This window comes from Helianthus annuus, chromosome 10 (assembly GCF_002127325.2).
Source record: "Helianthus annuus cultivar XRQ/B chromosome 10, HanXRQr2.0-SUNRISE, whole genome shotgun sequence".
Classification (NCBI taxonomy): domain Eukaryota; kingdom Viridiplantae; phylum Streptophyta; class Magnoliopsida; order Asterales; family Asteraceae; genus Helianthus; species Helianthus annuus.
In genome coordinates this window covers 142,764,703-142,836,791 of record NC_035442.2, presented here as the reverse complement: position 1 = coordinate 142,836,791, position 72,089 = coordinate 142,764,703, and positions in this window count along the sequence as shown.

The window sequence follows — 72,089 nt, the reverse complement described above, 5'->3', positions numbered from 1 at the left end:
TTTTATACAATACCACACATGAGAGTATATCAAACTATATTTTTGGGAGTATATCAAAATATACTTTAAAGGTGCGATTTAAGAATTCATTCAGACCTGGTGCATCAAACTACACCTTTGAGACTATAAGGATACCACAAAGGAAATCCCTATTTGGATGGAGAAACAAATTGGTTTCAGACATTCCATGACAACAGGAATGGGGTGTCTAGTCCTATAGCGCTATATCATACTACCAATCGGTCTGGTGAAGAAAATAAGTACTATTCCAACAATTACTTTTGTAATCTTTGAGAAATCAGTGTTTAAACCATAGATAGTCATTTAGTTTGTCAAAAGATAAATACTAACATGTATAATCAATTATACTTTGAAATCATGAAAATAACAGATAGGTACACATGCTTCACCCCAAAACAGTTTGGAAAACAGTAAAAGAGGGGTTCAATGTACTCACCTGAGATTGCTTTGGATTCCTTATATAATAACCGGATAATGCTAAAAATCACGGAATATCAACGGCACCTAATAGGTAGCTTATGTTAATATACCGGACCAAATCGGAAGGATCGGACTGTACGCGGGTTCGTAAACCAAACGAGTATGGAGACTCGTGTAATATGGCTTAGCAAAGCCTACATACTAAAATGAAACCTAATCTAAGTGCTTACGGTCCATCACGACCCGTTTAGGTAGCTTATGCTACCCTAACGCGTCGTTCGCGTAGAACGTGTTCGGAACGCCTAACATTGCGACCACACGGTATAACCTCGGAAGGTTATAGCTATGGTCACCAAATGTGTTTGGTCGGGTCCTAATGACCGACCAAATGGGTCGGGTTCGAAAGTATAAGCGATGGTTTAAATCGCTTACCTTACGACCTTATATAAGCACTAAACTAAAAGTGACGAGCTAAGCATGTTAGAACATGCTTAACTAAGTTTAGAAACAGGTTTGGCATCAAAACAAACGGCTTTGATGCCCACGAGTAGTTTGGTTACAAAATACGCAAGAATGCGCATTTTGGCCGAAACTACGACTCGTCACTGAGCCTAGATAACGTGGTAATCAGTAGGTATGGTCACTATGGACCATAACCATCGTGATCACGCTCACGTTATGAAGTTCCATGAACTTCACATTGACCAATAGCTGGTCAATGCAGAAAGTCAACAAAACGTTGACTTTCGGACTCGAAAAGCGAATAAAAGAGCGAAAGAAGACTTACGGAGGGTCCCCGAGTGCTAATCAAGACCAAGTAGCTCAGGTATGAAACAATGGTTTCAACTTAGAGCTCTAAGATCTGATTTTTGTGAATTTTACACTAAAGGGGGGGGGTATTTATAGGAAAAGTGGAACCGTTATGATCGTTTTATCGAATATCGTGCCTTGATCTCGTGCGTACATGTGTCCAAGTGGATAAGTTCAGTGAACTTGACCCTTGGCTCTTCGTTGGGTGAAAAGGCATCGCCCCTTGATCGAACGAAAGGCCAGATTCTGCATTAAATGCAAAATCTTCTGTCAGACATGTTCACGCGGCCCGCCTCATGTTTTGGGCAATCTTTACGCGGGCCGCCTGGCCCCTCTGATCTGCACCACTTGCAGAATTTACACTTTTGGTCCCTGTTGCGTGTTTAAGCTATTTCCAGCCCTTCTAAGACCTGTAAAGTCATCTTTAAGGCCCTAAAATGATGCCTAAACATTGTGGACATGAAACATGCCCAAAAATATGTCGGATGTCGGTTCGTTTGGCCGTACGATCGCGATGTTCGCTTAATTACGACGGAATGCGCATAAGCGTGAAAGACGATCCAAATGACGCGACGAATGGATTTTTCTCATGCCAAACACTAAGGCATAATATTAGGATGCTTACATAAATTTTTGGATGTCCGGATGTATTCAGAACGTGAGTTATGCGCGAAAGTGCAAACTTATGCACTTTTTGACACTTTTAGTCCCTGAATGATCCAAAAGTTTGTTTTAGCATACCAAACCCCTCAAAGCCTATTTCTAAGCTATGTAAAGGATATATATGGTATGTTTAACTTATGGACATGTTCCGGAATGTTCGTTACAGTTCAAATTGGCATACTTTCGCAGTTTGTCAAGTTTATTCCCTGTAAGCGAATTAACTTGTTTTTGCCATACCAAAGCCTTCAAAACTTATTTCTAAGTTATGTAAAGGTTATTTAAGGTATGTTAAGTGTATGATGGTCTCCCGGAGTATTTGTCACATTATACTGAGTACGTTTATGCACCAGTTTGCGTATAATTCTCCAGAAAGCGTTGTAGAGTATGAAATTGAACAAGAATTGATATGTGCAAAGCATACACATATTTATACAAATCCCAAGTATGAAATACAATATTTCCTTGGTTTGGCATTTGTTTGATGGTTGGAGTGACACAGGTGTCACACCTGCCACCGTCCGGCACGCCTAACCATCCCATTGAGATATCGGATGGGTCACCATACAGGGGATCACCATTCAATGGTGTTGATAGCTATGAGGAGAAGTTCAGGCAGCACGATTGGTATTACACCCCCAGCCACCACAACTCTCCGATGCTCCAGTCTCACCATGGTTCTCCGGTGCACTCGCAGCACCACTCTCAGCAGCAGCAGCTTCAGCAGCCGCCTTTGCAGCAGGACCCATCTGAGGCCTTTTGGCGCGACGTGATTACTCCGTCGCCACCGCCACCACCAGTTTTGCCTCCTCCGCCTCAGAGGCCAAGGAGGAACGCGCGTATGTCTACGCGAGGAGGGATTCGCATCGCCACCCCTCGACATTCTGGTAGCGGCCGCTACTCGCCGCTCCACGAGGAGTCCGAGACGGGGGAGTCTCAGCATCCCGTCTCAGAGGTTACTTCTGCGACTATTGCGCCACTACCGCCGCAGAACTTTGGAGAGCCCATTCCTGCGTATGCTAGCGCAGCGCAGTTCAACCCTTTTGAGCCGACTTTTCCTCCCGGTTATGATTATACGGGAGATCCCTACTGGTTACCTTCAGGCTACAACCCTCTTAACCAGGAGAGTACTTTTGGAGGTCCCTGGGCTACGGGACCATCAGCTTTTGGATTCCCACCACAGGGATACCAGCAGCCGCAGCCTCCACAGCCACAGCAGTATCAGCCACCGCCACCGGCGCCGATGATGTCGCCACCGCAAGTCCAAGAAATCCTGCAAGGGATACACGACGTGCGATGGGAATTACAAAATGATCGCCGACACAACCGCGGTATGTTCAAGAAGATGGTTGACTTGATTAAGGGTAAGAGTAAGAAGGATTATTGAATTCTTTGTTGTTAGCTCTTTTACTCATGTCCCTGCGTGGACATCTATTCCTGTATTCTACCCCTGCGTGGGTATATTTTCTCTTATTCTACCCCTGCGTGGGTATGTTGTTCTGTTAACCCCTGCGTGGGTTTGTTTCATTTTATTTGTTGTTGTTGTTATTTGTTTAGCCCCTGGGCGGGCATGTTATTCATGTTATTTGAATTAAAGTCCCGTTTAGGGCAAAGATGTACTAGTTACTTTATTTAAAATTTGAAATGGTTAATTTGAATTTCTCATTTTATTTATGTGCATGAATATAATATTAAAATAAATGGAAAATATCAATTTTTATTTGATTTGCCATTTTAATAAGAATCTTAGTAAGGTAGAACCTAGCTTGAATGCCTTATTTACAGGCCTAGCCAATATGGTAAAACCTGGTTGAAAAGATTCAAATCTCTGTTAACATCTGAAAACATGTTAACATTCCTGGCCAAGCGTGATCTGTAAAATCACACAAGCCACCCTTTTTAATAAATTATCTACAAATTATATCTGTACACAAGTCTGTTTATGACTTGATACCTACGGGTTATGACTATGTCATATAGTGGCAGTTGTGGTTTATGACTCTCTGTCTAGTAACGGATTATTTGTTTAATTATACAATTTCTAATCCTATAAAAATCTAAATTTATAATTTAGTAAGTTGTCCGAAGTGACTAGGCCTATTGTGCCAATATATATATTTCATTCCATAATGTAGTTGCTAATAAAAGCCCTGAATGAAATTAATTAAATTAACTATTATGGTTCTTAATACCATGGTTAATAAATCGTCTAGAACGATAATACTGTTAGGTCTCTAAATAAGACCTTGTCCTTTTATGTAGCTTAAAGCTACAATGGCCAAATCGGAGGAGACCAACAGTCATTCTGGAGAACACCCAGATAATACCAGGATTCACGTCACTGGTGAAGAATTGCAAGCACTAATAGATAACGCTGTTGCCAAAGCTATGGATAGGCAATTCAGGGAATCTAGCGGTACTCGGAGTAGGACCCGAACAGTATCGCACGTAAAGCCCAAGACTCATTCTGAGGCTCATAGTAAGCCACCTTCTAAAAAGAGTGAGCCGAAGAAAGATGAGGATGATAATCACTCCTCCAACCACAGCAGTATTCCTAAGCAAGAAGTCAAGCTGAAGCATGATACGCACAGCAAGTCCTGTACGTACAAATATTTCGTATCTTGCAAACCCAGAGATTTTACTGGGGAAAAAGGAGCAGTGGATTGCATGACGTGGATTGATGAGATGGATACTGTGGTCGATATCAGCGGGTGTGCTGATAGGGACGTCGTGAAATACGTGTCCCAGTCGTTCAAGGGAGATGCGTTAGCATGGTGGAAGTCACTCCTACAAGCTGCCGGTAAGGCCACACTGTACGGTTTGTCATGGGAACAGTTTGTGGCCCTGATCAAAGAGAATTTCTGCCCGCAGCATGAGGTCGAAAGGATTGAATCGGATTTCGTATCTCTGGTTATGAAGAATCTCGATTGTCAAGCGTATCTTACTACGTTCAACACTTTATCTCGGTTAGTGCCTTATCTGGTGACCCCGGAGCCGCGAAGGATTGCTCGATTTATTGGGGGTCTGGCACCGGAGATAAAGGCAAGCGTCAAGGCTTCAAGGCCTACGACATTTAGATCCGTAGCTGATCTATCTCTCTCCCTCACTCAAGATGTAGTCAGACTGAGAGCTATGAAGAGCTCAGAGGAGAACAAAAGGAAACGTGAGGATGACACCTCACGTAGATCTGAGAAACGACACAGAGGGAACAACGACCATAAGAAAGGGTCGGGATTCAAGAAAGGAGATCAGTCGGGTGAAAAACCCAGATGCAAGAACTGCAAGAGACACCATTTTGGGAAATGTCGTATGGAAGCGAAATCCCAGTCTTCCGAGAAACGATGTGGAATCTGCAAGTCCACAGACCATAAGGCATTGGATTGCAAGAAGACGAAGGATGCAACTTGTTTTGGTTGCAACGAGAAAGGGCATATTCGGCCCAACTGCCCAAAGAATGCAAAGAAAGCTGACGACGGGAAGAAGACTAATGCGAGAGTCTTCAGAATGGACGCCAAGGAGGCAGTTCTTGACGACAACGTCATTACAGGTACGTTTCTTGTAAATGATGTTTTTGCTAGAGTCTTGTTTGATTCAGGAGCTGATAAGTCGTTTGTAGATGATAAGTTTTGTAAATTGTTAAACCTTCCTGTTAAAACCTTAAGCGTGAAATATGAAGTGGAATTAGCCGATGGAACCATAGAAACCGCCTCGACTGTTCTAGATGGATGTGTTATATCCATTAGGAATCATTCTTTCCCGTTATCCTTGCTTCCCTTTAAGCTAGCTGGATTCGACATAGTGATAGGCATGGATTGGTTGTCGAGTAACCAAGCCCAGATTCTGTGCAATAGAAAGCAAGTAGTAGTGAAGACTCCGTCTGGTGAGTCACTTACTATTCAAGGAGACACCCAGCATGGATTGCCGGAGCAAGTGTCCATGCTCAAGGCATCCAGATGCATGCAGAAAGGATGTGTCATTTATATGGCACAAGTTACCATTGATGAGCCGAAGCCGAAGATTGAGGATATTCCTGTTATCTCAGAATACCCTGAAGTATTTCCTGAAGAACTCCCCGGTTTGCCACCGGATAGGCAAGTGGAGTTTCGAATAGACATCATCCCAGGTGCAGCGCCAGTAGCAAGAGCACCATATAGATTGGCACCAACGGAGATGAAGGAGTTGAGGACGCAGTTGGATGAGCTTTTAGCTAAAGGTTTTATTAGACCTAGCTCGTCTCCTTGGGGAGCGCCAATCTTGTTCGTTAAAAAGAAGGATGGATCGATGCGTCTGTGCATCGATTACCGTGAGCTTAACAAGGTCACTATCAAGAATAGATATCCGTTACCCAGGATCGACGATCTGTTCGATCAGTTGCAAGGAGCAAGCTATTTCTCCAAGATTGACCTGAGGTCAGGTTATCATCAGTTAAGGGTCAAGGATGGAGACGTACACAAGACCGCGTTTAGGACTCGTTATGGACATTACGAGTTCCTAGTGATGCCGTTTGGGCTCACCAATGCACCAGCCGCATTCATGGATCTCATGAATCGTGTCTGCAAACCCTATTTAGATAAGTTCGTTATCGTCTTTATTGACGACATCCTTATCTACTCGAAGAGCCAAGCTGACCATGAGAAACACCTTCGTTGTATTCTCAAACTTCTGCATCAGGAGAAGCTTTATGCCAAATTTTCGAAGTGTGAATTTTGGCTTCGAGAAGTCCAATTCCTTGGACATGTAGTAAGTGAGCGTGGTATCCAAGTAGATCCCGCTAAAGTAGAAGCAGTCATGAACTGGCAGGAGCCGAAGACTCCTACCGAGATTCGCAGTTTCCTCGGATTGGCAGGATACTATAGGCGATTTATTGAGAACTTTTCAAGAATTGCTGCGCCCCTAACTTCGTTGACTTTTAAGAAGATTAAATTTGATTGGGGGCCGAAGTAGCAGGAATCCTTCGATATTTTGAAGAAGAAGCTGAGCAATGCGCCAGTGTTAACATTGCCCGATGGTATGGAAGAATTTGTGGTGTATTGTGATGCGTCACATACTGGCATGGGCTGTGTACTCATGCAAAGAGGTAAAGTCATTGCCTACGCTTCTCGACAGTTAAAAGTGCATGAGAAGAACTACACCACCCACGATTTGGAATTGGGTGCAGTTGTATTTGCTTTGAAGCTATGGAGACATTACTTGTATGGAACCAAGTGTATAATTTATTCGGATCACAAGAGTCTTCAACATTTGTTCAATCAGAAGGAATTGAACATGCGCCAGAGGCGATGGATGGAAACTCTAAATGATTATGACTGTGAGATAAGATACCATCCAGGCAAGGCAAATGTGGTTGCCGACGCCTTAAGCAGAAAGGAAAGGGTGAAACCAATCAGAATCAATGCCAAGCGCATTGAGATAAGGAATAATTTGAACGAAAGGGTGTTAGCTGCACAGAAGGAAGTTGTGCTGGAAGCTAACTATCCTGCGGAAAAGTTAGGAGTAACTGAGGAGCAGTTATCCTATGACAAAGATGGAATGCTACGACTAAACGGACGAATATGGGTTCCAGTTTATGGAGGACTTCGGGATGTTATCCTCCAGGAAGCCCATAGCTCTAAATATTCCGTTCATCCTGGAGCTGATAAGATGTACCAGGATTTGAAAGCAAACTACTGGTGGATTGGTTTGAAAAAGTCAGTAGCTGAGCATGTGGCTAAGTGTTTGACTTGTGCGCAAGTCAAAGCCGAGCATCAGAAGCCGTCAGGTTTGCTTCAGCAACCTGAAATTCCCAAGTGGAAATGGGAAATGGTGACAATGGATTTCATCACCAAGTTACCGAAGACGAAAAAGGGAAATGATACCATATGGGTCATTGTAGATAGACTGACCAAGTCAGCTCATTTTCTACCCATCAAGGAGACGTATAGCTCCGATATGTTAGCTCAATTATACGTCGATAAGATTGTAGCGCTACATGGTATACCTATATCTATTATCTCCGATAGAGATACTAGATATACGTCGCATTTTTGGAAGAGTTTCCAACAATCGTTGGGCACTCGTTTGAATTTTACTACGGCTTATCATCCTCAGACCGATGGTCAGAGTGAGCGTACTATTCAAACTTTGGAAGACATGCTTCGTGCATGTGCGATCGACTTGGGTGGTAGTTGGGATAAGAACCTACCGCTGATTGAATTCTCCTACAACAATAGCTACCATTCCAGCATAAAGGCTGCGCCTTTTGAGGCCCTATATGGTAGAAAGTGTAGATCGCCCATTTGTTGGGCAGAAGTTGGAGACGTCCAACTGTCAGGACCAGATATCGTTTTTGAGACGACGGACAAGATCGTGCAGATACGCGATCGTTTGAAAGCTGCCAGGGATAGGCAGAAAAGTTATGCGGATCCTAAGCGCAAAGACTTTCACTTCGATGTAGGTGATAAAGTATTGCTTAAAGTATCGCCCTATGTAGGTGATAAAGTATTGCTTAAAGTATCGCCCTGGAAGGGTGTGATGCGATTTGGAAAAAAAGGCAAGCTGAGCCCGAGATATATAGGACCTTTCGAGATTATCGAACGTGTCGGGTCAGTCGCTTACAAGTTAAACTTGCCTGAAGAGCTAAGTGCTATTCATAATGTGTTCCACATCTGTAATTTGAAGAAGTGTTTCGCTGACGATTCACTGGTTATACCGCATACAGATATACACATAGACGAGAGTCTGAAGTTTGTGGAAAAACCTTTGTCGATTGAGGATCGACAGGTGAAAAAGCTTCGAAGGAAGCACGTGCCTATTGTTAAGGTCAAATGGGATGCCCGTAGAGGTCCCGAATACACGTGGGAAGTGGAATCCACGATGCAAGAGAAATATCCCCATTTGTTTCAATAAATCTCGAGGTCGAGATTTCTTTTAAGGGGGTGAGGATGTAACACCTCGAAAAATTTCGTCCAATAATGTCTTGACACGTGTCATAAGGTTCCGGTATGTGAAAACAAACTTTAGAGGGACTAAAAGTGACAAACAGTGAAAACTATGGAACGTAAGGGTCCAAAGTGTCAACAATGGATAAATAGACTCTATGATAACCCTACATAATGTTTATAACCTTAAACGGGTGGTTCATGGATCATACGACGCGGAAATTGCACAAAAGTGAGGAATTGCAAACTATAGGGGCCAAAAGTGTCAACATGTTTAATTTATACCTCTGAGTGAACTTTTGGCGGACCCGAAGCTTTGAGAAGCTAAAATATACTCACTAGAATATGTGGTTAAAATTTCGTGAAGTTTCGTCAACGTATGAGAAAGTTATGGCCAAAACCGTACTTGAGGGGTTAAAAGCGTCAACGTCGAATTTCATGGCTTTTCGGTTGAGCGCAAAGTTATCCGAGGACATTACCATGTAGGTAAATGTCCCAAGGTTCTTAAAAACCAAGTTTGGGGGTTTACGGGTCAAGATAAGTAGCCGAAACATCGCATACAAGATCAGGGACCAAAGCTGTCAAGTTTGAAAATTGTTTGGCTGAACAGCAGGTCAGGCGACCCGCCTGGACAGACCCAAGCGGGCCGCGTGGGACTACCAGTAACAGAATTCGCGAAAATGGGTTATTTGGGTCCGAATTTGAGTGTGTAACAGCTGTTTTTCACCTCCAATTGCTCCAATAAAAATGCATGCATGGCTAGGACAACAGTAACCTCTGATTTCAGCTTTAAATCAGTTCACAAGACCATTTCTTGGGCATTTGCATTTAGTAACAAGAGCTCTCAACTCTCAAGAACTCTCTCAAGACTTCTGGAGCAAATTTGAACGACAAGGCAGCATCCTAGTGTTAACTAAGCATCAATAGGACCTTTGTAAGCTTCTAATTCAGTCCTTAATTCGTTCTAGCATAGGTTAATTGCTAAAAGTCAAACTGATTGTTCTTATACTTTGACTTTCTGATTATACGAGTTTTACTCAGTCATTTCTCAAATCGAAACCACATATATGTTGGTATTTATGTGGGAAACAAACCCTCAAAAGGGTATTCACTGATTTCCACTTTATGCATGCTAATTGTCGAGTCAAACTTGTTTCTAAAAAAGTCAACAGAAGTTGTTTTTGCAAAAATAAGCTTGAATGGTAATGTAAAGGACATGCAATCTGTTTGATCATCATAAACAACTTATAATACATGTAAGAATATGTTTTATCATAATAAACTCGACAAATCTTTAGTATAGATACGAATCGGAACCGAAAGTCTTGTAAAACGACTTTTTCGTAGACTATCGATTCGGATTCGTACATGCATGTTTGAGATCTGTATTGAAGAGTATTTTTGACCATTTTTATTTTGGTAAAACTTTCTGGAATTTTTGTTGTTCGAGTCTATGCTTAGCCGATTCATTTGCATGTTTCCGATTATGCTTAAAGTTGACTATTTTGCCCTTTTTGATATAAAACGTGATTTTTGGAAAAGTAAAAGAGTAGAAATCTTTATTTCTAATATATAAACTTGCACCGAAAATTTCGGATCAGTTGGTGGTCCAGATTTTGAGTTATGGCCATTAGCGTAAAACTATGTTCTTAAGTTACATAAACGGCCTTTTCGCGTATAACCCATTTCAGGCCACGTTTTGATATAAAACTTTTTACCCACTGATGTTATATAATATTTTGGGATTTTTGATGATTTTTATTTAATTTTTGGCTGGTCGTATCTTAGATCGCCTAGTTATTTCGGTTTATGTCGGTTTTGACCGTTTAAGTCATAAAATGAGTTTTATACATTCTTTTGACCCGAAACCTTTTCCTACTGATTTTATATGTTAAATAAATTATTTTAAGTATTCTGGAAAATCCCAGATTTATTTTGAAAACCCGGAAACGGCGTTAAATCGCATTTTAAGCATTTTTAACGCATAGTAAGCGTTATACTCATTTTAAACATATAAGACCTATACCTACTGATGTAATTAGCATATTTTCATATAATAACAGTAAGTATAAGTATATGAACTCAGATTTCCAGTTTTGGCGTTTTTAGCCCTTGTGAATTTACTAAAATACCCCTACTGTGCATAGTTTGATTTTAAATGATGAGTTTGGTATATGGGTCATGCCCTACTGTTATAATATGTTAAATGAAGTATATTTACTGTATAAACCAGACCCGAAACTCAGATTTCTAATTTTACTCTTTTATAATCTTTAAATGACCAAAATGCCCTTCTAAGGCATAAATTGAGTTTAAAATTATTCCGGGCAATATAGAACATAACTTACTGATGTTATATCATATTTAAAGCATATTATCTCAGGGAACTTGCATTTGACTCTTTTGGCTACCCGTAACGCCCTTTTAGCGTTCGGTTCGGTTTACGTAACTAGTTTGCGTAAATTGACCGAAACGGGTCAAACGTTATCATTTTTATCTCGAAATCCAGAATGTATTTAGTATACCCATATTATACATGTATTCAAACTTGTCGGGTCTAAATCACATTCTATCCGGTCTTTCGCTTAATCGTGCGCTTGTACCGCATCGTCCTTAAAACTAACCGGTCTAAGCTTAGGCTTAAATAAAGACCCGTTAGGAATCTAATAGGTTATTATAAACCTTTGTTCCAGATTAGGAGGCCCAGTAAAAGCTACCTACACTTACTGTTTGTGATTCATACTTGCTCAGGTAAATACATTTTGACTTATTTTCCCTATACGGGCTTGGGGTACGGTATTTAAAATACCGCTTGATCGGGCGCACAAGTCCTGCACCTTATGGGTGTACAGTCTTGAATAGCTTGTGCGACCCGTTTAAACAGTCTTGTCTTACTTTAGGCTTTGGGGGGTTATTGACCGTGTCCCGGATATCCTTGGCATTATCTTACGAGATGGCCACGACCAGAGCACGGGGTGTAGGCGTACACCCGGCGTGTATAACTCTTTAATGTGGTGTGTCATTTAATCTTTAGCCCGGACAGCAGATCCCGGGCCACCAAAGATACGAGTGCATGTAATTCGTTCACAAGTTTATATTGCATAATTATCCCAAGTTAATAAAAATATTTATGCCTTGTGCATTTAAATCAATTTTCAATCATTTTCAAAATGAGTCAGTTGATTTGTATTTACCAGTGTAAACTGACGTATTTTTCCCAAAAGGTTAAGTGCAGGTACTATACGAAATAGGCTGGCTGTTTCCTAGAGCGTCCACTATAGTCTCGCAAGCTCGGACGACAAATAACTGTTGAACAATTTATTCTTATTTTTATTTGATCCGCCTGTGGATCCGTTTCAACTACTTATGATGTTTATTATGTCATTTTAATTAAAGTTGAAATGTATCTATTCTGCTTCCGCTGTGCATTATTATATTGTGTTGATTGTCTATGACGATGCCAACTACGTCACCGTACCCCACACCGGGCCCACCGGTGACACGTGGAAATCGGGGTGTGACATTAGGTGACCCATGCATCATCATGTATAAGATTGGCACTTCTTGGAAACGCACCTCCATCTTGTCACCCCTCCTTGGAACAACATTATACATGCAAAATGTCAACAACAACTTCGCTTCCATCCTCAAATTTCTTCTAAATAACTTCCCATGTGTTGTGCCCGGAAGGAAGAGGTAGTCAAGCATATTTTGCCATTGTGGATGCTTAGCGGGCTCATGGTAAAGATCTTTGAGGCTTGGATAAATGTATTCGTTGGCTGGCCCATCATCAAACCTTGCTATCTTGCCCAAAGAATCATACGACATTTCTACTTTCACCCCATTACACCATCCTACTAATCGCATCTTGCTTGGGAACTTGAATGGGGGACATTCAAGTGATGCCACCCACTCTTGAATCTGCGTGTCGTACATCTTCTTCACCTCACCATCATAGCATTTCATAGCCGCCCCCCAACCCAATGCATTAAACTTGTCCGTGATCCCGAATGGTCCGAAATCAACATGCCGAATCTCCTTTTCACAAATAAACGCTTCACCTCTCTGTTTTAGCTTGTTCATTTGCTCATGGAATAGATCCTTTCTCCATTCCGCAGGTTGTTCCAATAATGAACCGGACGTCCAATCCGGCTTGGGACCCCTTGGAGGTGCATCCTCCTCCGAATCCGGGTCACCAACCCGGGTCAATTTCCTCCTTTTTTGTTGTGCCGCATCCCCTTGAGAAGAACTTGCCACTCCTTTCCCTTTCTTAGACGCCATGCCTACACATATTCAAAAACCACATGAACAAATCAAGTTAATATTTCCATCAAATCTTCCCCACACTTGCTTCACGTTATGGGTATAGATGTGCAAAAACCAAAAATTCCATTCTTTCAAACAAAATTTTGGCATGATGTCCCCTAAAATCAGAACTTTTCTAAAAAATTTCATTAGACATCAAACACATTCATACCCATAACACTCAATGGTTCACAAAATTCTATCATCTATCTCATACAAGCAAGTGTGTAAGCAAAAACATAGTGAAAACTTACAAACCTCAATGTACTTCAAAGAATGAAAAGAAATTGCATACCTTGGTTTTGTAGAAGATGAGAATCACAAAAACTTGAAATTCACACGAAAACCCCCAAAAAACCCCAAATTTTCGGCACCTAGGGTTTGAATTTCGGACCAGAAAACGTGATTTCCTTCCAAAAATTTACCCACAATCGGAATGCTTGTGAAATTTTAGTCACAAACAACCCAAAAATCACTGAAATCGGGCTTGATTTGAGAGATTTATGAAGATATGAAGGTTGGAGAGTAATGGAGTTTTAGGGTTCTAGAGGTAGAAGAAAGGTGAAGAAGAAGGAGTAGAATGTGTGGTTGGGGATTAATGATGGGAATATGTGATTGGGATTATTGTTTTATTATTATTATTATTTAATTTTCGGAATTTTTTGTTTTTTTTTATATATATACACGACAGACGCTGACCAGGTGAGGGCCCCAAAAATTTTGCTCGGTGCCGTATGCTAGGGCTCCTTGCCGTAGCTTACGGCAATCACTCGGTAAAAATTCAGCACCGTAAGACAGGGGCTATGCGGCGTAAGCTTATTTTTTGATAGATGGCCGCCGTAAGCTACGCCCCCCCACCGTAGCTTACGGCGGGTACTGGGCATAGGGGGGTCGGCACAAGGTTGTGTAAAATTTTTTTTTTATATATATAATTTTTACTTTTTATGTGTTTTTTATAATTTTAAGAAAACATAAAAAATATTACCCTACCCCCCGTTAAAAACCCGTGTTGTCCTCAACACTATGTTCGAGAAATCCGTAAGAATTTCCCCACACTTGTTTCAAACACCGGTTTAAACGAGACTTATTCAAAACGCAAGAAACTAAACTAAATATTTACAAATACCAAACCTGGGCCTCTTTCACATTTCCTTGTCATCCACTGGGCGTAAAATGTAACCCACTTTGTCTAGCTCGAGATTGTTGATATCATTACCTACCAAGTACGGTTTGAGCCGATGCCCGTTCACCGTTTGTTGCTTGTTTGTTTGTTCGTCTTGAATATCAATATCACAGAACCTTCCCACTCTTCGGACAACGTAAGGACCCATCCACTTGCTTTTTAGTTTCCCCGCAAACATTTTCAACCTTGAATTGTACAACCACACCTTTTGACCCACTTCAAAGTTCTTTTTCTTTATCTTCGCGTCATGAACTTTTTTCAGTTTGTCTTTATATGCGGATGCACATTCATAGGCTTGATCCCTTATTTCCTCAATTTCATTCAATTGAAGCTTTCTCGCCCGGCCCGCTTCATCATAGTTTGCGTTCACCGTTTTAATTGCCCAATACGCCCGATGTGCCAATTCCATAGGCAAATGACATCCTTTCCCATAAACCATCCGATAAGGAGTGGTATCAAGTGGAGTTTTGTAGGCCGTTCGGTAGGCCCACAATGCATCGTCAAGCTTGCTTGACCAATCCTTTCGATCCGTTCTCACCGTCTTCATTAAAATCTCTTTAATTTGCCGGTTGGAAACTTCGACTTGACCACTCGTTTGCGGGTGGTACGGTGTAGCAACGCGGTGATTCACATTGTATCTCTTAAGCAACTTTCCAAAATTGAAATTTTTGAAATGCGAACCGCCATCACTTATTATCACCCTAGGCACACCAAAACGAGCAAAAATATTAGATTGCACAAACTTACATACGACGGAGTGATCATTGGTCCTTGTGGCAATAGCTTCAATCCATTTCGACACGTAATCAACCGCAACCAATCTATATAAAAACCCATTTGAGTTTGGGAAAGGACCCATGAAGTCTATTCCCCAAACATCAAATACATCTACTACCAAAATCGGTTGTAACGGCATTTCATCACGTTTCGAAATACTTCCCATTCTTTGACAATTGATGCAATTCCGGGCATACTCACAAGAATCCTTGAAAATCGTGGGCCAATAAAACCCACTAGATAACACCCGATAACCCGTCTTGTTCCCACTAAAATGCCCTCCACATGCCGATGAATGAGCATGGATCAAGATCTCTAAAACTTCCGTCTCGGGAACACATCTTCGTATCATTTGATCGGCCCCGATTTTGAACAAGTCGGGTTCATCCCATATGTATTGCTTCACTTGACTAAGAAACCGTTGTCGTCTCTTCTTAGTCCAATGATTTGGTATTGCACCCTTAGCCAAATAATTAACGTAATGGGCATACCAAGGTGCAACATAAGTCGAGACGGCCAACAAGTGTTCATCGGGGAACCGTTCATTGATTTCACTTGGGTCATCAACACCTTCCAACGGGATTCGGGACAAATGATCCGCAACAACATTTTCACATCCCTTTTTGTCCCGAATCTCAAGATCGAATTCTTGTAACAAAAGCACCCAACGAATCAACCGGGGCTTCGCATCCTTCTTTTCCATCAAATATCGGACTGCACTATGATCCGAATACACTATCACCTTGCTCCCCCAAATGTAAGATCTAAACTTGTCCAAGGCATACACCGCTGCTAATAATTCTTTCTCGGTTGTGGTGTAGTTTAGTTGCGCCTCGGACAAAGTTTTGCTTGCATAGTATATCACCACCGGCTTCTTATCGACCCTTTGACCCAAAACCGCTCCAATGGTCGTGTCACTAGCATCACACATAATCTCGAACGGCTTTGACCAATCCGGTGGTTGCAAAATAGGAGCCTTCACCAACTGTTCCTTCAAAACATGAAACGCTTGCAAACATTCGTCAGTAAAATCAAAGGGAACATCCTTTAATAACAAGTTACATAAAGGTTTTGTAATTACACTAAAACCTTTAATAAACCTTCGATAAAACCCCGCATGTCCCAAAAAAGATCTCACCCCCTTAACATTCTTTGGTGGGGGTAAAGATGAAATTACCCGAATCTTCGCTTTGTCTACCTCCATTCCCCGGTCCGAAATGACATGCCCCAAAACAATACCCTCTTGAACCATAAAATGGCTTTTTTCCCAACTTAGTACCAAGTTTGTCTCAACACATCTTTTTAAAACTTTTTCTAATTCATTAAGACAAGAGTCAAAACTTGGACCAAAAATGGAAAAATCATCCATAAACACTTCAAGAGATTCCCCGACCATGTCCGAAAATATACTCATCATACATCTTTGGAACGTGGCGGGGGCGTTACATAGTCCAAATGGCATTCGCCGAAAAGCAAATGTACCATATGGACATGTAAACGTGGTTTTGTGTTGGTCGTCCGGGTGAATAGCAATTTGGTTATATCCCGAATACCCATCCAAAAAACAATAATATTTTTGACCGGAAAGTTTCTCAATTATTTGGTCAATGAAGGGTAACGGGAAATGGTCTTTTGAGGTAGCCGCGTTTAATTTTCGATAATCAATACACACTCGCCACCCGGTTACCGGGCGGGTGGCGATTTGCTCACCTTGTTCATCTTTCACTACTTGGATGCCGGATTTTTTAGGCACTACCTGAGTTGGACTTACCCATGCACTATCCGAAATGGGATAAATGATCCCCGCATCCAACCACTTGATAACTTCTTTCTTCACCACCTCTCTCAAGTTCGGATTTAACCTTCTTTGTGTTTCACGGGTCGGCTTTACATCCTCTCTTGTAATAATTTTGTGCATCACAATGGATGGACTAATGCCTTTTAAATCGGCTATTGTCCACCCAATCGCCGCTTTATGAGCCTTCAACACCCGCATCAACTCTTCCTCTTGAGCTACCTCCAAGTTGGAAGCAATGATCACCGGTAAAGTGTCATTCTCCCCCAAAAATGCATACTTTAGGTGCTTTGGTAGCTCCTTCAACTCCACACTTGGTGGACTTTCCAAAGAAGGCTTTGTGCCCGAATCGATTTCCACCGGTAAAGTATCCGTTTGGTAGGTCCATGGTGGATTCCCTTCCTTCACCGCAAGAGCTTCTTGCTCTTTCTCTTCTACCTCCAACTCACATGCGTGAACCTGCAAGGACATGTCACAAATACAAGAGCCCAAAATTTCTTCTTCGAACTCCTTCGGGTCGTAACCGTCTATGAAATCTGCTAAGAAACACTCATCACCATACACATTAGTACCGTTAGTAAAAACATTTAACCTCATTTTTCTATTACCGAATGTCATGTCGACCGTGCCATAACGACAATCAATAATAGCGTGTGCGGTGTTCAAAAATGGCTGACCCAAAATAACATTTTGTTGTTGAATTGGGTCCGCGGATGAGTAATCTAGCACAAGGAAATCAACGGGATAATAAAATTCATCAACTTTAACTATAACCCCGTACGATACCCCGGGGAAGTTTATGAGACAAGTCGGCTAATACAACCGTTGTCTCAACTCGCTTCAATGGACCAAAATCGTATTGGTCATATAACCCCCCCGGTAGGATACTTACTCCGGCTCCAAGATCCAATAACGCCCTTGTGGTTTGAAAATTCCCAACTTGAATGTTTATTAGGGGCGTTCCCGGATCTTGTAACTTAGGAGGAAGGTCCCCTTTCAATACCGCACTTACCCGCTCCGTCAAGTCTACCAATTTAGGCACTTTTTGTTGCCTCTTTTGAGTACACAATTCTTTTAGAAACTTGGCATAAGCGGGCACCTGTTTAATAGCTTCAAGTAAAGGAAGATTAATTTTAACCTGTTTGAAGACCTCCCACATTTCCTCTTTTTGAGGACCCCGTTTTGAAATAAAATTTTTTCTACCCGGATCTAATAAAGCCGAAGGAAACGGTACTTCACTAGACCCCTCACCCTCATTTACTTTTTCTTTTTCTTTAATAATTTCGGGTTTTTCAAAATTGGGTTTTTTAGAAGAAACAATGGGTGGTTCATTTTCTTCCTCACTATCTTGACCCGTTATATCCTCAACCACCCCATCAACCAAATCCGGTGAAGGATTGGTTTTGTACTCTTTCCCACTTCTCAAAACACTTACATGATGGATATTAACATTGTTACCTCTTGAAGTACCATGGGATGGATTTACCTTAGTGTCGCTTGGTAATTGACCTTTACTCTTCTTCAATTCGGACACTTCAGTTGCAAGTTGACCCATTTGAGTGGTCAAAGTTTGGATTGCTTTGTCTCGCGCCTCATCCTTTTGTATGCGAGCATCGTCCATTTGGTTCCTCTTTTGCATTTCCGCTTGCATGCTCTTCAACATTTCCATCATTTCATTACCACCCGAAGACCCCCCTTGTTCTTGACCCGTTCGATATTGCCTTTGGTATCCTTGGTTGTTCCCACCTTGATATCCACTTTGATTATTGTAAGGTTGGCGCGAACCATAGTTCCCTTGGCTACCTTGAAAGTTCGGGTTTGATTGATTCGAGGGGTTCCCATAACGAAAATTTGGGTGGTTTCTCAACCCGGGGTGATAAGTGTTAGAATTCATATTGAAATTTCTACCACCCCCTCCTTGACCTTGAACGGCATGAACTTCTTCAAATTGCCCTTCCACCCATTCCTTGGCAATTTTCCGCCGCACGACCTATTTCATTACACAATGCACAAACATCATAAATTTGATTAGAAGTTTGTATATTACCGTCATCAACCGCATGCACTTGTGTTCGAGTAACGGCCGGTCATGCTCTCCTCGATGCTTGAGCCTTCCTTTTCGAGGTGATTGCCATTTGCTCCAAAAATTCCCAATCCTCGTGCTCATAGTTTGTGCCAAAAGTTCCATTTGTGATGGACATCAAATCTCGTGCATCTTCGGCACACAACCCTTCATGAAAAGCGTTCATTAACTCCCAAAGCTCAATCCCATGGTGTGGACAATTTTTAAACATCATGTTTAAGCGCTCGAAGGCTTCATGGAACATTTCGCCTTGTTGTTGTTGAAAGCTCCTCAACCCTTTTCTCGCATCATTGGTCTTTTGGGCGGTATAAAATTCATCTAAAAATGTTTGTTGCATTTCCCCCCAAGTATAAATAGATGCTGATGGCAAAGTGTAGAACCACTTCTTTGCCTTATCTTCCAAGGAAAATTGAAATAAGACCAACTTCACATCATCGGCTGAAAACCCTTGACTCCCAAGAGTGTTGCAAATTGAATCATAAGCCTCTAAATGGAAGTAAGGCTCCTCCGTTGCCAACCCTTTGTATTTTGGTAAACTTTGCAAAGAGTTGGTCCTCACTTCAAAGGTTCTTCCTTGGTTATTATGAGGGATGACTACCGGTGAAGGATTGTGAGTGATCACCGGTCTAAAATGCGCTTCAATACCCCTCGCATTTTCCCTAAGATGCCTCCTTGGCACACCAAATCGACCCCTTGGACGAACTTGACCCATTGGTCTTTGTATAGGCCCTTGTGGTGCATTTGGTTGTTGAAATTGTTGTTGTGGCACCGGTGGGTGTTGAATTGGCCTTTGGAATGGCGGTTGCACATGTTGTGGTCGAACTTGTTGCAAAGGAACCGGACGTTGCAATTGCGGCCCTTGTGGCCTTGGCCTAATATGTTGAGGTATGAGTTGTTGTTGTTGCACCCCACCAACATTTGGAATCACTTGCACTTGGCCTTGCATATAACCATATTCCCCTTGCTCTCCATCACCCCCGTAAACGTACCCATCTTCATCAAAACCTTCAAACTCCTCATAACCTTCATCATACCCGTCTCCTTGAATTCCCGACGATTGCCCAAATGGAAGAGTCGAGTATTGGAAACCCGATTGATTTGATGGTCGAAACGGTGTAGCATGGACAATGGACGAAATTGGTGCTATGGTATGGCTTGAATATGACGGACCCGCACCCGGGAAAAAATGGGATAATGGTGGTATAGTAGTGGAAGGGTTAAATGTGACGGTTGGTTCTTCTTGTGTAGTAATGGGCTGTGTGGTGTTGGTTGGTGTGACATTTTGAAGTATGGTGGGTTCGGTAGTATTTGGTGGAATGGTGGTATTTGGTGAGGGTTGAGTGGATGTTGGTATAAATGATGAGGTGGATTCACCCGTAGTGGGTGGTGGTGGTGGTGGATCCATGTATCGAAGTGGTGTAATTGGTGTAATTAGTGTTGTTGGTGAACTGTTGATTGTATTTTCCCTTAACAAAATTCGGTTTGCTCGCAAAGTTCGCTCGATTTCTGGATCAAACACTAGTGGTGAAAGCTTGTGAGAGCTTCTAGTACGCATGCACCTGTAAATACCTGCACACTAAACACACCTCGCGTAAACCAGAAAAATAACAAACTCAAAGCAAGAACAAAAATAACACACGTTGCGCACTACTCCCCGGCAACGGCGCCAAAATTTGACGTGATGTCGTGGTCACGCAAATTTAATCCCAAAAACAACTATGTAAATAGTGGCAAGCGGGTATCGAACACAGGGAGTTTGTGGAAAATGTGCTAGTTGAAGTGTTTTTCTAAGTTAACTAATTTAAGCTAATTGCAAGAAAATAAAATTCAAGAGTTGTTTGGATTGGTTTCTTTTTAAAACTACAATTACTAATTAATTTGCAAAATGGAAATCGGGGTTGTAAACAATTTAGAGATAACGACTATCTTGAGTATCCGGTTTGTATCAACTTTTGTGTTAACATTCAACTAGAAAGAACTACATAGACATAGTTCATGCACAACCAATTGCAGTGATGAAAGGGGACTAAGTACTCAGATTCCGAGAACGTGAGGTTGTCACCTGATGATCAATCAACCCTTACCCAAACCTAACTATACCCATGATATCTCGATTGCCAACGGCACCAAGAACGTATGGTTTCTAATTAGTTCAATATAAGAATTAACAAGTTACTAACAATCAATCATGCACCATAACAATTAATAAAAAGAAATTGTTATTCTAGAAATATGAAATAGAAACACAAAAGTCTACCACAAACCTTCAACACAAGATAATCATCCAAGTATCTAGCCACTCATGGCTTTAGCTAACATAATGCAAGAAATGGAAAAGAAATAGTGTTCACAAGTTTCACCAACAAGAACTAATGGAAGCTAGATGATTTTAGTGAAAGATAGTTCAAAAGATGATGTTCCAAAACCTTCAAGTCTCTAATTTATGCTTCCAAATCGTGTTCCAATCAGGTGTAACCGAAGACCCATGATGAGGAACCATAAAACATCTTCAAAACAGCAATTAATGCGGAAGTTACAACTTTGGATCAATCGTCGCCGTAAGCTACGCTGCTTACCGTAGCTTACAGTGGTCAGCGAACAGAAACAGTCAACACAGCACCGTAAGGTACGGCCAGCCGCCGTAGCTTACGGTGATCATTACTCTTTACGGCCATGTGTCCCTGTCTTACGGCAGGCACTTTTTGCATGAGAGGGAGACCGTAAGCTACGGCCAGGAACCGTAGCTTACGGCCCTGAGCTTTACTTTCTTCCTTGTTCTTTATCCAAACCTCGCTTCTTTCACTTTTTGACTCCAATAACTTCTAGCATTCCTTTATGCCCCCTAAAATCCACCTCTTGGTCACTTTAACACCTGCATAACCTAACACAAAGTGGTTATCTAATTCAAGTAATTAACCGAATAAAGTGTGGAATGTGCGTTTTATTAAGCCTTTTAAGGGTTGTCCTACGGACCACCCGTCACTTCCCTGTGACCCCGTTTGCCATAGGCTACACATATCCCTTTCCAACCTTTACCCAGTCTTTCTTCTCCCTAACCGGCATCTCTTATATCGAAGCCATGCCGATGATTTGGAGGGTTTTGTATACCCTTGAAAGGATCGTCGAGCAGGAGGGGATAGATTTAGGCATGGCTGAGTTGGGAGAACTGTTTGATCTTACCACCTTTGGTTCCCATCGCTATCTGTTCAAATGAAGACCTGGGGAAGAGCTTCCGATCTTCAAAGCTACCAAGAATGATACTAACTGGAAACGGCGTTTCTTTTTTGTCAGGAGAGATTCTATCCCTGATGGGAAGGATCTACCCAAGAAGTGGGCTACCCATGGTAGGATGGAGGATCCTGAGAAGGATCACCATAGAACTTATCCTTTAGTTTAAAGATCACTGACATTCTTTTGCTTTCTTGTTGTGCAGCTATCTCCGTTTCACACCTCAGATTGACCCCTGCTGCTAAAGAGAGACTCTTGGCCTTCAAGAGACTTGACCCTGAAACAAGAACTTTCAAGACTACCACCCAAGATTCTCAGGAAGTATCCTCTGGTTCTGTCACGATGTCAAGTAAGTATCCTTGTTTAAAGATTCAATTAAATAATGAAATTCAAGTAAAATTAAGATACTTATCTTGTTTTGGTTGTGTAGGTGCTGGAAAATCCACCAAGTCTGCTTCGAAGTTCAGCATCACCGATCTCACCAATGTCAGATCCTCAAAGAAGAAGACTCCTGCTAGCCCAACTGCTTCAATACCCAAGGCACCCCTCAGAGGGAAGGGAGGCAAGAAGAGAAAGGCCTCCGAAGCTGAGGATCTGCAAGGCCTCCCCTTGATCCGCCAACAGTTCTTGGACTACTTCAATGAGGTAAGGATCACTGTTCCTGCTTGTATATCCTGCTCGTTTGAGGATCATTTGGTTCTGACATTATCCTTTGTCTTCCTTGCAGAAATTTGCTGAGATCGAGACCTATGTTGGCCACGTGGAGGATCAGGATAGCAAGATTGCTGATCTTCAACAGGTTGCCGTGCTGAAGGACCTCAAGATAGCTGATCTTCAGAAGGATCTCCAGAACACCAAAAATGAGGCTGCCAAGATGCTGATCAACTTTGACTATGAGAGGCACGAGATCACCGAGGATGCCAAGGTCTCTGCCTCCATAGCAATGTACAAGACCCAACTGCAAATGGCCATGGAAGCTCAGGATCCTGCTTTTGACAAGAGCACCTGGGACGTGGAGGGCTGGAAGGCAAGGCTGGCTGAACTGGAGGATGACGAAGAGGCTGAGGAGATCCTGACAATTGAGGCCGGAGGCAGTGGCAAGGATCAGGGTGGTGAGGCAAGTGGAGCTGGTGGTGAAGATGCGGCGAAGGTCTAAGCTGTAGGATTGGGCGATGAAGGAAACTTCTAGACATAGCCGGAGCCTAATTTTTTTTGTTTAGTGGTTGTTTGTTTTGTTGAACAATTTGATGGTTTGTACTTCGAACAATAGTTTTAGGTTTAAGGATCAAGGATCCTTCAGACAATAGGCAGGATTGCAAATGGTGGAGGGATCCTCTGTTTGGGGGATGAAACCATTGTGATCCTGCCGCCTTTATGTTCCTGCACAACTTCAAACCTATTATCATGGACACCCTTTACCTACCCCAGCGGACGGGCCACGTATTGCTGGTAGATGCTTGGGGTAGGTAATTTTGACAACCTTTAAGGGTTAGTCTTTTTGTTAATAAATAAAATCTTATCCTTTTGTCGCTTATCCTGTGTTATTGTCCTTTAAGTTCCTTTAATTTTCAATTGTCTTTGATGTGCATTTATTAAATAAGCAATTTTGAATAAGCCAAACTGAAAACATATAGGATATGATCCATGATCAAATATCCTATGGTTGTAAAATCCCAAAAAGTAGTATATGTTTTAAGGATCATAAGTTCAGTTGTCAAAGTATAAGGGTTATTCAAATAAACAATGAATAAGATAAAAATAGTTAAGGATCATACCTGAGGATCTAAGTTAGGATCCTAACCATAATCAGGATAACTATAAGATAAACCTTAGAGAGAAATAAGGATCAAGGATCCTTAGTCGTTTAACCTCAAGGACCTGAAATTGAGCACAACTTGGGACTAAGCCAATATAAGACAAGAGTTAGCAACTAGGGACAAGCACAAGGATAACTGGGGACAAGCCCAAGGATAACTGGGGACAAGCCCAAGGATAACTGGGGACAAGCCCAAGGATCGTGTGTAAACTGGAGTATGGCCCTAACTGGCGACTATCCAAACTTAGTGACATGAAAATGCCAAAACCTTAGCTAACGTGAAAACGTTAGAAACCTTAGGAATGGATGTATGGTACGTCTACCATTATACGTAGGATCCTAGGTATAGCCAGTACAATGGAATTATTAGCCCCTAAAGCGAGTACTGGTCCCAATGCCTTGAACTATACCAGGATCATCATGCGCTACAGGCGAAACTGGGGTCAAGCCCAAATAACTGGGGTTGAACCCAAGGATCTGGATTGCTTCTGTAGATAATCAACATTATGCTAAGGATACCTGAACTTTCAAAACTCAGAATCTTGTGAGAGAAGGATAAAGGATACATGATCCTTATCCTTGTATGAGAAAATAAGTAAATGAAATAGTTCAAGATTAGGACATTACCAGAGTAAGGATCATTGATGCTTTAAGGATCCTTCAAGGATACCCCTAATGTAAGGATCATACGTGCCAGGAGGATCCTGCTCACATGAAATATTTCTTCAAATGGACAGCATTCCAAGCTCTTGGTAATAAATCACCTTCCATGGTCAGCAATCTATATGCCCCCTTTCCTGCTTCAGCTTCAATCAAATAAGGGCCTTCCCATTTCGGTGCCAACTTTCCATCAGCAGGATTGGTGGTATTCTGGAATGCTTTCCTCAATACCATATCTCCAACTTGAAACTTCCTGATCCTGACATTTTTGTTATAAGCACCAGCCATTCTTTGTTGATAACTGGCCATCCTTATCCTAGCCAGATCCCTGACTTCCTCAATAGTAGTCAGGTCTTGAGCCAGGTTCTCATCATTTTCCTCAGGATCACGGGTACTTGTTCCAGCAGTTGGAACCACCATTTCTGTTGGGATCACTGACTCTGCCCCAAATACCAAAGAGAATGGTGTTTGACCAGTAGCATTCTTAGGGGTTGTCCTATCAGCCCAAAGCACATAAGGTAATTCTTCTGCCCATCTCCCTTTCTTGGATCCAAGTTTCTTCTTCAAATTGTTGATGATGATCTTGTTGGATGATTCTGCTTGACCATTAGCTTGTGGGTGGACTGGTGTTGATGTTATCATCTTAATCCCCCAGCTGTCACAAAAGTTAGTAGTCCTGCTCCCAATAAATTGGGAACCATTATCACATACAATTTCAGAAGGAATGCCAAATCTAGTTATAATGTTTCTCTTAATAAAGGATATAACTTCTTTTCTCTGACTTGGGCAAAAGCTTCAGCCTCTATCCACTTGGAGAAGTAGTCAGTCATAGCAAGCATGAATACTTTTCCACCAGGTGCCTTAGGGAGCTTGCCAACTATATCCATCCCCCATCTCATGAATGGCCAAGAGGATGGTATAGGATGTAGAAATTCAGCCGGCTGATGAAGGATATTGCTGTGTCTTTGACAAGGATCACACTTCTTAGCATATTCCACAGCATCTCTTTTCATAGTTGGCCAGTAGTATCCTGTCCTTAGGATCCTTGAGAACAATGCCCTGCCCCCAGTGTGGTTTCCACAATCTCCTTCATGGAAGTCTTTTAAAACTTCTTGGACTTCAAGATCCTCAATGCATCTTAGATATGGTCCTGCAAGAGATCGCTTGTACAACATATTATTTAAGATTGTGAATTGAGATACCTTAATTCTGAAAGCCCTAGGATTTTCTCCCATAGGAATCTCTCCGTGTTGTAAGTATCTCATGATTGGTGAGATCCATGATCCTGATCCTGAATAAGATTGAGTATCCTCACTAGGGATAATTGCAGAATCCTCCCCTATTTCCATGGCCACATGATCCTCGATAGCAGGAGCCAAGATATGGATAATGGGGATGCTTATATCCTCCGGGATCTTCAAAGATGATCCTAAATTAGCCAATGCATCAGCTTCTGTATTTTCTTCCCTTGGTACCTGTGTCAAACTAAAGGAAACAAAAGAGAGTGCCAATTCTTTGACTTTCTCTAAATATTTGGTTAGCTTTTCACCTTTAACAGTATAGGATCCATTAAAATGGTTTGTAATTAATAATGAATCCACATGTACCTCAAGGTACCTGATCCCCATATGCTTAGCAATTTGTAAACCAGCAATCAAGGCTTCATATTCAGCCTCATTGTTAGTGGTTTGGAACTCACAAGCTATGGAGTGGGGTATTATGTCCCCCTGTGGCGATTTTAGTAGTATACCAAGCCCTGTGCCTTTAACGTTTGAGGATCCATCAGTATAGAGTATCCAAGGATCCTTGGTCTCTTCTAGTTGCTGGACTTCTAACTCAGCTTCTTTTTGTAAATCACTACTGAAATCAGCCACAAAGTCGGCAAATGCTTGGGATTTGATGGCTGTCCTGGGCTCATATCTTATATCATAGGCACTAAGCTTCACTGCCCACTTAGCCATCCTTCCTGACATCTCTGGTTTCCTGAGGACATTCTTAATTGGAAAATTAGTTTTAACAACGATAACATGAGTTTCAAAATAATGTCTCAGCTTAGTGGATGCCATAATTAATGCAAGAATAAGCTTTTCAAGGTGTGAATACCTGGATTCGGCATCAAGTAAACTCTTACTTACATAATAGACAGGATGTTGTGTACCTTCATGATCCTTAACAAGGACTGCACTTACTGCTTTTGAGGATACTGCAAGATATAAGGATAAGACATCTCCTTTCTCTGGTTTCATCAAGGCTGGGGCTGAGGATAGGTAATCTTTGAGAGCTCGTAAAGCACTCTCATGCTCCTCAGTCCACTCAAATTTCTTGTTCTTCCTTAGGATATCATAGAATTCTTTGCACTTTTCGGAGGATTTAGATATAAATCTGTTCAAAGCTGCTATCCTGCCTGTTAGCCTTTGGACATCCTTCGCATTGGCAGGAGATTTGATATTCACCAAGGCTTTGATTTGTTCCGGGCTAGCTTCAATGCCTCTCTTGGTCACCATATATCCTAAGAATTTACCTGCTTTAACACCAAAGTGACATTTTGAAGGATTAAGTTTCATGTTGTATCTGTCAAGGATATCAAATGCTTCCTCAAAGTCCCTTAGGTGATCCTCAGCTTTTATCGATTTTACCACCATATCATCTATGTAAACCTCCATAGTTTGTCCAATCTGATCCTTGAACATCATATTCACCAGCCTTTGATATGTTGCACCTGCATTCCTTAATCCAAACGGCATAGCAATATAACAATATATACCGGTTGGAGTCATAAAAGCCGTATCCTCTTGATCAGATGGTTCCATCTGAATTTATTGGAATCCAGATGAAGCATCCATAAAAGTCAACAGTTCATGACCCGCCGTTGCATCCACCATGGAGTCAATGTGGGGTAATGGGAAAGGATCCTTGGGACATGCCTTATTTAAATCTGTAAAATCGACACACACCCTCCACTTTCCATTTTTCTTTTGAACAACAACCACATTGGCCAACCATCTTGGATACTTGACCTCTCTAATCATACCTGCCCGGAGCAATTTCTCTACCTCTTCCTGGATAATGGCATTTCTTTCCGGTGCAAACTTCCTCCTTTTTTGATGGATCGGTTTGAATGACCTGTCAATGCCAAGTTTATGAGTTATAATATCCTTAGATAAACCTGTCATATCCTCATGCTTCCATGCAAAAGTAGTCTTTCTTCTTTTGAGGAAGGATACTAGATCTTCTTTCATTTTGCCAAGGATCCCTGATCCGATATAGATTTTGGATTCAGGATCATCAGGATCCATCAGGATCTCTACCACATCCTGCTCTCTTGCCTCCAAGACATCCCTTGGAGGATACTTTGATTGCTATTGCTCCCTTGATTTCGAGGCTGGTTTCATTGATGAAGTGTAGCAATCCTTAGCCTCCTGCTGATCACTATCAATCTTGACTATTCCCCAAGGACTAGGGAGCTTCACACATTGATGGTAGGTAGATGGGACTGCATTCATATCGTGTATCCAGGGCCTGCCAAGGATAACATTACAACAAGATAAACAGTCAATAACACAGAATTTTTGATAATTATGTAATCCTTCAACATAAATTGGGAGTTTAATGTCCCCAGGGTGTTCTTGGTTTCGCCACTAAATCCCACGAGCACGGAGGATCTTGGTATGATATCTGATTCAGGGATACCCATTTTCTTCAGAACATCTAGCTGGATAATGTTCACTGAGCTTCCTCTGTCAATAAGGATCCTGCGGACAAAATGGTTAGAAATAAAAAGAGTAATAACTAAACCATCGTATGAGGATCCTGGATGTCAACACGATCATCCTCATCAAAGGTTATGATTTTTCCTTCAGAGACACTTGATGTTCGAACAGGTCTTTCTCCATTATCCATTTTAGCTTCCTTTGCATGCCTTTTAGCTGCTAAGAAGTGTTAGGGCAGGATTTTTAATGACCTGTGATCCTTACCTAATATCCTAATAATGATCCTTGTTTCCGTGGCAGATAGTGATCCTCAGAAGAACTTCAAGATCAGGATAATGGAACATCCTAAGGATCCTCATGCTAACGATTGTTCTCTTTGAATTTAATGTTGTTTTGCAGGAATTACGAGTTGGACCTGGTCTTGGCAACGTTATTAAGGAATCTTTCACGCTAATTTCGCACATGCATAACCAGAAATAGACGTTGTGGAGAATATGGAAACTTAGCACAACTTACGGGCAATTAGTTACGCTAAATTTACTTCTGTTTCTAAAGGGGTAACGAGCTAGTAGTTAGGTGACTTACCTAAATTCAACCACACACACTTATATAAAGGGCACTCTCGAGCATTTGGAGAGGACGACACATTTCTTACACGCTCAAGCATACTACACCATAGTGATCCTTGTACCTAGCTCGTTACCATCCGAAGTTGTAAACATTGTTTATTATATTGAAGTTTGGTGATCGGTAGTTTCCATCACCCGAGGTTTTTTATGCCGGAGATCATTCATTGATCAAGGGCTTTTTCCTCGTATAAATCTTTGTGTCACTTGAGCAGTTTACATATAAGTGATCCTTTTCTTTATTCATCATTACAAGCATCATTCCCCGTTAACAGAGAGTTTGGTTGCATTATCCTTGTGTGATTTTTGACCAAAACAGTTTGGCGCCCACCGTGGGGCAATTGGTGCTTCATTCATAAGAAAGTTTCCCGTTGGTGATCATTCCGGATCGTTGCATACATGGCTTCACCGTTGAAGAATACCTCTACAGCGATGTCTGCAGTCAATTCATCTCAGGGCATTCCACCTTTGCCTCCACCACGTGCTGGATCTCAGAAAAATGCTGAGAAGAGACCTACTCCCATTTTCTCTAAACCTCCATCTTCTTCTGCTCCAACTTCTTCTGCTCCCAGTACTAGTGATATGTTTACTTTGATTTTGCAGATGAGGGATCGTATTCAGCGGCAGGATGAAACTAATGACAGGATCCTCAAGGAAATCGGAGATCTCAAGAGACAAAAGAAAACGGCAGAGGATCATTCTCCACTGGTGCCCAAATCTTTGAATTTTGATACTCCGATGATTACTTCTCAGCCATCAGAGATCCCAGACATTCAACATGTGGGTGGACCAAGAGGAGTGCACTTCGGCTCAGCAATAGTGACTCAGGCATCAGGTTCATATTTCCAGCCAGCAGGATCCTATTCTCATCATATGGGATCCTTCATGAATTCAGGAGCCTACTCAGGAGCGCAGCAGGTTCAAGGATCCTCCTTTGTTCCAGGATCATCCCAGGTTCAAGGATCCTCCTTTGTTCCAGGATCATCCCAGGTTCAAGGATCCTCCTTTGTTCTAGGATCATCCCAGGTTCAAGGATCCTCCTTTGTTCCAGGATCATCCCAGGTTCAAGGATCCTCCTTCGTTCCAGGATCATCTCAGTTTCAGGGATCCCTCCAGATGCCAGGATCCTTGAAGAGTTTGCAGACAGGAAGTTCAGATGTCCATCAAGGAGATTTTATTCCAATGCAGACCATTGCTTCCACTGGTCCCTCCATCCTCCCAGAGTCCCAGCAATATGGATTCACATCCAGCATTCCTAACTTGAACCCAATGGGAGGTAACACTTTTAATAATTCTCTTACCACTAACCATGGATTCATGCAGGATGCAGGTATCAACCACGCTATGGCCAAAGAACTGCAGAAACTGAAGGATATGATATCAAGTGTTCCAGGGGTGGTCAAACCTATCCCGGAGATTGCAGATGGAAACCATAAGGTATCTCGTTTTGCACCACCAATTTGTGATGCTGAGATACCCAAAAGATTCCATATTCCAACTATGAAGCTGTATGATGGTTCAACGGATCCTGAGGAACACATAGCACAATACAGGGAAAGGATGGAGATCAATCCGATTCCAGAAAGGTTAAAGGAAGCGTGCCTATGCAAGGGATTTGGATCCACCCTTACTGGATCAGCTCTCAAATGGCTGCTAAGTCTTCCCCCTTACTCTATTACTTCATTTGCTAACCTAGTTAACTTATTCAATAATCAAGTTTCTTGTAGCAGAAAATTTGAACGTTTGACTAGTGATTTATATAGGATAACTCAGGGTCATAATGAATCATTAAGGGATTACATAACCAAATTTAGGAAAGAATCCTTGGACATTCCCAACTTGGATATAGCCACGGCTGTTGAGGCCTTCAAAATGGGATTGCTTAGGGATTCATTGTTCTATGATGATCTTGTTATGACACCATGCAGGAACCTAGACGAAGTAAGGACTCGGGCACTCAGGTTCATCCGGCTAGAGGATGACAAGAGGATCCAGGAGAGACAAGCAGGATCCTCAAAACAAGAAAAGCAAGGATCCTCTTTCAAAAACAACAAATTCAAATCCTATAACAGAACTGACAACCAGAACGTGCATGCTGTTGACCAAGAAGAGGATGATGAGGATTATCCTCCGATTTCTGAATATTGTTTTTCTGTTGATAACCATGAACTAACCCTTCCAATGCAGAATCTCGGAGAAAAAGCCAGATGGCCCAGAAAAAATGACAAACCAGTCGCAATTAAAGACAAATCAAAGTGGTATGCATACCATGAGGATTTTGGGCATTTAACAAAGGAATGCATCGCATTGAGAAAGGAAATTGGATATCTGCTGAGCAAGGGGCATTTAAAAGAGTTGTTGGGAAGAAAAAAGCCAAGGACTCAGGATCCTAAAAGGATCCCTGAAAAAGCTCCAGCTCCTCCGGCAGATGCACAAGTGATAAACTTTATTTCTGGAGGATCAGACATCTGTGGTACATCCTTCTCAGCAGCTAAAAGGCATGCAAAGGAAGCTAAAATGGATAATGGAGAAAGACCTATTCGAACATCAAGTGTCTCGGAAGGAAAAGTGATAACCTTTGATGAGGATGATCGCGTAGACATCCAGGATCCTCATCATGATAGTTTAGTTATTACTCTCTTTATTTCGTCCGCAGGATCCTTATTGACGGAGGAAGCTCAGTAAACATTATCCAGCTTGATGTTCTGAAGAAAATGGGTATCCCTGAATCAGATATCACACCAAGATCCTCCGTGCTTGTAGGATTTAGTGAAGAAACTAAGAGAACCCTGGGGGACATCAAACTCCCAATTTATGTGGAAGGATTACATAATTATCAAAAATTTTGTGTTATTGACTGTTTATCTTGTTGTAATGTTATCCTTGGCAGGCCCTGGATACACGATATGAAGGCAGTCCCATCCACCTACCATCAATGTGTGAAGCTCCCTAGCCCTTGGGGAATAGTCAAGATCGATAGTGATCAGCAGGAGGCTAAGGATTGTTACACCTCATCAATGAAACCAGCCTCGAAATCAAGGGAGCAATAGCAATTAAAGTATCCTCCAAGGGATGTCTTGGAGGCAAGAGAGCAGGATGTGGACGAAATCCTCATGGATCCTGATGATCCTGAATCCAAAATCTATATCGGATCAGGGATCCTTGGCAAGATGAAAGAAGACCTCGTATCCTTCCTCAAAAGAAGAAAATCTACCTTTGCATGGAAACATGAGGATATGACAGGTATATCTAAGGATATTATCACTCATAAACTTGGCATTGACAGGTAATTCAAACCAATCCATCAAAAAAGGAGGAAGTTTGCACCAGAAAGAAATGCCATTATCCAGGAAGAGGTAGAGAGATTGCTACGAGCAGGTATGATTAGAGAAGTAAAATATCCAAGATGGTTGGCCAATGTGGTTGTTGTTCAAAAGAAAAATGGAAAGTGGAGGGTATGTGTCGATTTCACTGATTTAAATAAGGCATGTCCCAAGGATCGTTTCCCATTACCCCACATTGACTCCATGGTGGATGCAACGGCGGGTCATGAACTGTTAACCTTTATGGATGCTTCATCTGGATTCCAACAAATTCAGATGGAACCATCTGACCAAGAGGATACGGCTTTTATGACCCCAACCGGTTTATATTGCTATATTGCTATGCCGTTTGGATTAAGGAATGCAGGTGCAACATATCAAAGACTGGTGAATATGATGTTCAAGGATCAGATTGGACAGACTATGGAGGTGTACATAGATGATATGGTGGTAAAATCCATAAAAGCTGAGGATCACCTAAGAGACTTGGAGGAAGCATTCGATATCCTTGACAGATATAACATGAAGCTTAATCCTTCGAAATGTCACTTTGGTGTTAAAGCAGGTAAATTCTTAGGATATATGGTAACCAAGAGGGGCATTGAAGCAAGCCCGGAACAAATCAAAGCATTAGTGAATATTAAATCTCCTGCCAACGCTAAGGATGTGCAAAGGCTAACAGGCAGGATAGCAGCTTTAAACAGATTTATATCTAAATCCTCAGAAAAGTGTAAAGAATTCTATGATATCCTAAGAAAGAACAAGAAATTCGAATAGACTGAGAAGCATGAGAGTGCTTTACAAGCCCTCAAAGAATACATGTCCTCAGCTCCAGCGTTGATGAAACCAGAAAAAGGGGATGTGTTATCCTTATATCTTGCGGTATCCTCAAAAGCAGTAAGTGCACTCCTTGTTAAGGATCATGAAGGTACACAATATCCTGTCTATTATGTAAGTAAGAGTTTACTTGATGCTGAATCCAGGTATTCACACCTTGAAAAACTTATTCTTGCATTAATTATGGCATCTACTAAACTAAGACATTATTTTGAAACCCATGTTATTGTTGTTAGAACTAATTTTCCAATTAAGAATATCCTCAGGAAACCAGAGATGTCCGGAAGGATGGCTAAGTGGGCAGTAAAGCTTAGTGCCCATGATATAAGATATGAGCCTAGAACAGCCACCAAATCTCAAGCATTAGCAGACTTTGTGGCTGATTTCAGTAGTGATTTACAAAAGGAAGCCGAATTGGAAGTCCAACAGCTGGATGAGACCAAGGATCCTTGGATACTACATACTGATGGATCCTCAAATGTTAAAGGCACGGGGCTTGGTATACTACTAAAATCGCCACAGGGGGACATAATACCCCACTCCATAGCTTGTGAGTTCCAAGCCACTAACAATGAGGCTGAATATGAAGCCTTGATTGCTGGTTTGCAAATTGCTAAGCATATGGGGATCAGGTATCTTGAGGTATACGTGGATTCATTGTTAATCACTAATCACTTTAATGGATCCTATGCTGTTAAAGGTGAAAAACTAACCAAATATTTAGAGATAGTCAAAGAATTGGCACTCTCCTTTGTTTTCTTTAGTTTGACATAGGTACCAAGGGAAGAAAATACAGAAGCTGATGCATTGGCTAATCTAGGATCATCCTTGAAGATCCCAGAGGATATAAGTATCCCCATCATCCATATCCTGACCCCTGCTATTGAAAATCAAGTGACCATGGAAATAGAAGAGGATTCTGCAATGATCCCTAGTGAGGATACTCAATCCTGTTCAGGATCATGGATCTCACCAATCATGAGATACTTACAACACGGGGAGATTCCTATGGGAGAAAACCCTAGGGCTTTCAGAATTAAGGTATCTCAATTCACAATCTTAAATAATATGTTGTATAAGCGATCTCTTGCAGGACCATACTTGAGATGTATCGAGGATCCTGAAGTTCAAGAAGTTTTAAAAGACTTCCATGAAGGAGATTGCGGAAACCACATTGGGGGCAGGGCATTGTTCTCAAGGATCTTAAGGACAGGATACTACTGGCCAACTATGAAAAGGAATGCTGTGGAGTATGCTAAGAAGTGTGATCCTTGTCAAAGACACAGCAATATCCTTCACCAGCCGGCTGAATTTCTACATCCTATACCCTCCTCTTGGCCATTTATGAGATGGGGGATGGATATAGTTGGCAAGCTCCCTAAGGCACCTGGTGGAAAAGTGTTCATGTTGGCTATGACTGATTACTTCTCCAAGTGGATAGAGGCTGAAGCTTTTGCCCAAGTCAGAGAAAAGGAAGTTATATCCTTTATTAAGAGAAATATTATAACTAGATTTGGCATTCCTTCTGAAATTATATGTGATAATGGTTCCCAATTTATTGGGAGCAGAACTACTAACTTTTGTGACAGCTGGGGGATTAAGATGATAACATCAACACCAGTCCACCCACAAGCTAATGGTCAAGCAGAATCATCCAACAAGATCATCATCAACAATTTGAAGAAGAAACTTGGATCCAAGAAAGGGAAATGGGCAGAAGAATTACCTTATGTGCTTTGGGCTGATAGGACAACCCCCAAGAATGCTACTGGTCAAACACCATTATCTTTGGTATTCGGGGCAGAATCAGTGATCCCAACAGAAATGGTGGTTCCAACTGCTAGAACAAGTACCCGTGATCCTGAGGAGAATGATGAAAACCTGGCTCAAGACTTGGATACTATTGAGGAAATCAGGGATCTGGCTAGGATAAGGATGGCTAGCTACCAACAAAGAATGGCTGGTGCTTACAACAAAAATGTCAGGATAAGGAAATTCCAAATTGGGGATATGGTATTGAGAAAAGCATTCCAGAATACCACCAATCCTGCTGATGGGAAATTGGCACCAAAATGGGAAGGCCCTTATTTGATTGAAGCCGAAGCAGGAAAGGGGGCATATAGATTGCTAACCATGGAAGGTAATTCGTTACCAAGAGCGTGGAATGCTGTCCACTTGAAGAAATATTTCATGTGAGCAGGATCCTCCTGGCACATATGATCCTTACATTAGAAGTATCCTTGAAGGATCCCTGAGGTATCAATGATCCTTACCCTGGTAATGTCCTAATCTTGAACTATTTCATTTTCTTATTTTCTTATTTAAGGATAAGGATCATGTATCCTTCATCCTTCTCTCACAAGATTTTTAGTTCTGATAGTCCAGGTATCCTTAGCGCATTGTTGATAATCTTCAGAAGCAATTCAGATCCTTGGGTTCAACCCCAGTTGTTTGGGCTTGTCCCCAGTTATCCTTGGGCTTGTCCCCAGTTTCGCCTGTAGCGCACGATGATCCTGGTATACTTCAAGTCTTTGGGACCAGTACTCGCTTTAGGGGCTGATAATTCCATCGTACTGGCTATACCTAGGATCCTACGTATAATGGTAGACGTACCATACATCTGTTCCTAAGGTTTCTAATAATTTCACGTTAGCTAAGGTTTTGGCATTATCATGTCACTAAGTTTGGATAGTCCCCAGTAAGGGCCATACTCCAGTTCACCTATGATCTTTGGGCTTGTCCCCAGTTATCCTTTGGGCTTGTCCCCAGAATTGTTGGGCTTGTCCCCAGTCTTTTATATTGGCTTAGTCCCAAGTTATGTTCTAATTTTCAGGTTTTCGAAGTTAAACAACTAAGGATCCTCAATCCTTATTATCCACTAAGGTTTTTCTTATGGTTATCCTGATTATAGTGTTAAAGGTTAGGATCCTAACTTGGATTCTCAGGTATGATCCTTAACTGTTCTGATTTTATTCATTATTTTGAATAACCCCTGTACTTTGACAACTGAACCTATGATCCTTAAAATTAACTACTTTTTGGAAGTTTTCGACTATAGGATATTTGATCCTGGATCATATCCTAAATTTCTTAAACATAATTTGCTTAACTTTTCTTACTCAGACAAGTATAAATCAAAACAATTGAAAGTTTAAAGGATATACAAGGATAACATCACAAGATAAGTCAAAAGTTAAAGTTTTATTCATTCACAAAATATTTAACCCTTTAAAGTTGTCAAAAATTGCCAACCCACGTTTCTACCAGCAAAACGTGGCCCGTCCACATGGGTTGGCAAAGGGTGTCCATTGTTCATGCGGTCATAGCAGTGCAGGAAATAAAGGTCGGCAGGATAACAAGTGGCTTCATCCCCCAAACAGAGGATCCCTCCACCACCTATTATCCTACCTATTGTTCAAAGGATCATAGATTCTTACCCTAAAAACTATTGTTCAAAGTACAAACCATCAAACTATTCAAACAAACAACCACCAAACAAAAAAAATGGGCTCCGGCTAAGTCTCGAAATTTCCATCACCACCAGCTCCACTTGCCTCACCACCTTGGTCCTTGCCAGTGCCTCCACCCTCAATCATCTGGATCTCCTCAGCCTCTTCATCATCCTCCAGTTCAGCCAGCCTAGCCTTCCAGCCTTCGACATCCCAGGTGCTCTTGTCAAAAGCAGGATCCTGAGCTTCCATGGCCATTTGCAGCTGGATCTTGTACATAGCTATTGCGGCAGAGACCTTGGCATCCTGGGTGATCTCGTGCTTCTCATAGTCGAAGTTGATCAGCATCTTGGCGGCTTCCCCCTTGGTGGCCTGAAGCTCCTTCTCAAGATCAGCTATCTTGAGATCCTTCAACACAGCAACTTGTTGAAGGTCAGCAATCTGGCGGTCCTGATCCTCAACGTGGCCAACATATGTTTCTATCTCAGCAAATTTCTGCAAGGAAGACAAGGAATAACATCAGAAACAAGTAATCCTCAAAACTGGCAGGATACACAAGCAGAGACAGTGATCCTTACCTCGTTGAAGTAATCCAGACACTGTTGGCAGAGCAGGGGCAGACCTTGCAAATCCTCGGCCTCAGAGGCCTTTCTCTTCTTGCCTCCCTTTCCTCTGATAGGTGCCTTGGGGATAGAAGCACTTGGGCTAGCAGGAGTTTTCTTCCTTGAGGATTTGACATTAGTAAGATCGGTGATGCTGAACTTCGAAGCTGACTTGGTGGATTTTCCAGCACCTACACAACCAAAATAAGATAAGTATTTTAACTTAATTTGAATTCCCGTATAGAATTACTCTTTAAATAAGGATACTTACTTGACATTGTGACAGAAGCAGAGGATACTTCCTGAGAATCCTAGGTGGTAATCTGGAAAGTTCTTATTACAGGATCAAGCTTCTTAAAGGCCAAGAGTCTCCTTTTTGCAGCAGGAGTCAACCTAAGATGTGAAACGGATATAGCTGCACAACAAGAAAACAAAAGAGTGTCAGTGACCCTTATGCTAAAGGATAAGCTTTACGGTGATCCTTCCAGGATCCTCTATCCTACCGTGGGTAGCCCACTTTTTGGGTAAATCCTTCCCATCAGGGATGGTATCTCTCCTCACAAAAAAGAACCGCCGCTTCCAGTTAGTATCATTCTTGGTAGCCTTGAAGATCGGATGCTCCTCCCCAGGTTTACGTTTGAACAGATAACGATGGGAACCAAAGGTGGTCAGATCGTACAGCTCACCTAACTCGGACATACCTAGGTCTATCCCCTCTTGCTCGATGATCCTCTCAAGGGTATATAAAACCCTCCAGATCATCGGCATGGCCTGAATGTAAGATATGCCGGTCAAAGAGAAGAAGGCTTGGGAGAAGGCCGGAAAGGGATACGTGTAACCTATGGCAAACGGGGTCACAGGGAAAGCAACCCACGAATCAGAAGTGTGATCGCTCAGGGCAGAAGGATCATAGGGTTTGAACACAGTATTTGCAGGAAAACAGCACCGAACCCTGTCAATTTGGGGGTCAGTGAAGATGCAGTGTTCTTTAGCAGAGTCTGTGATGATCCCTTGGCTCTTGAAGGGGCTTTCATCCTGAAGATCCTTGGCAGGAGAATTCCGGAGCAACATTTTGAACGAAATAGATACGAAAAGAAAAACAGAGCAAGCAAGAGAGAAGATGAAGGGGAATACCTGTTCAATCCTCTGGTTGCGGTTATAAAGGGAGAAGTTCTTGATTTTAAATGCAAACGATCCTATCCCTATCTCTATTTATAATCATGATTTGTGCAGGGTTGTCACCTCCGTGACGTCAGGATTGCAACGGATAGTTCGTTCATAACGGCTATATATCCGTTGAGTTAGTTACAGATAAGATCAGCAAAATATAACTCGTTAATATTATATAATTACTCCTTATATTTTGGGGGCAATTGTTAGGGCAGGATTTTTAATGACCTGTGATCCTTACCTAATATCCTAATAATGATCCTTGTTTCCGTGGCAGATAGTGATCCTCAGAAGAACTTCAAGATCAGGATAATGGATCATCCTAAGGATCCTCATACTAACGATTGTTCTCTTTGAATTTAATGTTGTTTTGCAGGAATTACGAGTTGGACCTGGTCTTGGCAACGTTATTAAGGAATCTTTCACGCTAATTTCGCACATGCATAACCATAAATAGACGTTGTGGAGAATATGGAAACTTAGCACAAATTACGGGCAATTAGTTAGGCTAAATTTACTTCTGTTTCTAAAGGGGTAACGAGCTAGTAGTTAGGTGACTTACCTAAATTCAACCACACACACTTATATAAAGGGCACTCTCGAGCATTTGGAGAGGACGACACATTTCTTACACGCTCAAGCATACTACACCATAGTGATCCTTGTACCTAGCTCGTTACCATCCGAAGTTGTAAACATTGTTTATTATATTGAAGTTTGGTGATCGGTAGTTTCCATCACCCGAGGTTTTTTATGCCGGAGATCATTCATTGATCAAGGGCTTTTTCCTCGTATAAATCTTTGTGTCACTTGAGCAGTTTACATATAAGTGATCCTTTTCTTTATTCATCATTACAAGCATCATTCCTCGTTAACAGAGAGTTTGGTTGCATTATCCTTGTGTGATTTTTGACCAAAACAAGAAGGATGTACCATAGATGTCTGATCCTCCAGAAATAAAGTTTATCACTTGTGCGTCTGCTGGAGGGGCCAGAGCTTTCTCAGGGATCCTTTCAGGATCCTGAGTCCTTGACTTTTTTCTACCCAGCAATTCTTTTAAATGCCCCTTGCTCAATAAGTATCCAATTTCATTTCTCAATGCAATGCATTCCTCTGTTAAATGCCCAAAATCCTCATGGTATGCACACCACTTTGATTTGTCTTTGGTTGCAGCCGGTCTGTCATTTTTTCTAGGCCATCTGGCTTTATCTCCTAGATTCTGCATCGCAAGGATTAGTTCATTGTTATCAACGGAAAAGCAATATTCAGAAATTGGAGGATAATCCTCATCATCATCTTCTTGATCAACAGCATGCACGTTCTGGTTATCGGATCTGTTATAGGATTTGAATTTGTTGTTCTTGAACGAGGATCCTTGTTTCTCCTGTTTTGAGGATCCTGCTAATCTCTCCTGGATCCTTTTGTCATCCTCTAGCCGGATGAACCTGAGTGCCCGGGTTCTTACCTCATCTAGGTTCCTGCATGGTGTCATAACAAGATCATCATAGAACAATGAATCCCTAAGCAATCCCATTTTGAAGGCCTCAACAGCCGTGGCTATATCCAAGTTGGGAATGTCTAAGGATTCTTTACTAAATTTGGTTATGTAATCCCTTAATGATTCATTATGACCCTGGGTTATCCTATATAGATCACTAGTTAACCGCTCAAATTTTCTACTACAAGAAAACTGATTATTGAATAAGTTAACTAGATTAGCAAATGAGGTAATAGAGTAAGGGGGAAGACTTAGCAGCCATTTGAGAGCTGATCCAGTAAGAGTGGATCCAAATCCCTTGCATAGGCATGCTTCCTTTAACCTCTCTGGAATTGGATTGATCTCCATCCTCTCCCTGTATTGTGCTATGTGTTCCTCAGGATCCGTTGAACCATCATACAGCTTCATAGTTGGAACATGGAATCTTTTGGGTATCTCAGCATCACAGATTGGTGGTGCAAAACGAGATATCCTGTGGCCTCCATCTACAATCTCCGGGATGGGTTTGACCACTCCTGGAACACTTGATATCATATCCTTCTGTTTTTGCAACTCTCTGGCCATAGCATGGTTGATACCTGTATCCTGCATGAATCCATGGTTAGTGGTAAGAGAATTATTAAAAGTGTTACCTCCCCTTGGGTTCAAGTTAGGAACAGCGGATGTGAATCCATATTGCTGGGACTCTGGGATTATGGAGGGACCGGTGGAAGCAATGGTCTGCATCGGAATAAAATCTCCTTGATGGACATCGGAACTTCCTATTTGCAAACTCCTCAAGGATCCTGGCATCTGGAAGGGTCCCTGAAACTGGGATGATCCTGGAACAAAGGAGGATCCTTGAACCTGGGATGATCCTGGAACAAAGGAGGATCCTTGAACCTGGGATGATCCTGGAACAAAGGAGGATCCTTGAACCTGGGATGATCCTGGAACATAGGAGGATCCTTGAACCTGGGATGATCCTGGAACAAAGGAGGATCCTTGAACCTGGGATGATCCTGGAACAAAGGAGGATCCTTGAATCTGCTGCGCTCCTGAGTAGGCTCCTGAATTCATGAAGGATCCCATATGTTGAGGATAGGATCCTGCTGGCTGGAAATATGAACCTGATGCCTGAGTCACTATTGCTGAACCATAGTGCACTCCTTTTGGTCCACCCACATATTGAACATCTGGAACCTCTGATGGCTGAGAAGTAATCACCGGAGTGTCAAAATTCAAAGATCTGGGCACCAGTGGGGAATGATCCTCTGCCGCTTTCTTTTGTTTCTTGAGATCTCCGATTTCTTTGAGGATCCTGTCATTGGTCTTATCCTGTTGCTGTATATGTTCCTTCATCTGCAAAATCAAAGTAAACATGTCACTAGTAGTGGGAGTGTACGGAGCAGAAGAAGTTAGAGGTTTAGAGAAAATGGGAGTTGGTTTCTTCTCAGCATTTTTCTGAGATCCAACAGGTGGTGGAGGCAAAGGTGGAATGCCCTGAGACGAATTGACCGCAGACATTGCAGTAGAGGTATTCTTCAATGATGAAGCCATGTATTCGTATGCAATGAACCGGAATGATCACCAACAGAAAAACTTCTTAGGAATGAAGCACCAATTGCCCCACGGTGGGCGCCAAACTGTTTTGGTCAAAAATCTAATGAGGATAATGCAACCAAACTCTTAGTTACGGGGAATGATGCTTGAAATGAAGAACAATAATAAGGATCACTTCGATGTAAATTGCACAAATGACACAAGGATTTATACGAGGAAAAAACCCTTGATCAATGAATGATCTCCGGCATAAAAAACCTCGGGTGATGGAAACTACCGATCACCAAGCTCAAATAAATCAATAAAAGTTTACAACTTCGGATTGTGACGAGCTAAGTACAAGGATCACTATGGTTATTCGTATAATAGTGTGTGATTTGCTAAGTGTTTGTTGAGAGCTTTGAGACTGCAATTGCACAAGAGTGTGTGTGTAACCGAAAATGGCTAAGTGTTCTAATTTTAGCTCGTCACCCCTTTAAAAATGAAAGCTAACTAAGCTAACTAATTGTCCGACTTTTGTGCCATGCTCCCACGTTCTCCACAACGTCCATTTCTATTCAAATGTGTGCGAAATACCCGTGGAATATTCCATAGTAACATTGCCAAGACCAAGTCAAGCTCAATACTCCTGCAAAACAATACGAAACACAAACAGCCAATCGTTAGTATGAGGATCCTCAGGGTGATCTATGATCCTGATCCTGAAGCTCTTCTGAGGATCACTATCTGTCACAGAAGTAAGGATCACTAATTAGGATAGCAAATAAGGATCACTAATTGTTAGAAAATCCTCCCCTAACAGGTATGATAAGAGAGGTTAAGTATCCAAGATGGTTAGCCAATGTGGTTGTTGTTCAAAAGAAAAATGGAAAGTGGAGGGTATGTGTCGACTTTACTGATTTAAACAAGGCATGTCCCAAGGATCCTTTCCCATTACCCCACATTGACTCCATGGTGGATGCTACCGCGGGTCATGAACTGTTAACTTTTATGGATGCTTCATCTGGATTTCAACAAATTCAAATGGAACCATCTGATCAAGAGGATACAGCCTTTATGACCCCAACCGGTATATACTGTTATATTGCTATGCCATTTGGACTAAGGAATGCAGGTGCTACTTATCAAAGGCTAGTCAATATTATGTTCAAGGATCAAATCGGACACACTATGGAAGTCTATATAGATGACATGGTGGTTAAGTCTAAAAAAGCTGAGGATCACCTTAAAGACCTGGAGGAAGCATTCAATATCCTTGATAAATTTAATATGAAACTAAATCCTTCTGTTAGGGCTGGATTTTTATGACCTATAATCCTTACATGTGATCCTAACAAGTGATCCTTACTTCTTTGGCAGATAGTGATCCTCAGAGGAGCCCCAGGATCAGGATCACGGGTCATCCTAAGGATCCTCACACTAACGATTGTTCTCTTCGAATTAAATGTTGTTTTGCAGGAATAACGAGTTGGACTTGCTCTTAGCAACGTAAACAAGGAACCTGTCACGCTACTTTGGCATATGCATAATCAAAGATGGACGTTATGGATAATATGGAAACTCAGCACAATTTAAGGGCGATAATTTAGGCTAAATTTACTTCTATTCTTGAAGGGGTAACGAGCTAATAGTTAGGTTATTTACCTAAAATACGACCACACACACTTGTATAAGTAGCACTCTTCCACATTCGGAAGACACAACACATTTCTCACACGCTTTAGCACACGATACTATAGTGATCCTTGTACTTAGCTCGTTACCATCCAAAGTTGTAACCATTATTTGTTATATTGAAGTTTGGTGATCGGTAGTTTCCATCACCCGAGGTTTTTTATGCCGAAGATCATTGATCAAGGGCTTTTTCCTCGTATAAATCCTTGTGTCACTTGTGCATTTTACATTTAAGTGATCCTTCACTTTGTTCATCATACCAAGCATCATTCCCCGTTTACATAAAGTTTGGTTGCATTATCCTTAAGTGATTTTTGACCAAAACAGTTTGGCGCCCACCGTGGGGCAATTGGTGCTTCATTCGTAAGAAAATTTTCTGTTGGTGATCATTCCGGAAGTGTAGCATGGCTTCATCGTTGAAGAATACTTCCACAGCGATGTCTGTAGTCAATTCATCTAATGTCATTCCACCTTTGCCTCCACCACCAGCTGGATCTCAGAAAAATGCTGAGAAGAGACCAACTCCTATCTTCTCTAAACCTTCATCTTCTGCTCTAACTTCTTCTGCTCCCAGTACTAGTGATATATTTACTTTGATTTTGCAGATGAGGGATCGTATGCAGCAGCAGGATGAAACTAATGACAGGATCCTCAAGGAAATCGGAGATCTCAAAAGGCAAAAGAAAACGGCAGAGGATCATTCCCCACTAATGCCCAAATCTTTGAATTTTGATACTCCGATGATTACTTCTCAGCCATCAGAGGCCCCAGACATTCAACATATGGGTGGATTAAGAGGAGTGCATTTCGGCCCAGCAGTAGCGACTCAGGCGTCAGGATCATATTTCCGACCGACAGGATCCTATACTCAGCATATGGGATCCTTCATGAACTCGGGATCCTCCTTCGTTCCAGGATTATCCCAGGTTCAAGGATCCTCCTTAGTTCCAGGATTATCCCAGGTTCAAGGATCCTCCTTAGTTCCAGGATTATCCCAGGTTCAAGGATCCTCCTTCGTTCCAGGATTATCCCAGGTTCAAGGATCCTCCTTCGTTCCAGGATCACCCCATATTCAGGGATCCCTTCAGACACCAGGATCCTTGAAGAATTTGCAAACAGAAAGTCCAGATGTCCATCAAGGAGATTTTATTCCAATGCAGACCATTGCTTCCACTGGTCCATCCATCATCCTAGAATCCCAGCAATATGGATTCACACCCAATGTTCCTAACTTGAACCCGATGGGAGGTAACACTTTTAATAATTCTCTTACCACTAACCATGGATTCATGCAGGATACAGGTATCAGTCATGCTATGGCCAGAGAACTACAAAAACTGAAGGATATGATATCAAGTGTTCCAGGGGTAGTCAAACCTATCCCGGAGATTGAAGATGGAAGCCATAAGGTATCTCGTTTTGCACCACCGATTTGTGATGCTGAGATACCCAAAAGGTTCCATATCCCTACTATGAAGCTGTATGATGGTACAACGGATCCTGAGGAACACATAGCACAATACAGGGAGAGGATGGAGATCAATCCAATTCCAGAAAAATTAAAGGAAGCGTGCCTATGCAAAGGATTTGGATCCACTCTTACTGGATCAGCTCTTAAATGGCTGCTAAGTCTTCCCCCTTACTCTATTACTTCATTTGCTAATTTAGTTAATTTATTCAATAATCAATTCTCTTGTAGTAGAAAATTTGAAAGATTGACTAGTGATTTATATAGGGTAACTCAGGGTCATAATGAATCATTAAGGGACTATATAACCAAATTCAGTAAAGAATCCTTGGACATTCCCAACTTGGATATGGCCACAGCTGTTGAGGCCTTCAAAATGGGATTGCTTAGGGGTTCATTGTTCTATGATGATCTTGTTATGACACCATGCAGGAACCTAGATGAAGTAAGAACTCGTGCACTCAGGTTCATCCGGCTAGAAGATGACAAAAGGATCCAGGAAAGACAAGTAGGATCCTCAAAACAAGAAAAGCAAGGATCCTCCTTCAAAAGCAACAGATTCAAATCCTACAATAGGAATGACAACCAGAACGTGCATGCCGTTGACCAAGAAGAGGATGATGAGGATTATCCTCCGATTTCTGAATATTGTTTTTCCGTTGATAATCATGAACTAATCCTTGCAATGCAGAATCTAGGAGAAAAAGCCAGATGGCCCAGAAAAAACGACAAACCAACTGGAACTAAAGACAAGTCAAAGTGGTGTGTATACCACGAGGATTTCGGGCATTTAACTGAAGAATGCATCGCATTAAGAAAGGAAATTGGATATCTGCTAAGCAAGGGACATCTAAAAGAGTTGTTGGGAAGAAAAAAGCAAAGGACTCAGGATCCTGAAAGGATCCCTGAGAAAGCTCCAGCTCCTCCGGCAGATGCACAAGTGATCAGCTTTATTTCTGGAGGATCAGACATCTGTGGTACATCCTTCTCAGCAGCTAAAAGGCATGCAAAGGAAGTTAAAACGGATAACGGAGAAAGACCTATTCGAACATCAAGTGTCTCGGAAGGAAAAATTATAACCTTCGATGAGGATGATAGAATTAACATCCAGGATCCTCATCATGATAGTCTAGTCATCACTCTCTTTATCTCTAACCATTTTGTCCGCAGGATCCTTATTGACGGAGGAAGCTCAGTGAATATTATCCAACTTGATGTTCTGAAGAAGATGGGTATTCCTGAATCAGATATCACTCCAAGATCCTCCGTGCTTGTGGGATTTAGTGGCGAAACTAAGAAAACCCTGGGGGACATCAAACTCCCAATCTATGTGGAAGGATTACATAATTATCAAAAATTTTGTGTTATTGACTGTTTGTCTTGTTGTAATGTTATCCTTGGCATGCCCTGGATACATGATATGAAGGCAGTCCCATCTACCTACCATCAATGTGTGAAGCTCCCTAGCCCATGGGGAATAATCAAGATCGACTGTGATCAGCAGGAGGCTAAGGATTGTTACACCTCATCAATGAAACCAGCCTCGAAGCCAAGGGAGCAATAGCAATTACAGTATCCTCCAAGGGATGTCTTGGAGGCGAGAGAGCAGGATGTGGACGAAATCCTTTTGGATCCTAATGATCCTGAATCAAAAATCTATATCGGATCAGGGATCCTTAGCAAGATGAAAGAAGACATAGTATCCTTCCTCAAAAGAAGAAAGTCTACCTTTGCATGGAAACATGAGGATATGACAGGTATATTTAAGGATATTATAACTCATAAACTTGGCATTGACAGGACAATCAAACCAATCCATCAAAAAAGGAGGAAGTTTGCACCGGAAAGAAATGCCATTATCCAGGAAGAAGTAGAAAGATTACTTCGAGCAGGTAAATTTCTAGGATATATGGTGACCCAGAGGGGCATTGAAGCAAGCCCGGAACAAATCAAAGCATTGGTAAATATCAAATCCCCTGCCAGCGCTAAGGATATGCAAAGGCTAACAGGCAGGATAGCAGCTCTAAACAGATTCATATCCAAATCCTCAGAAAAGTGTAAAGAATTCTATGATATCCTAAGAAAGAATAAGAAATTCGAATGGACTGAAAAGCATGAGAATGCTTTACAAGCCCTAAAAGAATACATGTCCTCAGCCCCAGCATTGATGAAACCAGAAAAAGGAGATGTGTTATCCTTATACCTTGCGGTATCCTCAAAAGCAGTAAGTGCAGTCCTTGTTAAGGATCATGAAGGTACACAATATCATGTCTATTATGTAAGTAAGAGTTTACTTGATGCTGAATCCAGGTACTCACTGTTTTGGTCAAAAATCACTTAAAGATAATGCAACCAAACTTTATGTAAACGGGGAATGATGCTTGGTATGATGAACAAAGTGAAGGATCACTCAAATGTAAAATGCACAAGTGACACAAGGATTTATACGAGGAAAAAGCCCTTGATCAATGAATGATCTCCGGCATAAAAAACCTCGGGTGATGGCAACTACCGATCACCAAGCTTCAATATAACAAACAATATTTTTACAACTTCGGATGGTAACGAGCTAAGTACAAGGATCACTATAGTATTGTGTGTCAAAGCGTGTGAGAAGTGTGTTGTGTCTTCCGAATGTTGAAGAGTGCTACTTATACAAGTGTGTGTGGTCGTATTTTAGGTAAATAACCTAACTATTAGCTCGTTACCCCTTTAGGAATAGAAGTAAATCTAGCCTAAATTATCGCCCTTAAATTATGCTGAGTTTCCATATCGTCCACAATGTCCATCTTTGATTATGCATATGCCAAAGTTGTCGTGACGAGTTCCTTGTTTATGTTGCAAAGAGCGGATCCTACACGAAATTCCTGCAAGACAACATTAAATCCAAAGAGAACAATCGTTAGTATGAGGATCCCTAGGATACTCCGTGATCCTGATCCTGGAACTCTTCTGAGGATCACTATCTGCCAAAGAAACAAGGATCACTGGTTAGGATCACATGTAAGGATCACATGTAAGGATCATAAGTCATAAAAATCCAGCCCTAACAATTGCCCCCAAAATATAAGGAGTAATATTGTAAATAAACGAGTTGTATTTTGTTTGATCTTATCCGCAACAAGTTAACGGATAACTAGCCGTTGGAGACGGACTAGCCGTTGCAAACCTTACGTCACAGAAGTGACAGCCCTGCAAATCATCATTATAAATAGGAGTTAGAGATAGGATCAATTTGCATTTAAATTCAAGAGAGACTCCCTTTATATTCTCGTCCGAAGATCAATCAGGTATCTCTTTTCCTCTTTCTTCCTTCTCTTACTCTGTTTTTCTATCTCTTTCCATCATTCTGCAAAGATGTTGCTCCGGAACTCCCCGCATAAGGATCCTAAGAAGAACAGCCCCTTGAAGGGTCAAGGGATCATCAAAGACTCTCCCACCGAGAGGTGCTGTTTTACTGATCCTCAGGTCGACAGAATCCGTCATTGTTTTCCGGCGAACACCATCTTCAAGTCTTTTACTCCCACTGCTTTGAGTGATTTTATTTCTGATACTTGGGTAGCTTTTCCTGTTACTCCGTTCTTGATAGGATATTCGTATCCTTTCCCACAGTTCACTCAATCCTTCTTCTCTCTCACCGGCATCGGCTATATCCAGGCCATGCCCATGATCTGGAGGGTGTTATATACCCTTGAGAGGATCATTGAACAAGATGGGATTGACCTTGGTATGGCGGAGCTGGCTGAGATGTATGATCTTACCACTTTCGGATCCCATCGTTATTTGTTTAAGCGAAAAGCCGGAGAGGATCACCCTATCTTCAAAGTCACCAAGAACGACACAAACTGGAAGCGTCGGTTCTTTTTTGTTAGGAGGGATACCATCCCTGATGGGAAGGATCTGCCCAAAGAGTGGGCTACTCATGGTAGGATAGAGGATCCTGGAAGGATCACCATAAGATTTGTTCCTTAGGATGAGGATCATTGATATTTTCTTGTTTGTTGTGCAGCTATATCCGTTGCTCATCTTAAGTTGACTCCTGCCGCAAAAGAGAGATTCTTGGCTTTTAAGAAACTTGATCCGGAGATAAGGACTTTCCAGGTTGCCACCCAGGATTCTCAAGAAGTATCCTCTGCCTCTGCCACAATGTCAAGTAAGTATTCATATTTATAAAGTAATTCTGTGTAGGATTTCAAATTTAATTAGAATACTTATCTTATTTTGGTTGTGTAGGTGCTGGAAAACCTTCTAAGTCTGCCTCAAAGTTTGGCATCGATGATCTGACCAACGTGAAATCCTCACGGAAGAAGAATCCTGCTAGCCCAAGCATTTCAGCCCCTAAAGCACCTATTAGGGGTAAAGGAAAGAACAGAAAGGCCTCTGAGGATTTACAAGGCCTGCCCCTGCTCCGCCAACAGTTTCTGGACTATTTCAACGAGGTAAGGATCACTGCCCCTGTTTGTTATCCTGACAATTTTGAGGATCACTTGTTTCTGACGTTATGCCTTGTTTCCCTTGTAGAAATTTGCTGAAATAGAGACTTATGTTGGCCACGTCGAGGATCAAGATCGCCAAATTGCTGACCTCCAACAGATGGGTGTGCTGAAGGATCTCAAGATTGCTGATCTTGAGAAAGAGCTCCGGGCTACCAAGGATGAAGCTGCCAAAATGCTGATCAACTTTGATTATGAGAAGCATGATATCACCCAGAATGCCAAGGTCTCTGCAGCGATAACCATGTATAAGATCCAGCTGCAGATGGCTGCGGAGGCTCAGGATCCTGCCTTCGATAAGAGCACATGGGACGTTGAGGGCTGGAAGGCGAGGCTGGCAGAGTTGGAGGATGATGAAGAGGCTGAGGAGATCCCGATGCTTGAAGGCGGTGATGCTGGCAAGGATCAGGGTGGAGAAGCAAGTGGAGCTGGTGGTGATGGTGCAGTGAAGGTTTGAGCTGCAGAATTGGGCGATGAAGGAAACTTCTAGGCATAGCCGGAGCCCAATTTTTTTTTTTGGTGTTTGTTGGTGTTTTTAAACAATTATGGTCTGTAACTTTGAAAAATAGTTTTAGGATTAAGGATCCAGGATCCTTCAGACAATAGGTAGGATTGCAAATGGTGGAGGGATCCTCTGTTTGGGGGATGAAGCCATTGTGATCCTGCCGCCTTTTATTTACCTGCATGCTATGACCGCACAAACAATGGACACCCTTTGCCAACCCATGTGCACGGGCCACGTTTTGCTGGTAGAAACGTGGGTTGGCAATTTTGACAACTTTGAAGGGTTTTAAACCTTTGTTAATAAAATAACTCTAATCTTTTTGGCTCATCTCGTATTGTTATCCTTTTAATTTTCAATTGTTTTGATACATGTTTGTTTGAGCAAGAAAAGTTAAGCAAATTATATTTAAGAAATTTAGGATATGATCCTGGATCAAATATCCTATAATCGAAAATTTTCAAAGTAGTTTATTTTAAGGATCATAGGTTCAGTTGTCAAGGTCTAAGGGTTATTCAAATGAATAATGAATGAAATTAAAAATAGTTAAGGATCATACCTGAGGGTCCAAGTTAGGATCCTAACCTTTAATCAGGATAACCATAAGTAAAACTTTAATGGATAGTAAGGATTAAGGATCCTTAATTGTTTAACTTCGAAAACCTGAAAAAATGGGATATAACTTGGGACTAAGCCAACATAAAAGATAAGTTAGTAACTGGGGACATGCCCAAAGGATAACTGGGGACAAGCCCAAAGGATCACTGGGGACAAGCCCAAAGGATAACTGGGGACAAGCCCGAAGGATAACTGGGGATAAGCCCAAGGATCGTATGTAAACTGGAGTATGGCCCTCACTGGCGACTATCCAAACTTAGTGACATGAAAATGCCAAAACCTTAGCTAACGTGAAAACGTTAGAAACCTTAGGAACGGATGTATGGTACGTCTACCATTATACGTAGGATCCTGGGTATAGCCAGTACGATGAGGTTATCAGCCCCTGGAGTGGGTACTGGTCCCAAAGACATGAACTATACCAGGATCATCGTGCGCTACAGGCGAAAACTGGGGACAAGCCCAAGGATAACTGGGGTTGAACCCAAGGATCTGAGATGCTTTTGAAGACTATCAATAATATGCTGAGGGTACCTGGACTATCAGAACTCAAATTCTCATGAGAGGAGGATGAAGGATACATGATCCTTATCCTTAGGTAAAAATAAGAAAATGGAATAGTTTAGGATTAGGATTTTACCGGAGTAAGGATCATGACATCACTGGGATCCTTCGAGGATGCTTTCAATGTAAGGATCATATGTGCCAGGAGGATCCTGTTCACATGAAATATTTCTTTAAGTGAACAGCGCTCCAGGCTCTTGGTAACAAATTTCCTTCCATGGTTAGCAATCTATATGCCCCCTTTCCTGCTTCGGCTTCAATCAAGTAAGGGCCTTCCCATTTTGGTGCTAATTTCCCATCAGCAGGATTGATGGTGTTTTGGAATGCTTTCCTCAACACCATATCCCCAACTTGAAATTTCCTTATCCTGACATTTTTGTTGTAAGTACCAGCCATTCTTTGTTGGTAGCTTGCCATCCTTATCCTAGCCAGATCCCTGATTTCCTCAATAGTATCCAAGTCCTGAGCCAAGTTTGCAGCATTCTCTTCAGGATCACGAGTACTTGTTCTAGCAGTTGGAACCACCATTTCTGTTGGGATCACTGCTTCTGCCCCAAACACCAAAGAGAAGGGTGTTTAACCAGTAGCATTCTTGGGAGTTGTCCTATCAGCCCAAAGCACATAAGGCAATTCCTCTGCCCATTTCCCCTTCTTGGATCCAAGTTTCTTCTTCAGATTGTTGATGATGATCTTGTTGGATGATTCTGCTTGGCCATTGGCTTGTGGGTGGACTGGTGTTGATGTTATCATCTTAATCCCCCAACTGTCAAAAAAGTTAGTAGTCCTGCTCCCAATAAATTGGGAACCATTATCACATACAATTTCAGAAGGAATGCCAAATCTAGTTATAATGTTTCTCTTAATAAAGGATATAACTTCTTTCTCTCTGACTTGGGCAAAAGCTTCAGCCTCTATCCACTTGGAGAAGTAGTCAGTCATAGCAAGCATGAATACTTTTCCACCAGGTGCCTTAGGGAGCTTGCCAACTATATCCATCCCCCATCTCATGAATGGCCAAGAGGATGGTATAGGATGTAGAAATTCAGCCGGCTGATGAAGGATATTGCTGTGTCTTTGACAAGGATCACACTTCTTAGCATACTCCACAGCATCCCTTTTCATAGTTGGCCAGTAGTATCCTGTCCTAAGGATCCTTGAGAACAATGCCCTGCCCCCAGTGTGGTTTCCACAATCTCCTTCATGGAAGTCTTTTAACACTTCTTGAATTTCAGGATCCTCGATACATCTTAAATATGGTCCTGCAAGAGATCGCTTATATAGCACATTATTCAAGATTGTGAATTGAGATACCTTAATCCTGAAAGCCCTAGGATTTTCTCCCATAGGAATCTCCCCGTGTTGTAAGTATCTCATGATTGGTGAGATCCATGATCCTGAATAAGATTGAGTATCCTCACTAGGGATCATTGCAGTATCCTCTTCTATTTCCATGGCCACCTGTTTTTCAATAGCAGGAGCCAGGATATGGATGATGGGGATACTTATATCCTCTGGGATCTTCAAAGATGATCCTAGATTGGCCAATGCATCAGCTTCTGTATTTTCCTCCCTTGGTACCTGTGACAAACTGAAAGAAACAAAGGAGAGTGCCAATTCTTTGACTATCTCTAAATATTTGGTTAGTTTTTCACCTTTCACAGCATAGGATCCATTAAAGTGATTAGTGATTAACAATGAATCCACGTATACCTCAAGATACCTGATCCCCATATGCTTAGCAATTTGTAAGCCAGCGATTAAGGCTTCATATTCAGCCTCATTATTAGTGGCTTGGAATTCACAAGCTATGGAATGGGGTATTATGTCCCCCTGTGGCGATTTTAGTAGTATACCAAGCCCCGTGCCTTTGACATTTGAGGATCCATCAGTATGTAGTATCCAAGGATCCTTGGTCTCATCCAGCTACTGGACCTCCAATTCTGCTTCCTTTTGTAGATCACTACTGAAATCAGCCACAAAGTCTGCTAGTGCTTGAGATTTAATGGCTGTTCTAGGCTCATATCTTATATCATGGGCACTAAGCTTTACTGCCCACTTAGCCATTCTTCCGGACATCTCTGGTTTCCTGAGGACATTCTTAATTGGGAAATTAGTTATAACAACAATAACATGGGTTTCAAAATAATGTCTTAGTTTAGTGGATGCCATAATCAGTGCAAGGATAAGTTTTTCAAGGTGTGAATACCTGGATTCAGCATCAAGTAAACTCTTACTTACATAATAGACAGGATATTGTATACCTTCATGATCCTTAACAAGGACTGCACTTACTGCTTTTGAGGATACCACAAGGTATAAGGATAACACATCTCCTTTTTCTGGCTTCATCAATGCTGGGGCTGAGGACATGTATTCTTTTAGGGCTTGTAAAGCATTCTCATGCTTTTCAGTCCATTCGAATTTCTTGTTCTTTCTTAGGATATCATAGAATTCTTTACACTTTTCTGAGGATTTGGATATGAATCTGTTTAGAGCTGCTATCCTGCCTGTTAGCCTTTGCACATCCTTAGCGTTGGCAGGGGATTTGATATTCACCAATGCTTTGATTTGTTCAGGGCTTGCTTCAATGCCCCTCTGGGTTACCATATGTCCTAAGAATTTACCTGCTCTAACACCAAAGTGACATTTTGAAGGGTTAAGCTTCATGTTATAATTATCAAGGATATCAAATGCTTCCTCCAAGTCCCTTAGGTGATCCTCAGCTTTCTTTGACTTTACTACCATATCGTCTATGTATACTTCCATAGTTTGTCCAATTTGATCTTTGAACATCATATTCAGCAGCCTTTGATATGTTGCACCTGCATTTCTTAATCCAAAAGGCATAGCAATATAACAATATAAACCGGTTGGGGTCATAAAAGCCGTATCCTCCTGGTCAGATGGTTCCATCTGAATTTGTTGGAATCCAAATGATGCATCCATAAAGGTTAACAGTTCATGACCCGCCGTTGCATCCACCGTGGAGTCAATGTGGGGTAATGGGAAAGGATCCTTGGGACATGCCTTATTTAAATCAGTGAAATCGACACATACCCTCCACTTTCCGTTTTTCTTTTGAACAACAACCACATTGGCTAGCCATTTTGGATATTTTACCTCTCTAATCATACCTGCTCGAAGTAATCTTTCTACTTCTTCCTGGATAATGGCATTTCTTTCCGGTGCAAACTTCCTCCTTTTTTGATGGATTGGTTTGATTGTCCTGTCAATGCCAAGTTTATGAGTTATAATATCCTTAGATATACCTGTCATATCCTCATGTTTCCATGCAAAGGTAGACTTTCTTCTTTTGAGGAAGGATACTATGTCTTCTTTCATCTTGCTAAGGATCCCTGATCCGATATAGATTTTTGATTCAGGATCATTAGGATCCAAAAGGATTTCGTCCACATCCTGCTCTCTCGCCTCCAAGACATTCCTTGGAGGATACTGTAATTGCTATTGCTCCCTTGGCTTCGAGGCTGGTTTCATTGACGAGGTGTAACAATCCTTAGCCTCCTGCTGATCACTATCGATCTTGATTATTCCCCATGGGCTAGGGAGCTTCACACATTGATGGTAGGTGGATGGGACTGCCTTTATATCGTGTATCCAGGGCCTACCAAGGATGACATTACAACAAGACAAACAGTCAATAACACAAAATTTTTGATAATTATGTAATCCTTCCACATAAATTGGGAGTTTGATGTCCCCCAGGGTTTTCTTAGTTTCGCCACTGAATCCCACAAGTACGGAGGATCTTGGTGTGATATCTGATTCAGGGATACCCATCTTCTTCAGAACATCAAGCTGGATAATGTTTACTGAGCTTCCTCCGTCAATATGGATCCTGCGGACAAAATGGTTAGAGATAAAGAGAGTGATGACTAGACTATCATGATGAGAATCCTGGATGTTAATTCTATCATCCTCATCGAAGGTTATAACTTTTCCTTCCGAGATACTTGATGTTCGAATAGGTCTTTCTCCGTTATCCATTTTAGCTTCCTTTGCATGCCTCTTAGCTGCCGAGAAGGATGTACCACATATGTCTGATCCTCCAGAAATAAAGTTGATTACTTGTGCATCTGCCGGAGGAGCTGGAGCTTTCTCAGGGATCCTTTCAGGATCCTGAGTCCTTTGCTTTTTTCTTCCCAACAACTCTTTTAGATGCCCCTTGCTTAGCAGATATCCAATTTCCTTTCTTAATGCGATGCATTCTTCAGTTAAATGCCCGAAATCCTCGTGGTATGCACACCACTTTGACTTGTCTTTAGTTCCAGTTGGTTTGTCGTTTTTTCTGGGCCATCTGGCTTTTTCTCCTAGATTCTGCATTGCAAGGATTAGTTCATGATTATCAACGGAAAAACAATATTCTGAAATCGGAGGATAATCCTCATCATCCTCTTCTTGGTCAACGGCATGCACGTTCTGGTTGTCATTCCTATTGTAGGATTTGAATCTGTTGCTTTTGAAAGAGGATCCTTGCTTTTCTTGTCTTGAGGATCCTACTTGTCTTTCCTGGATCCTTTTGTCATCCTCTAGCCGGATGAACCTGAGTGCACGAGTTCTTACTTCATCTAGGTTCCAGCATGGTGTCATAACAAGATCATCATAGAACAATGAATCCCTACGCAATCCCATTTTGAAGGCCTCAACAGCTGTGACAACTTGTAATTTCCGAACCTACCTTTGTGTAACATTTGTGAACACGACACGACTTCATGAACCTGACTGATTATGTGACTAATATGATTGATGTATTGAATGCTATTGTGTTATGTGTTTTATATTGTGTGTATGGTATGCATGTATGTATAGAAACGACCCGAACGCACAACGACACACACCCACACTTGATCGCACAAAGCCATTTGGGCTTTACACCTTGTACGCGGGTCCATAGGGCACCCGAATGGGGTTCGGCCCACTTGTTTTGCACGTAAACAAGCATCCATCTAGGGGTTTGTTCTTTCACTTGTTACAATTCTCACACACACACAAACCCTAGCTCTTCTTTCTCTCCTCTCATAGCCGACGGCAACAACCTTAGCTCCTCGAAGATCTCGTCTTCATTCGGATTGTTCCTTCCTTATTTTGGATACAAATTGGTTAGTGCTTGATGTTGTTTGTTAATAGATGATACTTTGATTATGTATGATTACATGTTTCAGTCGCATGAATTGAGATGTATGTATGTCGATGATATCCTTTTATGTATGTGAGTCGGCCTTCATGCAAGCAATCAGTCGGATATATGTTTTTGGATTTTTGTAAATGCTAATCAGTTTCATGTTGTTAATCGGCTAATGTGTGTGTGTTTGTATACGGATGATATTGTGATTGTTAAGTTAGTATGTATGCTAGTAATCAAGGATATGAATCGGTTTTTGATCAAGATGTTAATCCACTGTTTTGCTTCTAAGATTCAGATTGTTAGCTTGATGATGTGTTAGTAAATCGAGTTATGCTGATCGGCTACAAGTTCATATAAATCGGATAGTTTAAATGTTTAAGTTGTTCACGGATGGTTCAATTAGGGTTCTTGAGAAACAATTGAAATATGCTTGTTTAATCGATGGCATGCTAGATGGATTGGTTGAAAACGTGTTAATTGATGGGAGGTAAATTAGGAAACCGATTAGTGATTGTAACTGATAAGCATGAAATCCGGAAATAACAAAACTAATCGCACAAAGTCGGACGCACAAGATAATAAGGTTGCATGATCGCACAATATGTTGTGGATCGCACAAGCTGGTGCCGATCGCACAACATGTTGGGCCACACACAGTTGATAACCGGTTGGTGTTAATGGGCCGGACAGCCCAAGGCCTCACTCGCACAAGTTATCCATTCGCACAAGAGGACCTGATCGCACAAGGAATCCTCAATTGCACAAGACTCTTTGAGTCGCACAAACTGAACTGTCCGCTTATATGTTGGGCCGAACAAGCCCAAGTCACATCGCACAACCTTACCCGGATCGCACAAGTTACCTACGTTGTTATTTGGGCCGTACACGCTATTGGACCACTTATGTTTATTTGGGCTGGATTTGTTGAATCGCACAACATGATTGGACCAAATACTATTGGGCTTATGATGATCGCACAAGTTGAATACATTGTTTAACTATTAAGTGTTGTCGTGATCGATACGTGTTTGTAACGTGTTAACTCTGTGTAGAACATACGTGCAATACTTGTATACAAACCTGACTTATGTGATAAACATGCTAGGACGTGGTTGATCACATTGTAGCTTAACTGAATCTTTTCGTGTATCATACCGAGCAACCCCAGGTGAGTTCATTGCATTTTCTCAAGCATGCGTCCCGGTGGTTTGGGACAACTGGTAAACATTTGGAAGGGAAACATTGGGTAAACAACTTAATCGGTTTTGGTTATTGCCTGGAGGGCAATGGGGGTAATTAGTTGATAGCGCTATTAGGTGGGAAACCTCACACCGGGCCGTAAGGACGGGGGTGAACTAATTATCTGGGTTCACTATGGTTGTTTAGAGGCACACTCCTCGGTTACGTAAGGGCGTTTCCCTAGGGTAACTAACTGAACAACATAGTGGGTTGCTAAGAGGCACACTCCTCGGTTACGTAAGGGCGTAGTCCCTAGGGTAACTAACTTGAGCAACATCGTAACGCAACATTAAATCGCATTAACATATATCGGGTAACACAACACGTTAACGAAACCTTGAACTCACCAGCGTAGTCTGACACACTTGTTTGCATGCTTGTAGGTCATTAATGTTTGGGAACAAGGACTTGCGATCTGGGTGTGATGGAGTGGTCATGGATCGAGACGCTTGGATTCACTTATAAACAATACATTGATTTGATTACTATTATGAAACGATTTCTAAACGGTTACATGCTTCCGCTACACAACTTTTGAGAATTGATAACATGTTGACATTTTATATTAGTAATTAATGGCATGACTTATTCAAATATCTATCATTGGTTCATTGTGATTGGTGGCTCGAACTCTGATGCGTAACACGCCTCGCGGGGTTTCCGTAGGTGGAAATTTGGGGGTGTTACAGTTGGTATCAGAGCCACTGGTTATAGTGAACTAGGTTTTAAAACGTTTTGTAAAAACCAGACTATAACCGAACAACTTCGAAAATCGATCATGACACTCAGCTCCAGATTGCAAGGTTCGTCTCTCTCACTTTATATATTACTTGCTTAGCAGTCACACACTCACAACGTATATCAACTGAAACATCTAACACCATAGTGACTTGATAGTGTGACACTACTCTTCGACTCGTGTAAACCATAGACCTGTAATACCATCTGTTGTGTTATTTGAACGGGGGAAACTTCGAGCGCAAGCTAAGAGGCACTGAGACAAGCATGCAAATTGCCTTATTATTATGGGTGCACACTTAATAATAACGCGGGGTGCATGCAAGTCCCAGTGAGGCTTATCGAGCGTGAGAAGGGTTCTGCCTTACTATGTGTGAACTTGGTAGTGCGTAAATATCAGTATGATACTTGACTCCTATCTCGTTTCGATTCCTAAATCGGTTTATTCCCAACTATAGAAACATGAGTGGACGAGGACACGGACGTGGTAACATCACCATGACTCAGGCTGAGTTGACAGACCTAATCAATACTCGCGTGGCTGAGGCTTTAGCAGCCTATCAAGCTGGTCAGCAAGCGCAACCACAACCTAATCAGCCTGCGTGCACATTCAAAATGTTTATGGACTGCAAGCCACAGACCTTCACCGGGATTGAAGGGGCTGTGGGACTCCTAAGATGGTTCGAGAAAGCAGAGTCTGTGTTTGCTATCTGTAACTGTCCCGCTGGGGACAGGGTGAAATATGCTGCGGGTACCTTGGCGGATGGTGCCCTAACGTGGTGGAACGCCCAGGTACAGTTGTTGGGCATCGAGGCAGCGAATGCGACAACCTGGGAAGACTTTAAAGAACTGATCAGGGAGGAGTACTGTCCTCGGGATGAAGTCCAGAAGTTGGAAAACGAGTACTACGACTTGAAGATGGTTGGATCTGAAGTCGAAGCGTATGTGAAGCGATCGTACGAACTGGCCGACATGTGCCCGAACTTGTCCCGGCCTATGTCTCGGAGGATTGAGTTATTCATCAAAGGGTTGCCTCCGCGTGTGAAGAGCTTGGTCACTGCAGCCCATCTCAATGATCTGACACAGATCGTTCGTCTGACTCATAAGATTGTGGACCAAGAAGTAGAGAGCGATTCGTTACCCCCGCGTATTTCAGCCACTACTGCTGCTACACCCACTTCCACTGCGTCCGCTAATGATAACAAGCGGAAGTGGAGTGATTATGACAAAGCATCTAGTGCGGGCCAGACTCAGAAAAGGCCAGACAACAGTAACCGCAACATCAGCCAGTCGTCTTCTGTCAATCAAGGCCAGGGAAGTGACCACAGCCAGGGTTCGTATGCAGGGAGAAAGCCACGATGCAACAGGTGTGGCTATCATCATTGGGGGCCGTGTGGTCGGACGTGTAACAAGTGTGGTAAGCCAGGCCATGAGGCCAGGGATTGTAGGACCTCACAACCCAAACACCAGCAGCAACAGAACCAGCAAAACCAAGGACAACAGGGGCAACCACCCCAGCAGAACCAGAGTTTCAGGAAGGGGTGCTATCAGTGTGGTGATGAGGGTCACTTTAAACGGGACTGCCCCCAGTTAAACCAGAACGCCAACACCAACAATCGCCCGACTAACGACAATGCTGGAAACAACAACAATGGCAACGAGGCAAGAGGTCGAGCTTTCGTGTTAGGACAAGGGGACGCAATGAACGATATTTGAACTTATAACTTATTTTGGGTTTTCATTATTATGTTTTCGCTACTCAGACAAAGTTTGGTTTGAACATCAATCGTATTGGGTTTTATGAATTAATTTAACTACTATACTTTATGTTTGATATGATGGATGGTTTAATATTATTGAACGCACCTACCGTATTTATGAACCTTGTGAACAGGGTGCGCAAACCCTATCTTGACAAGTTCTTCATTGTCTACATCGACGACATTCTGATCTACTCCAAGAGTCAGGAGGAACACGAGCAACATCTACGCCTTATTTTGGAGCTTCTTCGGAAGGAACAGCTGTACGCCAAGTTTTCGAAATGTGACTTCTGGCTTCGTGAAGTCCACTTCTTAGGACACGTAGTGAACAAGGATGGGGTCCATGTCGATCCATCCAAGGGAGGTTCAACCAGAAACTAGCCTGCACCACGTACGCCAACGGAGATACGCCAATTCTTGGGTTTGGCAGGTTACTACAGACGGTTTATCAAGGATTTCTCGAAGATTGCGCAGCCACTTACACTACTGGCACAGAAGGGTGTCACCTACCGTGGGGAGATCCCCAGGAGACTGCTTTTCAGCACCTAAAGGATAGGCTTTGCGGCGCACCTATTCTCTCATTGCCAGAGGGCACGGACGATTTCGTAGGATATTGTGACGCATCCATCCAAGGTCTTGGATGTGTGTTAATGCAGCGCGACAAGGTCATTGCTTACGAGATTCATGAACGGAACTACACGACGCACGATTTAGAGCTGAGATCTGCAGTTTTCGCGCTTAAGATATGGCGACACTACCTGTACGGTACCAGGTGCACGATTTACACCGATCACAGGAGTCTCGAGTATATTCTTAAGCAGGAGGATTCGAACATGCGTCAACGATGATGGGTTGAACTACTGAACGATTACGAATGCGCTATCAAGTACCATCCAGGCAAGGCCAATGTTGTGGCTGACGCCCTCAGTCGGAAGGACACTTTACCTCGGCGCGTGCGAGCGCTACAGCTTACGATTCAGCCTAGCCTTCCAGCACAAATACGAAATGCTCAGGTAGAAGCATTGCAACCCGCAAATGTCAAAGCTGAAGCCATACGTGGCTCACGACAGCGATTAGAACAGAAGGCAGACGGCGCTTACTACGTAACTGGACGCATTTGGGTCCCATTCTTTGGCAAGCTTACTTTCCGACGTGTGAGACATTCGGATTACTGGAACAAACGGTGACTTGGCTCACAAACTCAGGCTAATTGATGAAACGGGATAACTATCGTAATGGTATGTATGCCCTAGGCTTAAGGCAGTGGTTGCCCGATGAAAGCCTGGTGATACCCTTACCGGAATTTGAGGCTATCAGATCAGTTGTATATATCAGGGAATCTATCGAAGACATGGACTAAGAAGTCAAGGTTTGCTAGCATGAGTCATATGACAGTCGTGAAGGCTTGTTAAGCTTCAACACGTGGATTGAAGTTCACGTAGGAACGAAAGGATATGTTAAAACTTCAATGTTCTCAATTGTTCAAGGAATTGAACCGACTCTTGATATCACTGGTGAATTTCGGGACGAAATTTCTTTCAAGATGGGGAGGATGTGACACCCCAGGAAAACCAGCAAACAATATAACCTACCTAGCTTTAACTTATCTAACTTTCTCAGTGAGTGCGTACCAAATTTCGGGACGAAATTTCTTTTTAGGTGGGGATACTGTGACAACTTGTAATTTCCGAACCTACCTTTGTGTAACATTTGTGAACACGACACGACTTCATGAACCTGACTGATTATGTGACTAATATGATTGATGTATTGAATGCTATTGTGTTATGTGTTTCATATTGTGTGTATGGTATGCAAGTATGTATAGAAACGACCCGAACGCAAAACGACACACACCCACACTTGATCGCACAAAGCCATTTGGGCTTTACACCTTGTACGCGGGTCCATAGGGCACCCGAATGGGGTTCGGCCCACTTGTTTTGCACGTAAACAAGCATCCATCTAGGGGTTTGTTCTTTCACTTGTTACAATTCTCACACACACAAACCCTAGCTCTTCTTTCTCTCCTCTCATAGCCGACGGCAACAACCTTAGCTCCTCGAAGATCTCGTCTTCATTCGGATTGTTCCTTCCTTATTTCGGATACAAATCGGTTAGTGCTTGATGTTGTTTGTTAATAGATGATACTTTGATTATGTATGATTACATGTTTCAGTCGCATGAATTGAGATGTATGTATGTCGATGATATCCTTTTATGTATGTGAGTCGGCCTTCATGCAAGCAATCAGTCGGATATATGTTTTCGGATTTGTGTAAATGCTAATCAGTTTCATGTTGTTAATCGGCTAATGTGTGTGTGTTTGTATACGGATGATATTGTGATTGTTAAGTTAGTATGTATGCTAGTAATCAAGGATATGAATCGGTTTTTGATCAAGATGTTAATCCACTGTTTTGCTTCTAAGATTCAGATTGTTAGCTTGATGATGTGTTAGTAAATCGAGTTATGCTGATCGGCTACAAGTTCATATAAATCGGATAGTTTAAATGTTTAAGTTGTTCACGGATGGTTCGATTAGGGTTCTTGAGAAACAATTGAAATATGCTTGTTTAATCGATAGCATGCTAGATGGATTGGTTGAAAACGTGTTAATTGATGGGAGGTAAATTAGGAAACCGATTAGTGATTGTAACTGATAAGCATGAAATCCGGAAATAACAAAACTAATCGCACAAAGTCGGACGCACAAGATAATAAGGTTGCATGATCGCACAATATGTTGTGGATCGCACAAGCTGGTGCCGATCGCACAACATGTTGGGCCACACACAGTTGATAACCGGTTGGTGTTAATGGGCCGGACAGCCCAAGGCCTCACTCGCACAAGTTATCCATTCGCACAAGAGGACCTGATCGCACAAGGAATCCCCAATTGCACAAGACTCTTTGAGTCGCACAAACTGAATTGTCCGCTTATATGTTGGGCCGAACAAGCCCAAGTCACATCGCACAACCTTACCCGGATCGCACAAGTTACCTACGTTGTTATTTGGGCCGTACACGCTATTGGACCACTTATGTTTATTTGGGCTGGATTTGTAGAATCGCACAACATGATTGGACCAAATACTATTGGGCTTATGATGATCGCACAAGTTGAATACATTGTTTAACTATTAAGTGTTGTCGTGATCGATACGTGTTTGTAACGTGTTAACTCTGTGTAGAACATACGTGCAATACTTGTATACAAACCTGACTTATGTGATAAACATGCTAGGACGTGGTTGATCACATTGTAGCTTAACTGAATCTTTTCGTGTATCATACCGAGCAACCCCAGGTGAGTTCATTGCATTTTCTCAAGCATGCGTCCCGGTGGTTTGGGACAACTGGTAAACATTTGGAAGGGAAACATTGGGTAAACAACTTAATCGGTTTTGGTTATTAGTTGATAGCGCTATTAGGTGGGAAACCTCACACCGGGCCGTAAGGACGGGGGTGAACTAATTATCTGGGTTCACTATGGTTGTTTAGAGGCACACTCCTCGGTTACGTAAGGGCGTAGTCCCTAGGGTAACTAACTTGAGCAACATCGTAACGCAACATTAAATCGCATTAACATATATCGGGTAACACAACACGTTAACGAAACCTTGAACTCAACAGCGTAGTCTGACACACTTGTTTGCATGCTTGTAGGTCATTAATGTTTGGGAACAAGGACTTGCGATCTGGGTGTGCTGGAGTGGTCATGGATCGAGACGCTTGGATTCACTTATAAACAATACATTGATTTGATTACTATTATGAAACGATTTCTAAACGGTTACATGCTTCCGCTACACAACTTTTGAGAATTGATAACATGTTGACATTTTATATTAGTAATTAATGGCATGACTTATTCAAATATCTATCATTGGTTCAATGTGATTGGTGGCTCGAACTCTGATGCGTAACACGCCTCGCGGGGTTTCCGTAGGTGGAAATTTGGGGGTGTTACAACAGCTGTGGCCATATCCAAGTTGGGAATGTCCAAGGATTCTTTACTAAATTTGGTTATATATTCCCTTAATGATTCATTATGACCCTGAGTTATCCTATATAGATCACTAGTCAATCGTTCAAATTTTCTGCTACAAGAAAATTGGTTATTGAATAAGTTAACTAAATTAGCAAACGAAGTGATAGAGTAAGGGGGAAGACTTAGCAGCCATTTAAGAGCTGATCCAGTAAGAGTGGATCCAAATCCTTTGCATAGGCATGCTTCCTTTAGCTTTTCTGGAATTGGATTGATCTCCATCCTTTCCCTGTATTGTGCTATGTGTTCCTCAGGATCCGTTGTACCATCATACAGCTTCATAGTAGGGATATGGAATCTTTTAGGTATCTCAGCATCACATATTGGTGGTGCAAAACGAGATACCTTATGGCTTCCATCTGCAATCTCCGGGATAGGTCTGACTACCCCTGGAACACTTGATATCATATCCTTCAGTTTTTGTAGTTCTCTTGCCATAGCATGATTGATACCTGTATCCTGCATGAATCCATGGTTAGTGGTAAGAGAATTATTAAAAGTGTTACCTCCCATCGGGTTCAAGTTAGGAACATTGGATGTGAATCCATATTACTGGGATTCTGGGATGATGGATGGACCAGTGGAAGCAATGGTCTGCATTGGAATAAAATCTCCTTGATGGACATCTGGACTTCCTGTTTGCAAATTCTTCAAGGATCCTGGTATCTGAAGGGATCCCTGAATATGGGATGATCCTGGAACGAAGGAGGATCCTTGAACCTGGGATAATCCTGGAACGAAGGAGGATCCTTGAACCTGGGATGATCCTGGAACGAAGGAGGATCCTTGAACCTGGGATGATCCTGGAACGAAGGAGGATCCTGAGCTCATGAAGGATCCCACGTGTTGAGTATAAGGTCCTGCCGGTTGGAAATATGATCCTGATGCCTGAGTCACTACTGCTGAGCCGAAATGCACTCCTCTTGATCCCCACATGTGCTGAACGTCTGGGACCTCTGATGGCTGAGAAGTAATCATCGGAGTATCAAAATTCAAAGATTTGGGCATTAGTGGGGAATGATCCTCTGCCGTTTTCTTTTGCCTTTTGAGATCTCCGATTTCCTTGAGGATCCTGTCATTAGTTTAATCCTGCTGCTGCATACGATCCCTCATCTGCAAAATCAAAGTAAATATATCACTAGTACTGGGAACAGAAGAAGTTAGAGCAGAAGATGATGGTTTAGAGGAGATAGGAGTTGGTCTCTTCTCAGCATTTTTCTGAGATCCAGCGGGTGGTGGAGGCAAAGGTGGAATGCCATTAGATGAATTGACTGCAGACATTGCTGTGGAAGTATTCTTCAACGATGAAGCCATGCAACACTTCCGGAATGATCACCAACAGAAAAATTTCCTTATGAATGAAGCACCAATTGCCCCACGGTGGGCGCCAAACTGTTTTGGTCAAAAATCACTTAAAGATAATGCAACCAAACTTTATGTAAACGGGGAATGATGCTTGGTATGATGAACAAAGTGAAGGATCACTCAAATGTAAAATGCACAAGTGACACAAGGATTTATACGAGGAAAAAGCCCTTGATCAATGAATGATCTCCGGCATAAAAAACCTCGGGTGATGGCAACTACCGATCACCAAGCTTCAATATAACAAACAATATTTTTACAACTTCGGATGGTAACGAGCTAAGTACAAGGATCACTATAGTATCGTGTGTCAAAGCGTGTGAGAAGTGTGTTGTGTCTTTCGAATGTTGAAGAGTGCTACTTATACAAGTGTGTGTGGTCGTATTTTAGGTAAATAACCTAACTATTAGCTCGTTACCCCTTTAGGAATAGAAGTAAATCTAGCCTAAATTATCGCCCTTAAATTAAGCTGAGTTTCCATATCGTCCACAACGTCCATCTTTGATTATGCATATGCCAAAGTTGTCGTGACGAGTTCCTTGTTTATGTTGCAAAGAGCGGATCCTACTCGAAATTCCTGCAAGACAACATTAAATCCAAAAAGAACAATCGTTAGTATGAGGATCCCTAGGATACTCCGTGATCCTGATCCTGGAACTCTTCTGAGGATCACTATCTGCCAAAGAAACAAGGATCACTGGTTAGGATCACATGTAAGGATCATAAGTCATAAAAATCCAGCCCTAACACTCACACCTTGAAAAACTTATTCTTTCACTGATTATGGCATCTACTAAACTAAGACATTATTTTGAAACACATGTTATTGTTGTTAGAACTAATTTCCCAATTAAGAATGTCCTCAGGAAACCAGAGATGTCTGGAAGAATGGCTAAGTGGGCAGTAAAGCTTAGTGCCCATGATATAAGATATGAGCCCAGAACAGCCATCAAATCCCAAGCATTAGCAGACTTTATGGCTGATTTCAGTAGTGATCTACAAAAGGAAGCCGAATTGGAGGTCCAGCAGCTGGATGAGACCAAGGATCCTTGGATACTACATACTGACTGATCCTCAAATATCAAAGGCACAGGGCTCGGCATACTACTAAAATCGCCACAGGGGGACATAATACCCCATTCCATAGCTTGTGAATTCCAAGCCACTAATAATGAGGCTGAATATGAAGCCTTAATCGTTGACTTACAAATTGCTAAGCATATGAGGATCAGGTATCTTGAGGTATACGTGGATTCATTGTTAATCACTAATCACTTTAATGGATCCTATGCTGTGAAAGGTGAAAAACTAACCAAATATTTAGAGATAGTCAAAGAATTGGCACTCTCCTTTGTTTCTTTCAGTTTGTCACAGGTACCAAGGGAGGAAAATACAGAAGCTGATGCATTGGCCAATCTAGGATCATCTTTGAAGATCCCAGAGGATATAAGTATCCCCATCATCCATATCCTGGCTCCTGCTATTGAAAAACAGGTGGCCATGGAAATAGAAGAGGATACTGCAATGATCCCTAGTGAGGATACTCAATCTTATTCAGGATCATGGATCTCACCTATCATGTCTATAAACTTGATGGAATATCTCTTACACAAGGAAAAAGACTTGCATCAATCAATGGCATGAAGGAGTTGAATCAGGAACAGAAAGACTTTCAAAGCCAAAGCAAAGGCATTCATTTAGCAGGAGTTTACGCTGCAAAGACGATTCGTGCTAGCTCTACTTACAACACGGGGAGATTCCTATGGGAGAAAATCCTAGGGCTTACAGGATTAAGGTATCTCAATTCACAATCTTGAATAATATGCTATATAAGAGATCTCTTGCAGGACCATATTTAAGATGTATCAAGGATCCTGAAATTCAAGAAGTGTTAAAAGACTTCCATGAAGGAGATTGTGGAAACTACACTGGGGGCAGGGCATTGTTCTCAAGGATCTTAAGGACAGGATACTACTGGCCAACTATGAAAAGGGATGCTGTGGAGTATGCTAAGAAGTGTGATCCTTGTCAAAGACACAGCAATATCCTTCATCAGCCGGCAGAACTTCTACATCCTATACCATCCTCTTGGCCATTCATGAGATGGGGAATGGATATAGTTGGCAAACTCCCTAAAGCACCTGGTGGAAAAGTATTCATGCTTGCTATGACTGACTACTTCTCCAAATGGATAGAGGCTGAAGCTTTTGCCCAAGTCAGAGAAAAGGAAGTTATATCCTTTATTAAAAGAAACATCATAACTAGATTGGGCATTCCTTCTGAAATTGTATGTGATAATGGTTCCCAATTTATTGGGAGCAGAACTACTAACTTTTGTGACAGCTGGGGGATTAAGATGATAACATCAACACCAGTCCACCCACAAGCCAATGGTCAAGCAGAATCATCCAACAAGATCATCATCAATAATCTGAAGAAGAAACTTGGATCCAAGAAGGGGAAATGGGCAGAGGAATTGCCTTATGTGCTTTGGGCTGATAGGACAACTCCCAAGAATGCTACTGGTTAAACACCCTTCTCTTTAGTGTTTGGGGCAGAAGCAGTGATCCCAACAGAAATGGTGGTTCCAACTGCTAGAACAAGTACTCGTGATCCTGAAGGAAATGCTGCAAACTTGGCTCAGGACTTGGATACTATTGAGGAAATTGTGACACCTGTGTCACCGCGACATCAAACAAATACCAAGCCGATGAAATATTGTATTTCATACTTGGGATCTTGTATAAATATGTGTATGTTTTGCACATATCAATTATTGTTCAATTTCAAACTCTACATTGCTTTCTAGAGCATTATACGCAAACTGGTGCGTAAACGTACTCAGTTTAATGCGACAAATACTCCGGAACATCAACATATACTCAACATACCTTAAATAACCTTTACATAACTTAGAAATAAGTTTTGAAGGCTTTGGTATAGCAAAAACAAGTTAATTCGCTTACAGGGACTAAACTTGACAAACTGCGAAAGTATGCCAATTTGAACTGTAACGAACATTCCGGGACATGTCCATAAGTTAAACGTACCATAAATATCCTTTACATAGCTTAGAAATAGGCTTTGAGAGGTTTGGTATGCTAAAACAAACTTTTGGATCATTCAGGGACTAAAAGTGTCAAAAAGTGCCTAAGTTTGCACTTTCGCGCATAACTTACGTTCTGAATACATCCGGACATCCAAAAATTTATGTAAGCATCCTTATATTATGCCTTAGTGTTTGGCATGAGAAAAATCCATTCGTCGCGTCATTTGGATCGTCTTTCACGCTTATGCGCATTCCGTCGTAATTAAGCGAACATCGCGATCGTACGGCCAAACGAACCGACATCCGACATATTTTTGGGCATGTTTCATGTCCACAATGTTTAGGCATCATTTTAGGGCCTTAAAGATGGCTTTACAGGTCTTAGAAGGGCTGGAAATAGCTTAAACACGCAACAGGGGCCAAATATGTAAATTCTGCAAGTGGTGCAGATCAGAGGGGCCAGGCGGCCCGCGTAAGGATTGCCCAAAACATGAGGCGGGCCGCGTGAACATGTCTGACAGAAGATTTTGCATTTAATGCAGAATCTGGCCTTTCGTTCGATCAAAGGGCGATGCCTTTTCACCCAAATGAAGGGCCAAGGGTCAAGTTCACTGAATCTAACCCCTGGACACATGTACGCATGAGATCAAGGCACGATATTCGATAAAACGATCCTAACGGTTCCACCTTTCCTATAAATACCCCCCCCATTTGAGTAAAAACCCACAAAATCAGATCTAAAGCTCTAAGTTGAAACCATTGTTTCATACCTGAGCTATTTGGTCTTGATTAGCACTCGGGGACCCTCCGTAAGTCTTCTTTCGCTCTTTTATTCGCTTTTCGAGTCCGAAAGTCAACGTTTTGTTGACTTTCTACATTGACCAGCTTATGGTCGATGCGAAGTTCATGGAACTTCATAACGTGAGCGTGATCACGATGGTCATGGTCCGTAGTGACCATACCTACTGATCACCACGTTATCTAGGCTCGGTGACGAGTCGTAGTTTCGGCCAAAATGTGCATTCTTGCATATTTTGTAACCAAACTACTCGTGGGCATCAAAGCCGTTTGTTTTGATGTCAAACCTGTTTCTAAACTTAGTTAAGCATGTTCTAACATGCTTAGCTCGTCACTTTTAGTTTAGTGCTTATATAGGGTCGTAAGGTAAGCGATCTAAACCATCGCTTATGCTTTCGAACCCGACCCATTTGGTCGGTCATTAGGACCTGACCAAACACATTAGGTGACCATAGCTATAACCTTCCGAGGTTATACCTTGTGGTCACGATGTTAGGCGTTCCAGACGCGTTCTACGCGAACGACGCGTTAGGGTAGCGTAAGCTACCTAAACGGGTCGTGATGGACCGTAAGCACTTAGGTTAAGTTTCATTTTAGTATGTAGGCTTTGTTAAACCATATTACACGAGTCTCCATACTCGTTTGGTTTTCGAACCCGCGTACTGTCCGATCCTTCCGATTTGGTCCGGTATATTAACATAGCTACCTATTAGGTGCCGTTTAATATCCCGTGATCTTTAGCATTATCTGGTTATTATACAAGGAACTCAAAGCAATCTCAGGTGAGTACATTGAACCCCATCTTTTACATGTTTTCGAGGAGTCAATGTGAGTACATTGAACCCCTCTTTTACTGTTTTCTAAACTGTTTTGGGGTGAAACACATGTGCCTATCTGTTACTTTCATGCTTTCCTGTTTTCACATCATATACTTGCTACGTTCAATAGTACATATATAGTACATGATTTCATTGTGTTTATGCTATGTATGTCCATCGTGTGCGTACTTAGTACATTGTTTTACATTACATGCTATGTATGCCCATTGTGTGCATACTTAGTACATTGTTGCACATTGCATTACTGTTGCATATGCTCATCCAGCATATGAACACATCACACTACATTTTGAACCGTTGTACTCTACAATACATTTCATGCTACGTACGCCCATTGTGTGCATACGTAGTACATTGTTTCACATTGCATTACTGTTGCATATGCTCATCCAGCATATGAACACATCACACTACATTTTGAACCGTTGTACTCTACAATACATTTCATGCTACGTACGCCCATTGTGTGCATACGTAGTACATTGTTTCACATTGCATTACTGTTGCATATGCTCATCCAGCATATGAACACATTACACTACATTTTGAACCGTTGTAACCATTTGACTATGTGAACCGTCTTAACCCTTCAATTTCATGAACCGTCTGTAACCATTGAACCGTGTAAACCAGTTGTATCCGTTGACATGGATTACATTTGACAATAGACATTTGACTATACATGAACATTTCTACCGTTGTTAAACATTTCATCTTGATGGTTTGGTTTGAGTAAGTGATTTAAGTAACGAGACATGTGTAATATGATACAAGCATGGTGGATACGCCGCTGGTACTTCCTATATATAAGTGTTTGTATGGTATTACATATCGTAGTGTTATTTGAATCATTTCAATTTGAAACATAGAACATTTTATACAAATAACACACTTTTCACAAGACATTGATTTACAAACAACAAATCTTATACAAACTCTTTTTACATGGTTATTCAGTTAACCATGCATTGTTCCCTTATTTATACATATCATTTCATCTTACCGTTTTTCAAATGATTTACAAGACAAAGCAAAATACGAGGTTCATGACTAAACATTTTCTCAAACTCAAGTCATGAATTCCGTTTTCACAAAACCAATGTATCTCACAGGCATTTTTATGCTGACGTACCTCTTTTCACATGTGTTTTCAGGAGATGATGCATAGGACTTATCAAGACATACTTAGGCGGACCTGTGCCTTAGTGACTTAAAACGAGACAAGAACTAGTTAATTTATGTTATGTACACTTTGATTCTTGTTTAGACAATGTAAACCTTCATGTTTGATTTATAAAACGAAACTTCATTCGCCATGGATTTGAAACAATTGATTCTGTTACAACACTCCCCGACGTTTCCGCCACGTTTTGTATGTTCTACGTGGTCGGGGTGTGACAGAAAAGATGGTATCAGAGCCAATGGTTATAGGGAATTAGGTTATTAGTAATGCTTTGACCTAGTCTATAACCTTCCTAGGAACCTAACGCGAGTTTACTTGCGTTTAGTCTCAAAACAATACCGTCACCTATCCTTAGGCGACGACCACAACAAGAACATAAATTTCAAAACCGATTTGAAAACCAATCATCTGTTCTAGGATGATTGATTACTAGGTTTTGAACCCTCTGTTATAAGGTTTTTGAACCCCTTTGAATTTTCAAAACTCCCATCAAAGTTTTGGGTCCTAACTAGTGTGAACACGTGCGAACTGGAAGAGTGAATGCCTGTACCCTGGGTTTTCTGTCTAAGGTTAGAGTGTTCGTACAAATCCACATAATCGGACCAGTCACTCTTACCTGGGAACTCTTGGGGTGAGTGTCCACTTATAGGCGAGCATGTCTTCTCGATACACTATGAGGATCTATTTGCTTTGATTCAGCCTTGGTGTTGTTTGTTTGCTTCATGATTCAAACAAGTGACCATCAACCGTGATTATGGTCAGTGATTGTAACCTCCTATTCTTACCCAATACCATTTTATTTGTTTCCTTTCATGTTTTCCTCTTTTAGAATGCCTCCTCGACGCGAACACCAGATAGCAACTGCCGAGCTGGCAGAAATTATTGCGCAGCAGATGGCTGCTCAATTCCCAAATCTCTTTGCTCAATGGAACCAAGCCAACAACAACAACAATGGTACATGCAATTTCAAGAGCTTTAACTCGGCTAAACCACTCAAGTTTAGTGGTTCTGAGGGAGCAACTGGGCTTCTCCAATGGTTCGAGAGCATCGAGAATACCTTTCGCCACGTGTAGTGTCCGGAAAATCGCAAGGTCGAGTTTTCTTCGAGTGTGTTTCAGAAGAGGGCTCTTACATGGTGGAACGGGGTAATGAGAGACCGTGGTGCAGATGTTG